Source organism: Prionailurus viverrinus, chromosome B1 (assembly GCF_022837055.1).
Source record: "Prionailurus viverrinus isolate Anna chromosome B1, UM_Priviv_1.0, whole genome shotgun sequence".
Taxonomy (NCBI): domain Eukaryota; kingdom Metazoa; phylum Chordata; class Mammalia; order Carnivora; family Felidae; genus Prionailurus; species Prionailurus viverrinus.
Genome location: NC_062564.1, coordinates 65,566,532 through 65,638,620, shown reverse-complemented (window position 1 = coordinate 65,638,620; position 72,089 = coordinate 65,566,532). Strand labels below are relative to the sequence as shown.

Genomic DNA, 72,089 nt, shown 5'->3' with positions numbered 1-72,089 from the left:
TTAAGTTTGGTTTTCCTACAAACCATGCTTATTCATAAAATAAAATCTGGATAAATTTTCAGCATAAAGTTGATGATTTCTTCTACCTTTTGGGCTACACATAGTACTAGAAAGTATTTGCAAACCAGCATAAAAAATTCTCCTTTTTCCCTGATCAGAAAACTACAGGAATTTTAGTTATCTTGATAATCTGGTATCAGAATTATGGCTTGGCAAATTAACAATACTTAAGACTGCCCGAGGGACATAGACTTTCTAACTTGTACTTTCAAGTGAGATCAGACTCAGCTCACCCACCATGGGTTGTTGGGGACTTGGAACTGATTTGGGGAGTGGGCTAGGCTCCTGATTTTGCTCTCAAATTCCTCTAAAGAGGATGCATGAACATTCTAATCACTGACTACCTATTCTGTGGTCTCTCCAAAGGAGGATGAGTACCCCAGGTCCTTGCTGAGAATTAATCACTGTTAACATACTTGCAGATAATCAAGATTTATTAATTTAGATTTAATTATGATTTTGTAAAATGTGACCCAACAATGTTCTCCCAGACATTTACAAATTACCTTATTTATTGGGTCAGCTGCCTTTCCTGTGAGATAGTATAAAACAGTTAAATTAGAAGAAAATTATATCTAGAAAGAATTATCACTTTCAAGTATCATTTTAACCAAGTCAGAAAAGCTAAGGCCAAAAGAGTCTGCTCTGTTAAAGAAACAAAGACCTTTAAGAAACACAAGAAATCTTAATAACAAGAATAAGAAACTCTTTAAAAGTCCACATAATTAGTTGAATAAGCTAATATCAAGGAGGATGCTAGTTGACACATGTAGCTATTTATAGTGATAGTTAATATAATTCTACAAAGATGATAATAACCAACTTAAAATTATGTAGCCACAAAGAAGTAGATAAAGGACCTTCCTCCCAAACTTCAAAAACTAAATTTCTAAGAAGTGGGGCAAATATTTCTACCAGCAGTGGTGGAGACGGAAAACAATAGGATAAGTCAGTTGTAATTTTGAAAATCTGTTTAAAGACGTTTATGTAGAAGTAGGGCTATATGTCAAATTAATTTAAGTCACTTACATTTAGAAATGCAATTTCAATGTACTATTTTCATTCTCCATAAGAATTTTGCAATTTATCTTCTCACCAGAATTAAGGCCCATTATCAAAATACTAGATATAAAAAATTAAAATGTTGGTGGATTTCTGTGACTGGACTTGTGATTTCAAATATGCATATTTGGGGTGCCTGGGTGGCGCAGTCGGTTAAGCGTCCGACTTCAGCCAGGTCACGATCTCGTGGTCCGTGAGTTCGAGCCCCGCGTCAGGCTCTGGACTGATGGCTCAGGGCCTGGAGCCTGTTTCCAATTCTGTGTCTCCCTCTCTCTCTGCCCCTCCCCCGTTCATGCTCTGTCTCTCTCTGTCCCAAAAATAAATAAACGTTGAAAAAAAAATTTAAAAACAAATATGCATATTTGTAAGAAAAATTCATAACACCCAAAAAAAGGGTGGCAAAAAATGTAATTTGGTTTTAAGTACATTCCAATTTATAAACTTAAGAGTTGAGTTTTAGACTTCTATAGAAAGCAAACTTTTAAGAAACATGTTAGAGAGGTGCCCAGGTGGCTCAGTCAGCTAAGTTTCTGACTTCAACTCACTTGATCTCACGGTTTGTGGGTTTAAGCCCCGATGGGGTTCTGTGCTAACAGCTCAGAGCCTGGAGCCTGCTTTGGATTCTGTGTCTCCCTCTCTCTGCCCCTCCACTGCTCACTCTCTCTCTCACTCACTCTCTCTCTCTCTCTCTCTCAAAAATAAACATAAATAAATAAATAATAAACAAAATAAAAAACATGTTAGAGATAACAATACTTTTTTCTGTATCATGAGATCACAAACATTTCCATATCAAATATCTCATTGAAATTTAAAAGAGCAGTGGAGCCTTTTTTTGCAGATAAAATGAATATAGGGGCATCTGGGTGGCTCAGTCAGTTAGGCATCTGACTCTTAATTTCAGCTCAGGTCATCCTCTCACAGTTCATGGGATCAAGTCCCACCTTAGGCTCTACATGACCCTGTGGAGCCTTCTTGGGATTCTCTCTTTCTCCCTCTCTTTCTGCTTCCCCCCTCCCCCACTCATGCACGTGCACGTCTGCTCTCTCTCTCTCTCTCTCAAAATAAATAAACTTTCTTTAAAAATGCTTTCTTCATTTCTGTTTCAATATGTTATCAAAAACATTGTTTTTCAATATCATATATCATTTGATACAGCATTTCTTTTCGACTCAGAATTTCTATCTCTCTGCTACAGTACCCGTCTGTTTTTTTTTTTCTTATCTAAGTCCTCCATTGGAGTCCTTAACATATGAATCATAGCTATTTTAAATTATCCATCTATTCATTCTAATATCTGTTTCATATTTGCGTCTGGCTCTGATGCTTGCTTTGGGTCTTAACAATGTAGTATTATATTTTATGCTTCGGACAATCATTGCAAATTTTTATTGAAAGCTGGCCATGCATCACAATCCCAGACTTTAGCCTCTACTACAAAGCTGTAATCATCAAGACAGCATGGTATTGGCACAAAAACAGACACATAGACCAATGGAATAGAATAGAAACCCCAGAACTAGACTCACAAACGTATGGCCAACTAATCTTTGACAAAGCAGGAAAGAACATCCAATGGAAAAAAGACAGTCTCTTTAACAAATGGTGCTGGGAGAACTGGACAGCAACATGCAGAAGGTTGAAACTAGACTACTTTCTCACACCATTCACAAAAATAAACTCAAAATGGATAAAGGACCTGAATGTGAGACAGGAAACCATCAAAACCCTAGAGGAGAAAGCAGGAAAAGACCTCTCTGACCTCAGCCGTAGCAATCTCTTACTCGACACATCCCCAAAGGCAAGGGAATTAAAAGCAAAAATGAATTACTGGGACTTTATAAAGATAAAAAGCTTCTGCACAGCAAAGGAAACAACCAACAAAACTAAAAGGCAACCAACGGAATGGGAAAAGATATTTGCAAATGACATATCGGACAAAGGGCTTGTATCCAAAATCTATAAAGAGCTCACCAAATTCCACACCCGAAAAACAAATAACCCAGTGAAGAAATGGGCAGAAAACATGAATAGACACTTCTCTAAAGAACACATCCGGATGGCCAACAGGCACATGAAAAGATGCTCAACGTCTCTCCTCATCAGGGAAATACAAATCAAAACCACACTCAGGTATCACCTCACGCCAGTCAGAGTGGCCAAAATGAACAAATCAGGAGACTATAGATGCTGGAGAGGATGTGGAGAAACGGGAACCCTCTTGCACTGTTGGTGGGAATGCAAATTGATGCAGCCACTCTGGAAAGCAGTGTGGAGGTTCCTCAGAAAATTAAAAATAGACCTACCCTATGACCCAGCAATAGCACTGCTAGGAATTTATCCAAGGGATACAGGAGTACTGATGCATAGGGGCACTTGTACCCTAATGTTGATAGCAGCACTCTCAACAATAGCCAAATTATGGAAAGAGCCTAAATGTCCATCAACTGATGAATGGATAAAGAAATTGTGGTTTATATACACAATGGAGTACTACATGGCAATGAGAAAGAACAAAATATGGCCCTTTGTAGCAATGTGGATGGAACTGGAGAGTGTGATGCTAAGTGAAATAAGCCATACAGAGAAAGACAGATACCATATGGTTTCACTTTTATGTGGATCCTGAGAAACTTAACAGAAACCCATGGGGGAGGGGAAGGAAAAAAAAAAAAAGAGGTTAGAGTGGGAGAGAGCCAAAGCATAAGAGACTGTTAAAAACTGAGAACAAACTGAGGGTTGATGGGGGGTGGGAGGGAGGGGAGGGTGGGTGATGGGTATTGAGGAGGGCACCTTTTGGGATGAGCACTGGGTGTTGTATGGAAACAAATTTGACAATAAATTTCATATATTGAAAAAAAAAAGCTGGCCATGTATCAGATAACAGAAAACTGAGGTTAAAAGGTCACTAGTGTGAGGATTTTATTAGTCAGCCTAGGAGTTTCTCTTTGTTTAATGTTTGCCGTAGTTACAGGTACAGGGATTTCATATTTCTCTGATGTCTTTGGTTTATTCTCTGTTGATTTTGGCTTCCCTGAGTACTCCTAGTCAGAGACAGTATATGTCTTGCAGCTTTTCATCCATGGCCCACTATTATTATACTGGAATCCTGTTGGTATGATAGTAGGATGTGATGATTAGAAATATTACATTTCTATTAAAACAGTCTTTTGGTGGGGTGCCTGGTGGCTCAATTAAGCATCTGACTCTCGGTTTCAGTTCAGGTCATGATCTCATAGTTTCATGAGGTCAAGTCCCACACAGGGCTCTGTACTAACAACACAGAGACTGCTTCAATTCCCTCTCTCCCTCTCTTTCCACCTTTCCCCTGCTCATGCTGTCCCTGTCTCTCTCAAAATAAATAAATAAACTTTAAAAAAAACTTAAGAAAAAATAAACAGCCTTTTGGTGGCCTTATGTCTCTGGTCTATGAAGTGCTCACTCGCTTTAGGTAAGATAAGAAGGACAGAGGGCCTGCAAAGAGAAGAATGTCCTTTACCCAAGGCTCTGTACCCACACACTGATAAAGTTTTCCTCTTGGACTGTAGGCCTTTATTGCATAAAGCCCCCAGACTTCTTTCAGAATTACCTTGTCAGGATAGGATGGGTGTGACAACTTCCAAGCTTTTTAAAAGTCAGAGCCAAAACTGAAAGTCTAATCCTCTACTTTTAACTTGACTTTTGAAGCCACAATGCTTGGATTCAAGTCCTGACTCCTATGTCAGAATTATAATTTCCTTTCTTATCATCAGTCTTGTTTGTGAAGTTATTCAATCTTTTCTTTCTTCTAATCAGATTGCTTAATGATTTATCTTTTCACAGAATCTAAAATATCTACCAAACATTCTAAGTAGGTAATTTGATTTTCCCAGCTGATCACTGTAATATCAGATGACAAAACTTCTAGAATGCTGGAATATTCATAAATAGACATCTTTTCAGCTATACATTTATCCAAAGATCAATGATCTAATAACCTATGTATGAGAAGTAAGTTTCATATAGAATACCTTGGGATTAACAGTGACTGTGAATAAATAATAATTTTAAAAGGTGTATTTATATTAGTTGGGTTCTCTGGAAAATCAGAACCAAAAGGAGTATGTGTGTGTGTGTGTGTGTGTGTGTGTGTGTGTGTGTGTGTGTGTGAATGAATTGGGCTCACATGATTTTAGAGGTTTACAAGTCCAGAATCTGGTCAGGCAGGCTGAAAACCCAGGAAAGCCAATGTTCCAGTTTGAGTATAAAAGCTGTCTCCTGTAGGACTAGGAAGAGTCAATGTTGAAAATGAAGTCTGAAGGCAGTCTGCTGGAGAATCCTCTCTTGCTTGGGAGAAGCCAGTCTTTTTGTTCTATTCAGGCCCTGAACTGATTAGATGAGGCTCACACCCATTGAGAAAGGCAGTTTGCTTTACTCAAAACTCAGAAATTTCACTGTCAATCTCATCCAAAACACCTTCACAAAAACATTCAGAATAATTTTTACCCAAATATCTGGATACCTTATGGCCCAGCGAAGTTGACATTGAAATTAATCATCATTGGGGCACTTTGGTGGCTTAGTTGGTTGAGTGTCTGACTCTTGATTTCAGCTCAGGTTATGATCCCAGGGTTGTGGGATTGAGCCCCATGTCAGGCTCAGTGCTGAGTGTGGAGCCTGCTTAAGATTCTCTCGCTCTCCCTCTGCCCCTCTCCCCTGCTGGCTTTCTCTTTTTCTCTCTCTGTCTCTCTTTCAAAAAAATTTAAAATTTAAAAAGAATAAGCAAGAGCTTTTAAAAAATTAATCATCACAGCATTTAAATAGGTACCTTGACATGGATGTACTATATTTTCTAGAGCAATATTTATAAATGGATATTAGTATTATTTATTTTATAAACGAGTAAACTAATAGTTATATAGAATAAGTGATAATTTCATGACCACAAAGTATATATTAGAATAAGAATTCAAATTCAGGTCTGACTTCAAAGTCCATGCATATTCTTTTTGTATCCTATAATTAACTAAATTTCATCTGGCTCTTACTTTGATTTTTTTATACTGTGTTTAATGCTGATTCTATTATCCATAGCCATACCAGCTTGCAACTAAGTGCTAGTATTATACAATAAACAATGTGTCTAGTCTTTGTCTCAGGTTCCTTGGACAGAGCTTCTAAACCACTGGAATTTTCTCAGTAATAAGAGTACATTTGTTATTTATTTTAAAAGGGGGTAGGCCCCTTTTTAGTGTAAGCTAATGATATGACTCATGTTAGGTCCTTACATAGTGTCAGGATGGGTGCTGGCCATGCCAGAAAGACCAATCATGAGATTAGAATGTTGAGGTGACATCAGCTTGACTTCCAGGGAGGAAAGGGAAGGCTGAAGATTGAACTCGATGACACAGCTAATGATTCAATCAATTATGACTATGTAATAAAATTTCAAAAACGTTCTAGGTATTGAGGCTCAGGTGATCTTCCTAGTTGAACACATCAATGTGCCGGGAGGCAACTATCTCCTGATTCCACAGAGAGAGAACACAGAAGCTCTATAATCAGGATCCTCCCTGACTTTGTCCAGTGAGTCCTTTCTTTTGGCTGGTCTTCACTTGAATCTTTTGTAATAAAAGTATAATCATAAGTAGAGTGCTTCCTTGAGTTCTATGAGTAATTCTAGTGAATTATCAAATCTGAGAAGGTAGTAGGAATACCTAATTTGGAGCCAGTTGGTTAAAACTGTGGATGGCCTGGGAACCCTGTAACCTATAGCTGGTGTCTAAGGTGAAAATAGTCCATGCAAGTGCAAAGTCTACAGTAAGGTAGACAGTAATGTCCACTTAGTGTCACAACTGCATCACAGTATTACGGATAGTCTACATGAATAAACTTGGTGCATCTAGAAGTCATACTACCCTAGAGAAGGGATAGGAAATATGGAGTAATTCTTCCTTTTTCGTCCATGATGGTCATTGTTTCACATGGATGAAATCACACTTACTGAGCCTAGATAAGTTCTCAAAGCCTTAGAGTGCTCCTCCTCCAAGTATAAGTGACATCACCACTTGATTCAAATTAAAAATTGTTCATACAAATTAATTTGACTAGCTCTTCCATACAAACCAGGCAACACAAGTCACCCTAAGAATGGGACACACTAGTAGGTTATGTGTTCAACCTTATTTCAAGTAAGCACAATTAAACCTATGCTTCTCAACATATTGCAAATCATTGGTCAAAAATACTGTTTCTCAAACTAATTTCCCAATGCTAGAATTAGGGTCTAAAGACCTATGAGTAGGGAGGATAAAGAAGGCCAGATTAGGGTCTAAATCTTATTTTGTATTGTAACATCAATAATGCAAATAATATTTTGTCAGTTACAAAATATGGGTTTCTGTAAAGTTAAGCACCACCTAATTAATAAGGTACACAGAGGTACAGCTTAAATAAAAGTAGTTTTCTAAGTCCTAATAATCAACAGCTAAATCAAAAGGATATGAAGAGAGGGGTACCCGGGTGGCCCAGTCAATTAAGTATCCAACCCTTGATTTCAGCTCAGGTCATTATCTCACTGTGGTGAGATTGAGCCCCATGTCAGGCATGAAGTCTGCTTGAGATTCTTTCCCTCTCCCTCTGCCCCTTCTCCATGCTCCCCCATGCTCATGCTATCTCTCTCTCTCTCTCTCTCTCAAAAAAAAAAAAAAAAGGATATGAAGAGGATATCTGTCAGGCAGAGGGACTATAAATCTATAGAATGGTATTAAGGAAGGAGACACAAGCAGTCCTCCTCATATTACAAAATGCATTATAGTCCTGGATGCTCATATATAAAATGCTCATAATTCTTGAAGTGGGGGTTACAACAGCAATTGAGATAACAAAACATGTATATATAATCAGCTCATTTACAGCTATGAATGATAGCAGACATCTCCAGATGAAGGTTTACTATTGCTGTCAATAATATAGATGAATGTTTCTTTTGCAGTAATAATTCACAATTACAGGGCATTTTTCATTAAATAAAACTACTTAGTAAGTCTGTGCCTATCAAACTCCTTCCATTTCTTAAAAAGGGATCATTACTCAACTCTGAAATATTTATCTATGGTATTAAGTGAAATGAAAAATCAAGAGCCACACAAATGAAGTGAAAGAGGAAACTATCTTCTTTATGAACATATTGTACTTCATTTGTTTTTGTAGACACTCTCCTCCATGCTATCACCTTTAGCCATCAAAACAACCTTAAAATATAGACATCATGATCCTTGTTTAAACTGAACAATCACAGTCTCAATGATATTGGCAATTTGACAAATATCACACAGCCAGTAAGAAATAAAGCAGGGTTTTAACCTGACATTTTATCTCTATTCAAATCTTGGCTTCCCCCAAAATGTGTTTAGATAGAATAAATCATTGTTCCAAGCAACCTAAAACAGTATAAATTGTTTCTTTCTTTGATTGGGACTACTGATTTATAAAGAAAAAGTCAAAGGAAAATAGAATATCCTCATGCAATTTTGAGCACCTCAAGGAAAATATACCCCTAAGTAAACCTAACCAAGGGACGTTATTGTGAAATGTCACAGCACCAAAAGAAAGACTAACATGGGATACCACAAGGGCTATCCTGAAAAAAAAAAAGAAAAAGAAAAAGAAAAGAAAATGAAATACCCAATTCCATCTTTTAAGAACATCTTTAAAATAAGTCTTTTCTCCCCTTCATTCTTTTCATTATCATCAGGTACTTTTATTGCCTTATTTTCTCATTCTGGCCTAGAACACAAACCTGAGGATATTATTCTTATTATAATTTAAGCTTGTAACTAAAGAATATTCACTTCAAATACCAGTATTTCCCCCCACACATACACACTTTCTGTACGAGTAAGACTGTCAGTGTCTAGAAGATGACACTTAGATACATCAGTATTCTGATACAATCCAATTGGGACTTATTTTAACCAATACTCCATTCAAAACAGTATAGTTGGGAGAATAAATAAGGTACTTATACTTCTTTCAGTCTTTTACATTTTCCCAAAGACGTTCTCTTCGTGGAGACAGATTTTTTCAACTTATTATATTCATTCTACTAATTATATGAAAGCTTTTGTCACTAATGAGCTATGCTTTTTGCATTTTTAAATACTTAATAACACTTGATGAATGTCTAACAGATAATGAGTAATTCTCCAGGGAGCAATATATTATTTCATGTCATTGTTCAGTCTTTTGTGTCAGTGAACAAAAAGTAGTAAAAGAATTTGAAAGGAAAATAAATTCACAAAATAAAGGATTTTTTAGAGCTACTTTATGTTTGCCAAGTGACATGTCTCTAAGACATTTGCCAGAGAAGACAGTGCCTTTAGGACAAAGGGTAAAAAATATGTTTTAAATTAAAATGAATAATGAATTCCAGGCAGTCTCTCTTTTAAATACTTGTTAAAGTATTAAAGTGTGTAATTAGTCTTCATTTCATGAAGTTTAATTTTTTAAAGTGTTCTAGAAGCTAACATATGCTTGACATATGTTTGAATGGTCAGAATAAGCCACACTGACTTAGTATTAGAGAGCATGTACTAAAGATTATAATGATTTCCTTAGTTGAAGAGCCTCAGCTCTTCGATGATTTTCTCAGGTATGTTTCATAAAATTAAAAACAAAATTGTTTGGGATGCCTGAGTGGCTCAACCACGAAGTTAAGCGTCCAACTTCGATTCAGGTCATCATCTCACTGCTAGTGAGTTCAAGCCCCACATCGCACTCTGTGCTGACAGCTCAGAGCCTGGAGTCTGCTTCAGATTCTGCATCTCCCTCTTTCTCTGCCCCTTCCCTTCTCTCTCTCTCTCTCTCTCTCTCTCTAAAATAAACATTAAATTTTTTTTAAAAGTTGTGTCAACTTAAAAAAATTTTCCCTTTTCTAATTTTTAGAATTTAACATAAAGAACAATAAAAGGAAATAAAGAAAGGAAGAGGATGGATGTCATAAATTTTCAAGATAAGAGCCTGCCCATAAGCCAGTATTATATGAGGTGCCAGCGGGTAACTATTATCTAAGGGAGTCATAAACAGTTTAGTGTAATGTAAAACATCAAAAACAAGCAGATTAACAGTTATTAGACTTAATCCCACCATTGATTTAGTATTACTCAGTAACTATCTAAAAATGATTTATCTTGTTTTTCATATGATTTTTAAATGAATCAATTTGAAACTTTATCACAGAACTCTACATTGAGAGGATCATATGGTTCTTATCCTTTCTTTTATTAATGTGCTGTATCACTTTGATTGATTTGTGAATATTGAACCAGCCCAGCAGCCCAGGAATAAATCCCACTTGCTCATGTTGAATAATTCTTTTAATGTACTGTTGAATTTGAATTACTGGTATCTTGGAATACAGCAATACTACAGGGATATTAGCCTGTAGTTCTCATTTTTAGTGGGGTCTCTGTCTGGTTTTGGAATCAAGGTAATACTGGCTTCATAGAATGAGTTTAGAAGCTTTCCTTCCATTTTTATTTTTTGGAACAGTTGGAAAAGAATAGGTATTAACTCTTCTTTAAATATCTCACAGAATTCCATAAAAGTTCTGTGATATGGAACATAGAATAACATGTATTGTTATTAATAACATAAATAAGATGCATTGTTATTAGAAGAAAGATAACCTAAAAGAATAAAGATAGGGGAATAAAAATTTAAAAAAAGAGAGAGAGAAAGGGAGAGAAAAAGAAAGAGAAGAATGGGGAGAGAAAGAACAAATGAAAGCAAATTACTTTTTTTGCAGTGGGTAATTTGATCTACTTAATTAGTATAACTCCCCACTCTCTCTTCTAATTCTTTTTTTTTTAGTGTTTATTTTTGAGAGATAGAGACAGACAGTGCATGAGGGTGGGAGGGGCAGAGAGAGAGGGAGACACAGAATCCAAAGCAGGCTCTTGGCTCTGAGCTGTCAGCATAGAGCCCAGCGCGGGGATCGAACTCACAGACCACAAAATCATGGCCTGAGCCAAAGTCAGATGCTTAATTGACCCACCCAGGTGCCCCTTCTATTTCAAAGCAAGATACTCTTGTCATTTTCTATTTTCTGTCTTCCTCTGTCCCACAACATACACTATGGCTGTAGCTGTCAACAGACACAGTATTAATATATTTTGTGCCATGACTTCGCTGCCTTGGATTTGGGGCAGATATTAAAAATCAAGTCACTCAAGGGGGAGGAGCCAAGATGGTGGAACAGCATGGAAGCTTTTTGTGTCTTGCGTCCATGAAATAGAGCCAGACCAACACTAAACCATCCTGCACACCTAGAAAACTGATCTGAGGATTCACACAACAATCTGCACAACCTGAACCACAGAATTCAGCAGCTTTGTGACACGAAGAGCTGATCTTGGGGAGCAAGAAGCCCCGAAAGGTAGGAAACCCCTTTTGTGGGCAGAGAGAAGGCAGAGACTGGGGAGGGGGGAGCATACGGGAAAAGCACCACTCCCAAAAAGCAGCTGGAGAGAGGGTAGAAAATTTGAAACAGCCGCAGGGACTAAACTAAAAAGGGAGAAAGGAGAAAGGAGAGGGTTTAAATTCCATTAAGACTGTAAACAAGGGGAGTGCAAAGGCTGCAACTCAGCAGCTCTATACCTGGCGGTGCTCTGGTGGGAAGGGTGAATCCCCAGGAAAAGAGTGGGGTCCAGGAGGTTCTCGGGCCACACGGGGAAAAGCGGTTCCACTGCTGGAAGGACACTTGGTAGAGACTGTTGAAGCCACCTGGTCCCAGCAGACCCCGGAAGGCAGACACATTCGCTGGTGCTGGGGCAAGGCCGTTAAGGGTGAAGCCTGGTGCCAGATGTGTGTTGCAATTTTCCAAGGTCCTGAAACGCTGAGGCTACACTGTCTCATGATTGTTTGGGGGGGCGGGCTGTCACTTGGCCGCAGTCTCGGGGCACCGGCAACAGCAGGATCCAGCAGGCATTCCTGGGTGCAGCCAACATTCGGCCATTGCTCAGTGAGACCCTCCCACAGAGGGGCGGAGCGGGTCAAAGCCACAGTCCTTCGGAAGTAAAGGGCTGGGGAAAACAGCCCCATCTGAGACAAAACTTGGGAGAGAAGTACTACCTGGGGCCTGGTCATGGAGAATGGAAAAGCGGGGAGTGGATGACAGCTGAAGATGGAGGACCGGTGTGTGACTGCTATCAGGGAGAACAGACTGGGTGGCTCCAATTTTCACTGCTCCCGCTCATGCGCATGCGCACTGATGAGCACCGCAACAATTCACCCCAGTAGGCTAGCAGTGCCATCTAGGGGAGGGCGGAGCTGTTACACGGAGCTCTGCACAACTGGGCCAACTTCGCTCTTCAAGAACACAAATGTTGGGGCACCTGGGTGGGTTGGTCAATTAAGCATCGGACTTCAGCTCAGGTCATGATCTCATGGTCCATGACTTCGAGTCCCGTGCCAGGCTCTGTGCTGATTAACTCAGAGCCTGGAACCTGTTTCAGATTCTGTGTCTCCCTCTCTCTCTGACCCTTCCCTGTTCATGCTCTGTATAAAAACGTTAAAAAAAAAAAAAAGAAAACAAACCTCACTGCCGACTTAATTTACGAACTATAAAGAGCTACATGGACTGACCTCTAGTGGAAACGAAGCAATTTCAGTCCTACTTCAATCTGTGAAGAGGTTCACCTATTCAATTGGTTTTTCTTTCTCTCTTTTTCCTTTTTCTCTTCTACAATTCTTTTCTTTTTCTTGAATGCAGAAAGAGAAAAAACTCATTTTTATTTTCAATTTTTATTAAAAATGTCTTTAATTTTAATTACTATATTTTTTACTTTTGTGTAAATATTTTCAAATTCTACTTTACTTCCATCATTATATTGTAGTCTACTTCAGTGCACTCACCTTTTCAAATTTTCAAACAATTTCCTTTTTTTCTTTCTTTTTCTTTTTTTCATTTCTTTTCTTTTTCTTGAATACAGAAAGAAAAAAACTTCATTTTTACTTTCAATTTCTTTTAAAAATATTTTCATTTAATTTTTATTACTATGTTTTTTGCTTTTATATAATTTTCTTCAATTTTTTATTTTTTTATTCTTTTTTCTCCTTTTAGTTTCCTTTCTTAAATACAGATGAAAAATTCATATTTCTTTTTAATTTTTATTAAAAATATTTTTCTACAATTTTTTCTAGTATATTCTCTACTTTTTTGTATTTTAGTCTACTTTAGTGTATTCATTTTTTCAAATTCTCAAATGATTTGCTTTTTTTTCTCTCCCCCCCCCCTTTTTTTTTGTTTCTCTAATCTGTCAAACCACTTTCTACACCCAGACCAAAACACACCTAGGATCTTGCATCATTTATTCAATTTTGTGTGTGTGTGTGGTTTTAATTTTTAATTTTAATATTTTTTTTAATTTTAATTTTTTTAATTTCAATTTTTCTACCTCATTAATTCCTTTTATCCCTTCAAAATGATAAAATGAAGGAAAGAAAGACCACGAAGAAATGACAGCCAGGGATTTATCCAACATGGACACAAGCAAGATGTCTGAACCAGAATTTAGAATCACGATAATAAGAATACTAGCTGGAGTCGAAAATAGGTTAGAATCCCTTTGTGCAGAGATAAAAGAAGTAAAAAATAGCCAGAATGAAATTAAAAATGGTATAACTGAGCTGCAATCACAGATGGATGCAGCAGCGGCAAGGATGGACGAGGCAGAACAGAGAATCACAATATAGAGGACAAACTTATAGAGAATAATGAAGCAGAAAAAAAGAGAGAGATTGAGGCAAAAGAGCATGATTTAAGATTTAGAGAAATCAGTGACTCATTAAAAAGGAAAAACATCAAAATCATAGGGGTCCCAGAAGAGGAAGAGAAAGAAATAGTGGTAGAAGGGTTATGTGAGCAAATCATAGCAGAAAATGTTCACAACATGGGGAAAGACACACACATCAAAATCCAGGAAGCAGAGAGGCCTTACATTAGATTACACAAAAACTGACCGTGAATAAGGCATATCATATTCAAATTCACAAAATACTCAGATAAGGAGAGAATCATGAAAGCAGCAAGGGGAAAAAAGTTCCTAACCTCCAAGGGAAGACAGATCAGGTATGCAGCACACCTATCCACAGAAACATGGCAGGCCAGAAAAGGAGTGGCAGGATATATTCAGTGTGCTGAATCATAAAAATATGCAGCCAAGAATTCATTATCCAGCAAGGCTGTCATTCAAAATAGAAGGAGAGATCAAAGTTTCCCAGACAAACAAAAATTAAAGGAGTTTGTGACCACTACACAAGCCCTGCAAGAAATTTTAAGGGGGACTCTCTGAGGGGAGAAAACATGAATGTGTGTGTGTGTGTGTGTGTGTGTGTGTGTGTGTGTGTATATATATATATATATATATATACATCAAAAGCAACAAAAGATCAGAAAGGACCAGAGAACACCACCAGAAACTCCAACTCTACAAGCATCATAATGGTAATAAATTCATATCTTTCAGTACTCATTCTAAACGTCAATGGATTCAGTGCTCCAATCAAAAGACACAGGGTAACAGAACGGATAAGAAAACAAGACCCATCTATATGCTGTTACATGAGACCCACTTTAGACCTAAAGATACCTACAGATTGAAAATAAGGGGATGGAAAACCATCTATCAGACTAATGGTCAACAAAAGAAAGCCAGAGTAGCCATACTTATAACCCACAATCTAGACTTTAAAATAAAGACTGTATCAAGAGATGCAGAAGGGCATTATACCATAATCAACAGGTCTATAGACCAAGAAGACCTAACAATTATAAACATTTATGCACCAAATGTGAGAGCACACAAATATATAAATCAGTTAATCACAAACATAAAGAAACTCATCGATAGTAATACCATAATAGTAGGAGACTTCAACACCCCACTCACAGCAATGGACAGATCCTCTAATCACAAAATCAACAAGGAAACAATGGCTTTGAATGACACACTGGACCAGATGGACTTCACAGATATATTCAGAACATTTCATTCTAAAGCAGCAGAATATACATTCTTCTCCAGTGCACATGGAACATTCTCCAGAATAGACCATATACTGGGACACAAATCAGCCCTAAGTAAGTACAAACAGATCGAGATCATACCGTGCATAATTTCAGACCACAATGCTATGAAACTCGAAATCAACCACAAAAAAATTTGGAAAGGTAACAAATACTCAGAGACTGAAGAACATCCTACTGAAGAGTGAATGGGCTAACCAAGCAGTTAAAGAGGAAATGAAAAAGTATATGGGAGTCAATGAAAATGATAACACCACAATCCAAAACCTCTGGGACAGCAAAGGCGGTCATCAGAGGAAAGTATATAGCAATCCAGGCCTTCCTAAAGAAGGAAGAAAGATCTCAAATACACAACCTAACCTTATGCCTTAAGGAGCTGGAAAAACAACAGCAAATAAAACCCAACACCAGAAGAAAACAGGAAATAATAAAGATTAGAGCAGAAATTCATGCTATCAAAACCAAAAAAAAAAACAAAAACAAAAAACCAGTAGAACAGATCAATGAAACCAGAAGCTGGGTCTTTGAAACAATTAACAAAATTGATAAACCACTAGCCAGTTTGATCAAAAAGAAAAAGGAAAGGACCCAAATAAATAAAACCAAGAATGAAAGAGGAGGAATCACAACCAACACAGCAGAAATAAAAACAGTAATAAGAGAATAGTATGATCAATTATATGCCACTAAAATGGGCAATCTGGAAGAAATGGACAAATCCCTAGAAACATATACAATACCAAAACTGAAACAGGAAGAAATAGAAAATTTGAACAGACCCATAACCAGTTAGGAAATTGAATTAGTAATCAAAAACCTGCCAAAAAACAAGAGTTCAGGGCCAGGTGGCTTTCCAGGGGAATTCTACCAATCATTTAAGGAAGAGTGAACACCTACCCTCTTGAAGCTGTTCCAAAAAATAGAAATGGAAGGAAAACTTCCAAAATCTTTCTATGAAGCCAGCATTACCTTGATTCCAAAACCAGACAGAGATCCCACTAAAAAGGAGAACTATAGACCAATTTCCCTGATGAACATGGATGCAAAAATCCTCAACAAGATATTAGCCAACCAGATCCAACAATACATGAAAAAAATTATTCACCACGACCAAGTGGGATTTATACCTGGGATGCAGGGCTGGTTCAATATCCACAAAACAATTAACGTGATTCATCACATCAATAAAATAAAGGACAAGAACCATATGATCCTCTCAATAGATGCAGAGAAAGCTTGGACGAAATACAGCATCCTTTCTTGATAAAAACCCTCAAGAAAGTAGGGATAGAAGGAGCATACCTCGAGATGATAAAAGCCATATACTAGCAACCCAACACTAATATCATCCTCGATGGGAGAAACTGAGAGCTTTCCCCCTAAGGTCAGGAACAAGACAGGGATGTCCATTCTCCCCACTGTTATTCAACATAGTATTGGAAGTCTTAGCATCTGGAATCAGACAACACAAAGAAATAAAAAGGTATCCAAATCGGCCAGGAGGAGGTCAAACTTTCACTCTTTGCAGATGACATGATAATCTATATGGAAAACCCAAAAGATTCGATCAAAAAACTGCTACAGGAGGGAAGATGGCAGCATAGGAGGACGCTGGGCTCACCGCGCATTCTGCTGATCACTTAGATTCCACCTACACCTGCCTAAATAACCCAGAAAACAGCCAGAGGATTAGCAGAACGGAGTCGCCGGAGCCAAACGCAGACAAGACGCCCACGGAAGAGGATAGGAAGGGCAGCGAGGCGGTGCGCGCTCCACAGACTGGCGGGAGGGAGCCGGGGCACAGGGGCAGCTCGCGGCCAAGCAGAGCCCTCGAGTCTGGCTTGCAAAAGCGGAGGGGCCTGATGGACTGTGTTCTGACAGCAAGCGCGACTTAGCATCTGGGAAGTCATAAGTTAACCGCTCTGCTCGGAAAGCGGGAAGGCTGGAGGACAAAGGGAGGGAGACTGCTGAGCCCCTGGACGACAAAGCTCAGTTTGGTGGAGAACAAAGGCGCTCACCAGCGCCATCTCCCCCGCCCATCCCCCAGCCAAAATCCCAAAGGGAACCAGTTCCTGCCAGGGAACTTGCTCGCTCCGCGAAAACACCCAGCTCTGTGCTTCTGCGGAGCCAAACCTCCGGCAGCGAATCTGACTCCCTCCCGCTGTCATGGGGCCCCTCCTTAAGTGGATCACCTAAGGAGAAGTGAGCTAAGCCTGCCCCTCCTGCCCCTGTGCACCTTGCCTACCCACCCCAGCTAATACGCCAGATCTCCAGCATCACAAGCCTGGCAGGGTGCAAGTAGCCCACACAGGCCACGCCACCCCACAGTGAATCCCGCCCCTAGGAGAGGGGAAGAGAAGGCACACACCAGTCTGACTATGGCCCCAGCGGTGGGCTGGGGGCAGCCATCAGGTCTGACTGCGTCCCCGCCCACCAGCTCCAATTATACACCACAGCACAGGGGAAGTGCCCTGCAGGTCCTCGCCACGCCAGGGACTATCCAAAATGACCAAGCGGAAGAATTCCCGTCAGAAGAATCTCCAGGAAATAACAACAGCTAATGAGCTGATCAAAAAGGATTTAAATAATATAACAGAAAGTGAATTTAGAATAATAGTCATAAAATTAATCGCTGGGCTTGAAAACAGTATACAGGACAGCAGAGAATCTCTTGCTACAGAGATCAAGGGACTAAGGAACAGTCATGAGGAGCTGAAAAACGCTTTAAACGAAATGCATAACAAAATGGAAACCACCACAGCTCGGCTTGAAGAGGCAGAGGAGAGAATAGGTGCACTAGAAGATAAAGTTATGGAAAAAGAGGAAGCTGAGAAAAAGAGAGATAAAAAAAAATCCAGGAGTATGAGGGGAAAATTAGAGAACTAAGTGATACACTAAAAAGAAATAATATACGCATAATTGGTATCCCAGAGGAGGAAGAGAGAGGGAAAGGTGCTGAAGGGGTACTTGAAGAAATAATAGCTGAGAACTTCCCTGAACTGGGGAAGGAAAAAGGCATTGAAATCCAAGAGGCACAGAGAACTCCCTTCAGACGTAACTTGAATCGATCTTCTGCACGACATATCATAGTGAAACTGGCAAAATACAAGGATAAAGAGAAAATTCTGAAAGCAGCAAGGGATAAACGTGCCCTCACATATAAAGGGAGACCTATAAGACTTGTGACTGATCTCTCTTTTGAAACTTGGCAGGCCAGAAAGAATTGGCACGAGATTTTCAGGGTGCTAGACAGAAAAAATATGCAGCCGAGAATCCTTTATCCAGCAAATCTGTCATTTAGAATAGAAGGAAAGATAAAGGTCTTCCCAAACAAAAAAAAAACTGAAGGAATTTGTCACCACTAAACCAGCCCTACAAGAGATCCTAAGGGGGACCCTGTGAGACAAAGTACCAGAGACATCACTACAAGCATAAAACATACAGACATCACAATGACTCTAAACCCATATCTTTCTATAAAAACACTGAATGTAAATGGATTAAATGCGCCAACCAAAAGACATAGGGTATCAGAATGGATAAAAAAACAAGACCCACTATTTGCTGTCTACAAGAGACTCATTTTAGACCTGAGGACACCTTTAGATTGAGAGTGAGGGGATGGAGAACTATCTATCATGCTACTGGAAGCCAAAAGAAAGCTGGAGTAGCCATACTTATATCAGACAAACTAGACTTTAAATTAAAGGGTGTAACAAGAGATGAAGAAGGACATTATATAATAGTTACAGGGTCTATCCATCAGGAAGAGCTAACAATTATAAATGTCTATGCGCTGAATACCGGAGCCCCCAAATATATAAAACAATTACTCATAAACATAAGCAACCTTATTGATAAGAATGTGGTAATTGCAGGGGACTTTAACACCCCACTTACAGAAATGAATAGATCATCTAGACACACGGTCAATAAAGAAACAAGGGGCCTGAATGAGACATTGGATCAGACAGACTTGACAGATATATTTAGAACTCTGCATCCCAAAGCAGCAGAATATACTTTCTTCTCAAGTGCACATGGAACATTCTCCAAGATAGATCATATACTGGGTCACAACACAGCCCTTCATAAGTTTACAAGAATTGAAATTATACCATGCTTACTTTCAGACCACAATGCTATGAAGCTTGAAATCAACCACAGAAAAAAGTCTGGAAAACCTCCAAAAGCATGGAGGTTAAAGAACACCCTACTAACGAATGAGTGGGTCAACCAGACAATTAGAGAAGAAATTAAAAAATATATGGAAACAAACAAAAATGAAAATACAACAATCCAAATGCTTTGGGAAGCAGCGAAGGCAGTCCTGAGAGGAAAATACATTGCAATCCAGGCCTATCTCAAGAAACAAGAAAAATCCCAAATACAAAATCTAACAGCACACCTAAAGGAACTAGAAGCAGAACAGGAAAGGCAGCCTAAACCCAGCAGAAGAAGAGACATAATAAAGATCAGAGCAGAGATAAACAATATAGAATCTTTTTTTTTTATTTTTTTTAATTTTTTTTTTTCAACGTTTATTTATTTTTGGGACAGAGAGAGACAGAGCATGAACGGGGGAGGGGCAGAGAGAGAGGGAGACACAGAATCGGAAACAGGCTCCAGGCTCTGAGCCATCACCCCGAGCCTGATGCGGGGCTCGAACTCACGGACCGCGAGATCGTGACCTGGCTGAAGTCGGACGCTTAACCGACTGCGCCACCCAGGCGCCCCTAGAATCTTAAAAAACTGTAGAGCAGATCAACGAAACCAAGAGTTGGTTTTTTGAAAAAATAAACAAAATTGACAAACCTCTAGCCAGGCTTCTCAAAAAGAAAAGGGAGATGACCCAAATAGATAAAATCATGAATGAAAATGGAATTATTACAACCAATCCCTCAGAGATACAAACAATTATCAGGGAATACTATGAAAAATTATATGCCAACAAATTGGACAACCTGGAAGAAATGGACAAATTCATGAACATCCACACTCTTCCAAAACTCAATCAGGAGGAAATAGAAAGCTTGAACAGACCCATAACCAGCGAAGAAATTGAATCGGTTATCAAAAATCTCCCAACAAATAAGAGTCCAGGACCAGATGGCTTCCCAGGGGAGTTCTACCAGACGTTTAAAGCAGAGATAATACCTATCCTTCTCAAGCTATTCCAGGAAATAGAAAGGGAAGGAAAACTTCCAGACTCATTCTATGAAGCCAGTATTACTTTGATTCCTAAACCAGACAGAGACCCAGTCAAAAAAGAGAACTACAGGCCAATATCCCTGATGAATATGGATGCAAAAATTCTCAATAAGATACTAGCAAATCAAATTCAACGGCATATAAAAAGAATTATTCACCATGATCAAGTGGGATTCATTCCTGGGATGCAGGGCTGGTTCAACATTCGCGAATCAATCAACGTGATACATCACATTAACAGAAAAAAAGAGAGAAGAACCATATGATCCTGTCAATCGATGCAGAAAAGGCCTTTGACAAAATCCAACACCCTTTCTTAATAAAAACCCTTGAGAAAGTCGGGATAGAAGGAACATACTTAAAGATCATAATAGCCATTTATGAAAAGCCCACAGCTAACATCATCCTCAACAGGGAAAAACTGAGAGCTTTTTCCCTGAGATCAGGAACACGACAGGGATGCCCACTCTCACCGCTGTTGTTTAACATAGTTCTGGAAGTTCTAGCATCAGCAATCAGACAAAAAAAGGAAATCAAAGGCATCAAAATTGGCAAAGATGAAGTCAAGCTTTCTCTTTTTGCAGATGACATGATATTATATATGGAAAATCCGATAGACTCCACCAAAAGTCTGCTAGAAATGATACATGAATTCAGCAAAGTTGCAGGATACAAAATCAATGTACAGAAATCAGTTGCATTCTTATACACTAACCATGAAGCAACAGAAAGACAAATAAAGAAACTGATCCCATTCACAATTGCACCAAGAAGCATAAAATACCTAGGAATAAATCTAACCAAAGATGTAAAGGATCTGTATGCTGAAAACTATAGAAAGCTTATGAAGGTAATTGAAGAAGATTTAAAGAAATGGAAAGACATTCCCTGCTCATGGATTGGAAAAAGAAATATTGTCAATGTCAATACTACCCAAAGCTATCTACACATTCAATGCAATCCCAATCAAAATTGCACCAGCATTCTTCTCGAAACTAGAACAAGCAATCCTAAAATTCATATGGAACCACAAAAGGCCCCGAATAGCCAAAGGAATTTTGAAAAAGAAGACCAAAGCAGGAGGCATCACAATCCCAGACTTTAGCCTCTACTACAAAGCTGTAATCTTCAAGACAGCATGGTATTGGCACAAAAACAGACACATAGACCAATGGAATAGAATAGAAACACCAGAACTATACCCACAAACATATGGCCAACTCATCTTTGACAAAGCAGGAAAGAACATTCAATGGAAAAAAGACAGCCTCTTTAACAAATGGTGCTGGGAGAACTGGACAGCAACATGCAGAAGGTTGAAACTAGACCACTTTGTCACATCTTTCACAAAAATAAACTCAAAATGGATAAAGGACCTGAATGTGAGACAGGAAACCATCAAAACCTTAGAGGAGAAAGCAGGAAAAGACCTCTCTGACCTCAGCCGTAGCAATCTCTTACTCGACACATCCCCAAAGGCAAGGGAATTAAAAGAAAAAGTGAATTACTGGGACCTTATGAAGATAAAAAGCTACTGCACAGCAAAGGAAACAACCAACAAAACTAAAAGGCAACCAACGGAATGGGAAAAGATATTTGCAAATGACATATCGGACAAAGGGCTAGTATCCAAAATCTATAAAGAGCTCACCAAACTCCACACCCGAAAAACAAATAACCCAGTGAAGAAATGGGCAGAAAACATGAATAGACACTTCTCTAAAGAAGACATCCGGATGGCCAACAGGCACATGAAAAGATGTTCAGCGTTGCTCCTTATCAGGGAAATACAAATCAAAACCACACTCAGGTATCACCTCACGCCAGTCAGAGTGGCCAAAATGAACAAATCAAGAGGCTATAGATGCTGGAGAGGATGTGGAGAAATGGGAACCCTCTTGCACTGTTGGTGGGAATGCAAATTGGTGCAGCCACTCTGGAAAGCAGTGTGGAGGTTCCACAGAAAATTAAAAATAGACCTACCCTATGACCCAGCAATAGCACTGCTAGGAATTTATCCAAGGGATACAGGAGTACTGATGCATAGGGGCACTTGTACCCCAATGTTCATAGCAGCACTCTCAACAATAGCCAAATTATGGAAAGAGTCTAAATGTCCATCAACTGATGAATGGATAAAGAAATTGTGGTTTATATACACAATGGAATACTACGTGGCAATGAGAAAAAATGAAATATGGCCTTTTGTAGCAACGTGGATGGAACTGGAGAGTGTGATGCTAAGTGAAATAAGCCATACAGAGAAGACAGATACCATATGGTTTCACTCTTATGTGGATCCTGAGAAACTTAACAGGAACCCATGGGGGAGGGGAAGGAAAGACAAAAAAAAAAAAAATAGAGTGGGAGAGAGCCAAACACAAGAGACTGTTAAAAACTGAGAACAAACTGAGGGTTGATGGGGGGTGGGAGGGAGGAGAGGGTGGGTGATGGGTATTGAGGAGGGCACCTTTTGGGATGAGCACTGGGTGTTGTATGGAAACCAATTTGACAATAAATTTCATATATTAAATAAATAAATAAATAAATAAATAAATAAATAAATAAACTGTGAAAGACACTAAAGGACCAATAATCAGTTTCTGCAACAGTGAGTGAAGACAAAGAAAGTCAAGAGAATGAGGGAGGACAAGAGCAAGAAAGAGAGAAAAATAAATTCATAGATATTTATAAGACATGCCAATCGATTGTGATGTGTGAAACTCACTGTAATCCCAGTTCAAAAGAATTATTAAAAATAATATATTTTAAAAAAACTGCTACAACCAATTCATGAATTCAGCAAAGTTGCAGTATATAAAATCAATGCACAGAAATCCGTTGCATTCCTATACACCAACAATGAAGCGACAGAAAGAGAAATCAAGGAATCGATCCCATTTACAGTTGCACCAAAAGCCATACAAACCTAGGAATAAATCTAACCAAAGAGGTGAAAAATCTATACACTAAGTACTATAGAAATCTTAGGAAAGAAATTGAAGAAGACACAAAAGAATGGAAAAAGATTCCATGCTCCTGGATAGGAAGAATATTGTTAAAATGTTGATACTACCTCAAGCAATCTACATATTCAATGCATCCCTATCAAAGTAACACCAGCACTCTTCACAGAGCTATAACAAATAATCCTAAAGCTTGTATGGAACCAGAAGAGACTCCAAATAGCCAAAGCAATCTTTAAAAAGAAAACGAAAGCAGGAGGTATCACAATCCCAGACTTCAAGTTATACTACAAAGCTGAAATCATCAAGACAGTATGGTACTGGCACAAAAACAGACACTCAGATCAATGGAATAGAATAAAGAACTCAGAAATGGACCCACAGACGTGTGGGCAACTAATCTTTGACAAAGCAGGAAAGAATATCCAATGGAATAAAGACAGTCTCTTCAGCAAGTGGTGCTAGAAAAACTGGACAGCGAGTTAGTGGAAAAACTGGACACCAAGAATGAACCTGGACCACTTTCTTACACCAGACACAAAAATAAACTAAAAATGGATGAAAGACCTCAATGTAAGATGGAAAGCCATCAAAATCCTTGAGGAGAAAGCAAGCAAAAACCTCTTTGTTCTTGGCCACAGCAACTTCTTACTCAACACGTCTCTGGAGGCAAGGGAAACAAAAGCAAAAATGAACTACTGGGACCTCATCAAAATAAAAAGCTTCTGCACAGCAAAGGAAACAATCAACAAAACTAAAAAGCAACTGATGGAATGGGAGAAGGTATTTGCAAATGACATATCATATAAAGGGTTAGTATCCAAAATCTATAAAGAACTGATCAAACTCAACACCCAAAAAACAAATAATCCAGTGAAGAAATGGGAAAAAGACATGCATAGACACTTCTCCAAAGAAGACTTCCAGATGGCCAACCGACACATGAAAAAAGCCTCCACATCACTCATCATCAGGGAAATACAAATCAAAACCATAATGAGATACCACCTTATACCTGTCAGAATGGCTAACATTAACAACTCAGGCAAAAACAGATGTTGGTGAGGGGGCAGAGAAGAGGGTCTCTTTTGCATTGTTGGTGGGAATGCAAGCTGGTGCAGCCACTCTGGAATACAGTATGGAGGTTCCTCACAAAACTAAAAATAGAACTACCCTATGACCCAGCAATTGCACTAGTAGGCATTTATCCAAGGGATACAGGTGTGCTGTTTCAAAGGGACACATGCACCACCATGTTTATAGCAGCACTATCAACAATAGCCAAAGTATGGAAAGAGCCCAAATGTCCATCGATGGATGAATGAATAAAGAAAAGGTGGTATACATATACAATGGAGTATTACTTGGCAATCAAAAAGAATGAAATCTTGCCATTTGCAACTACGTGGATGGAACTGGAGGGTACTATGCTAAGTGAAATTAGTCAGAGAAAAAAAAAAATCATATGACTTCACTCATATGAGGACTTTAAGAGACAAAACAAATGAACATAAGGGAAGGGAAACAAAAATAATGTAAAAACAGGGAGGGGGACAAAACAAAAGAGACTCATAAATATGGGGAACAAACTGAGGGTTGCTGGAGGGGTTGTGGGATGGAGGATGGGCTAAATGGATAAGGGGCATTAAGGAATCTACTGAAATCATTGCTTCACTATATACTAATTTGGATGTAAATTTTAAAAAATAAAAAATAAAGTTAAATTTAAAAAAAAAGTCCCTCAATATCATTTTAACCTCCAATAACAAACTTTACTGCATGATAAAGTCTGGAGAAGCAATTACTACATTATCCAAACAGCCTAACACATATGGTTTGATACACTGACAAAAGTTTCAGCCAACAGACACACCCACTAGAGATTTTGGAAGGCAACAATAAAGCCCTTGAAGTAGAGACTCTCATTTCAGGTGACAAGTATAGAAATGAACATCTTTTACCCCAGGGCAGCTGAAGCAGGAAGCCCAGTGTCTCATAATTAGTGTTGTTTATGTCAAGAGGAAAATTAGTCCATAAATCATGCTGGTGCAGGTGGGAAAGAACAATTCTGTTTTGGAGCCACAAGTTGTCTATGGATTCCTCACATCCAGATCACAGTGGAGATAGAGTTCAAGAACTCAGGTATTAAAGGATAAAACCCTGGTGCCCTGTTTTGCAGAGGTAAAAATATTAATCCAGATATCACTTGGTGGGAGAACAACATGATAATCAGCTGTGTAGTGACAGGGAAGATGGTCAGGAAAAAAAAACTTTATTATTGGTGTTTTCTGATCATTTGATGTTTCTGCCTCCATTTTACTGTTTTTGGCAAAATTCTATGAGAGAAAATACAGAGGCAATCCCAGTGTCTTTTAGCTAGTCTAAACAAACAACTTACTCCCATGAGAAGTCAGATAATCTGTGCAATTCTTGCCAAGCAGTGTTTGATTATAGCTACAAGTAAAACATTGATGAATTTCTTTTTATCTTCATTTTTCAATTTATTTATTTTTTTGTTTACATTTGTATGCTATAAGAAGCCATATCTGAGCCAGATGGACAGGACAGGACAGTTTACCACACAGAAATCTTCAACATTGGGCTGGATAAAAGGGATACATTAACAGAACAGAATGATGAGGTCGGATGACACCATAGGTCATTCCTGACTCTGAGTCCCCTCACAGGAAAAAAAAAAAAAAAGGATATGAGGATGATATGAGAATAGAATTAGGAGCTTCACTTGGGCAATAGGAAATGTGTTGTGTGTAAGAAAATACCGTAGCTGGGGGCACCTGGGTGGCTCAGTCGGTTAAGCGGCCGACTTCGGCTCAGGTCATGACCTTGTGGTCCATGAGTTCGAGCCCCGCGTCGGGCTCTGTGCTGACAGCTCAGAGCCTGGAGCCTGTTTCGGATTCTGTGTCTCCCTCTCTCTGACCCTCCCCCATTCATGCTCTGTCTCTCTCTGTCTCAAAAATAAATAAACGTTAAAAAAAAAGAAAATACTGTAGCTGCAGTTTTGTTTTGTTTTGTTTTGTTTTGTTTTGTTTTGTTTTGTTTTACATAATAACCATTCTCTTCTGGTTGCTCAACAATGGGCCCTGATTTTTAGCAGGGTATATGGCCACTATGAATAAATGTTTCCTGGACTGCCTTATAGCTACTTTGACCAATGATATAGAAGGAAAAGCATTGTATCCAACATGCCGGAAATACCCTTGGAGTTATCCACTCCCCTTCTTTGCCCCTTCCCTCTTCATGATGGCTGCACTAAGATGTCATGACTGGGTGACATCAGCAAAAATAATGTAGTAAGAATCTCTGAAAATTTGCCTCTCAGAACATCAGTGGGAAAAAAAACCACAAAAATTGTCAGAACAGATTTTTTTCAGAAGTTAGGAAACGAATCAAAAGTTCACAGCAACCTGGAAAACATTTATGCAAAAACGATGGCAGAATATTGGTAAGAATGTGACCTTATGGCATTTTAATTTACTATAGATGCATCCTTGCTTCCTATCTCAATGGTAGTATTGACAATAACATCACAGATTCCCAAAAAATGAAGAGAAAATGAACCTAACTCACAAAGACATTTTACATGTCTCATGGTTTGTTGGCAGAGGTACTCAATAGGCTTGTTTTTATGAGATCTGATCAGAGCTTGCCTGGTGCTAAAAGCTGCTCCTAAATTGGCATTTGATGAAAATATTTACTGGCAACTGTTTTAATGTCATGACTGATTGAGGCAATGCGTAGTAGTTAGGAGAAACAGTCTAAGCCAAAAGGTGAGGAATAAGATGTTCACAAGAACTTTGAAATGTTCAACATATTCCTGGCAATCTACAAAGTCACACAAATGCAGAGATGTACACATGTACAGGAAAGATTTGGGAAGGCCCTAAGATCTCACTTCTATTTGATCTTGAGGCTCTGTGTAAGCAGAAAATGAAGTTTAAGCAAAGTTTTAAACTACCTAGATAAACATTAAAGACATGCTCCAATATATACAGAGTCCCTTGGAAAATATTGGGAGATTTATTGATCCCAGGCATTTAAGGAAATCTCTATTCTATCATTTGCTGACTACTTGGCTAACTGAGGATTCAGTGGCCAAGCATGACAAAGAATAGGGACCATACAGAATTCATTCAGAAAAGTCATAAACAAACTACAACAACTATACTAAGCAACAGTAACAACAGACCCTGGGAGACAGTAGAATCTGATTTCCAGAGTTACTTCATTCTATTATTTAAAGTGTATGGTTTTCAACAATGACAACAATCATGAGGCATCCAAAGAAACAAGAAAGGATGGCCCATACATAGGTTAAAAAGATATCAGTAGAAACTTATCCTGAGAAAACACAGACACTAGACTTACTAGACAAATACTGTAAGCCAACTATTATTTAAAATATGTTCTAAAGCCTAAAATAAAATATGTTTTAAAAAGTAAAGTATGAGAACACTGGTTTTTTGCATCATCAAGATAGTTAACTTGATCGATGGTATTATCTTTGTCAGGATCACTATGAAAAAAAAGGCACTTAGGTTGGAAGTAGAAAGCAATGTGCTGATGCCACAAAATGCATTTCTTTTCCCAAGAAGAACAGTTTGTAGGACACCTCAGTTCATTTGTTAAATAACCCTTCAACATTTCCAGCTTATTTGTTAATTTCACAGAATAGGTGGGCATTTACAATTCTTTAAGTCAGGCTTTATTTATATTAAGTATTTTAGGATGCTGACAAGAAGAAGTATGATCTTAACTCTTTTTTTTTTCAACGTTTATTTATTTTTGGGACAGAGAGAGACAGAGCATGAATGGGGGAGGGGCAGAGAGAGAAGGAGACACAGAGTCGGAAACAGGCTCCAGGCTCTGAGCCATCAGCCCAGAGCCCGACGCGGGGCTCGAACTCACGGACCGCGAGATCATGACCTGGCTGAAGTCGGACGCTCAACCGACTGCGCCACCCAGGCGCCCCTAGAAGAAGTATGATCTTATGATAAATTGATAGTTTCTCTTCTCAAGAGATACTACCTAGGATAAATATACTTCAACTTTGGGTTCTTAGAAATTTATGAGGCACCTGGTGGCTCAGTCAGTTAAGTGTCCAAATCTTGATTTGAGTTCAGGTCATTATCTGATGGCTTGTGGGACCAAGCTCCACATTGGGCTCTGCACTGACAGCCTAGAGCTTACTTAGGATTCTCTTTCTCCCTCTCTCTCTGCCCTTCCCTCTCTCTCATGTGCATGCATTCTCTCTCTATCTCTCTCTCTCTCAAAATCAAAATCAGTAAACTTTTAAAATAAATAAATAAAATAAATTTATGATTCTTGAGTTTATGCTTCTTTTCAGGCTTAATTCAAGAGCAGTTAAGGATACTTTACCTAATTTAAAAGAATTGAAATTCATATTACAAAGTAATACATAATTTAGCAGGCAAAGATAAATCAAACTTTTTAAAATCCGTGAAGAAGCTTGAAATTGTATCCAATCTTAATACACCCACATGGTGATATCTGAAAACTCCTACACTTCATAAACCTTGCCAATTACTCAAGAAGAAAATACTGAAACAATTTACTTATTAGAATAACTTGGGATGGAAAAGAAACCTGTGATTTCCACCTGCAAAACAGCAAATAACCTAAATATAATAATTGGCAGGGACACCTGAGTGGCTCAGTCAGTTGGGCATCCAACTTCACCTCAGGTCATGTTCTCATGGTTTGTGGGTTCAAGCCCCTGTGTCAGGCTCTATGCTGATAGCTCAGAACCTGGAGCCTGTTTCAGATTCTGTGTCTCACTCTCTCTCTGTCCCTCCTCTGCTCACACTCTGTTTACCTCTCTCAAAAATAAATAAACATAAAAAAAATAATTGGCAGATGATTTATTTAAAACAATCAATTTGGACAATTGTTCTGCTTTCTCAATGTATTTATTTTTTAAATGACAATTAAGACTTTATGCCATTTCCAGTACTTCTTAAAAACGAATTTATGTCTATAAATTTCATTTCATTAAAAATCCATAACAAATAGATTGGAAAAGTATATATATTTTCAAAAGGAAATTTAAAGTCTCTTATTAAACCTGACACATCATTTAGTATGTCCTTTCAAGATGAAAGATGAAAAAACTAAAAACATATTATTTAAAACTAGCTTTAAAAAAATGACTTTGCCTCTTGAGTATAACATAAATTGCATATAGTTTGCTCCTTTGCTACTTAATATAAAAATCATCAGGAACGTTATGTGTTATATATGTAAAACCAATCACAGTAAGGTGGATTATTCAGGAGAATAAAGATTATTTACTTTGTTTCCAAAATTTTCATTCCCCAGAACAAACTTAGATCATATCATTAATTTTATACACATACACACACACACACACACACACACACACACACACACACACACACATTGAATTCTCCTACATAACTTTAAAATGACACTAGTAAGGGAGGCAGCCAAGATGGATGAACAGCATGGAAGTTTTTCTGTGTCTCACGTCCATGAAATACAGCCAGACCAACACTAAACCATCCTGCACACCTAGAAAACTGATTTGAGGATTTACACAACAATCTGCATAACCTCAACCACAGAATTCAGCAGGTACACGGTGTGGAGAGGTGGACATGGGGAGAGAGAAGCCCCGGCAGGCAGGGACCTGCTTTTGCGGGCAGAAAGAGGAGGGAGATGGTGGGGAGAACATGGGAAAAGCACCCCTCCCCAAAAGCAGCTGGAAAGAAACTGGAAAATTGGAAACAGCCACAGGGACTAAACTAAAAAGGGACAAAGGAGAGAGAAGATGGTTTAAATTCCATTAAGACTGTAAACAAGGGAAGCGCAAAGGTTGCAACTCCACTGTTCAACACCTGGCGGTGCTCTGGTGGGAAGGGCAAATCCACAGGAACAGAGTGGGGTCCGGGAGGTTCTCAGGCCACACGGGGAAAAGTGGTTCCACTGCTGGAAGGGCATTTGGTAGAGACTGTTGAAGCCACTGGGTCTCAGCAGACCCCAGAAAATGTCCACATTCATTGGTGGTGGAACAAGGTCGTTAAGGGTGAAGCTTGGTGCCAGATGTGTATTGTGATTTTCCCTAATCCCTGAAAAGCTGCTCCTACACTATCTTGTGAACTTTTTCTGGGGTGGGCTGGCACCTGGCCGCAGTCTCAGGGCACTGGCAGCAGCATGGTCCAGGAAGGGTTCCTGGGTGCAGCCGACATTCAGCCATTGCTTGATGAGACCCTCCCACAGAGGGGCAGAACGGGTCAAAGCCACAGTCCTTCAGAAGTAAGGGGCCGGGGAAAACAGTTGCATCTGAGACAAAACTGAGGAGAGAGGTTCTGTCTGGGGCTTGGACACGGACAGTGAACGGTAGTGGACGAAAACTGAAGACAGAGGACAGATGCGCAATTGATGATCGTGGAGAATAGAGTTCCGATACTAGAGGCTGGGTAGCTGGGTGACGCCATTTTACCACTCCTGCGCATGTGCATACATGCCTATGAGCATCACAACAATCTGCCCAAGTAGGCTAGTAGCGCCACCAGGTGGAAAACGGAGCCGATTCACTGAGCCCCGCCCAACTGGGCCAACCTGGCTCTTCAAGAACACAAATCCACCACCTGCTAGTTTATGACTATAAAGCACTTCATAGTCTGACTTCTAAGGGAAAACGAAGTAATTTCAGTCCTATTTCAATCTGTTAGTAGGTCCATCTATTCAATTTTCCTTCCTTTTTTTCTCTCTTTTTACTTCTTTTCTTTTTCTTGAATACAGAGAGAGAAAAAATTCATTTTTATTTCCAAATCGTATTAAAAGTATTTTTATTTAATTGTTTTTACTGTATTCTTTACATTTGTGTAATTTTTTTCAAATTCTGGGGCACCTGGGTGGCTCAGTCGTTTAAGCGTCTAGCTTTAGCTGAGGTCATAGTCTCGTGGTTCATGAGTTTGAGCCCCGCATTGGGTTCTGTGCTGAGAGCTCAGAGCCTAGAGCCTGCTTCAGATTCTGTGTCTCCTCATCTCTCTCTTCCCCTCCCCTGCTCATGCTCTGTGTCTCTCTATAGCTCAAGAATAATAAACTTAAAAAAATTTTTTTTAATTTTTTTTCAAGTTCTATTTTACTTCCATCATTTAATTTTAGTATACTTCAGTGTATTCATTTTTTTTTAATTCTCAAACGATTTCCTTTTTGCTTCTCCCCTCTTTTTTCACTTCAAACCACTTGCAACACCCAGACCAAAACACTCCTAGGATCTAGCATCATTTGTTCAATTTTGTGTGTGTGTGTGTTTTTAATTTTTTAATTTTAATATTTTAAGTTTAATCTTTTTCAGTTTAAATTTCCTACCTCATTGAGTCTTTTTCTCCCTTCAAAATGATGAAATGAAGGAAATCACCCTAAAAGAAAGAGCATGAAGAAACAAAAGCCAGGAATTTAACCAATACAGATTCAAGCAAGATGACTGAACAAGAATTTAGAATCATGATAGGAATACTAGCTGCATTCAAAAATAGACTAGAAGCCCTTTCTGCTGAGATAAAAGAAGCAAAAACTAGGCAGGATGAAATAAAAAATGCTATAACTGAGCTGCAATCACAAATGGACGCCACGGTGGCAATGATGAATGAGGCAGAACAGAGAATCAGCGATATAGAGGACAAACTTATAGAGAATAATAAAGCAGAAAAAAGTGGGAGATGAAGGCAAAAGAGCATGATTTAAGAATTAGAAAAATCAGTAACTCATTTAAAGGGGACAACATCAGAATCATAGGGTCTCAGAAGAGGAAGAGAGAGAAATAGGGGTACAAGGGTTCTGTGAGCAAATCATAGCATAAAACATTCCTAACCTGGGGAAGGACACAGACATCAAAATCCAGGAAGCACAGAGGACTCCCATTAGATTCAACAAAAACTGACCATCAACAAGGCATATCATAGTCAAATTCACAAAATACTCTGGCAAGGAGAGAATCATGAAAGCAGCAAGGGGAAAAAAGTCCCTAACCTACAAAAGACAGATCAGGTTTGCAGCACACCTATCCACGGAAACTTGGCAGGCCAGAAAGGAGTGGCAGGATATATTCAGTGTGCTGAATCATAAAAATATGCAGCCAAGAATTCTTTATCCAGCACGATTGTCATTCAAAATAGAAGATGAGATCAAAGTTTCCCAGACAAGCAAAAATTAAAGGAGTTTGTGACCACTAAACCAGTCCTGCAAGAAATTTTCAGGAGGACTCTCAGAGGGGAGAAAAGATGAAAAGAAAACACATACAGACATACATACATACATACATACATACATACATACATAAACACCAAAAGCAACAAAGATTAGAAGAGACCAAAGGCTGACTCTCTGAAGGGAGAAAGGATGAAAATATAAATAAATAAATAAATAAATAAATAAATAAATAAATAAACAAACAAACAAACAAATACCAAAAGCAACAAAGATTAGAAAGGACCAGAGAACACCACCAGAAACTCCAACACTACAAGCAACATAATGGAAATAAATTCATATATTTCAGGACTCAATTTAAATGTCAATGGACTTATTGCTCCAATCAAAAGACACAGGGTAACAGAATGGATAAGAAAACAAGAGCCATTGATACGCTGTTTACAAGAGACCCACTTTAGACCTAAAGATACCTACAGATTGAAAATAAGGGGATGGAAAACCATCTATCAGACTAATGGTCAACAAAAGAAAGCCAGAGTACCATACTTATAACCCACAATCTAAACTTTAAAATAAAGACTGTATCAAGAGATGCAGAAGGGCATTATACCATAATCAACAGGTCTATAGACCAAGAAGACCTAACAATTATAAACATTTATGCACCAAATGTGAGAGCACACAAATATATAAATCAGTTAATCACAAACATAAAGAAACTCATCGATAGTAATACCATAATAGTAGGAGACTTCAACACCCCACTCACAGCAATGGACAGATCCTCTAATCACAAAATCAACAAGGAAACAATGGCTTTGAATGACACACTGGACCAGATGGACTTCACAGATATATTCAGAACATTTCATTCTAAAGCAGCAGAATATACATTCTTCTCCAGTGCACATGGAACATTCTCCAGAATAGACCATATACTGGGACACAAATCAGCCCTAAGTAAGTACAAACAGATCGAGATCATACCGTGCATAATTTCAGACCACAATGCTATGAAACTCGAAATCAACCACAAAAAAATTTGGAAAGGTAACAAATACTCAGAGACTGAAGAACATCCTACTGAAGAGTGAATGGGCTAACCAAGCAGTTAAAGAGGAAATGAAAAAGTATATGGGAGTCAATGAAAATGATAACACCACAATCCCAAACCTCTGGGACAGCAAAGGCGGTCATCAGAGGAAAGTATATAGCAATCCAGGCCTTCCTAAAGAAGGAAGAAAGATCTCAAATACACAACCTAACCTTATGCCTTAAGGAGCTGGAAAAACAACAGCAAATAAAACCCAACACCAGAAGAAAACAGGAAATAATAAAGATTAGAGCAGAAATTCATGCTATCAAAACCAAAAAAAAAGAAAACCAGTAGAACAGATCGATGAAACCAGAAGCTGGGTCTTTGAAAGAATTAACAAAATTGATAAACCACTAGCCAGTTTGATCAAAAAGAAAAAGGAAAGGACCCAAATAAATAAAACCAAGAATGAAAGAGGAGGAATCACAACCAACACAGCAGAAATAAAAACAGTAATAAGAGAATAGTATGATCAATTATATGCCACTAAAATGGGCAATCTGGAAGAAATGGACAAATCCCTAGAAACATATACAATACCAAAACTGAAACAGGAAGAAATAGAAAATTTGAACAGACCCATAACCAGTTAGGAAATTGAATTAGTAATCAAAAACCTGCCAAAAAACAAGAGTTCAGGGCCAGGTGGCTTTCCAGGGGAATTCTACCAATCATTTAAGGAAGAGTGAACACCTACTCTCTTGAAGCTGTTCCAAAAAATAGAAATGGAAGGAAAACTTCCAAAATCTTTCTATGAAGCCAGCATTACCTTGATTCCAAAAACCAGACAGAGATCCCACTAAAAAGGAGAACTATAGACCAACTTCCCTGATGAACATGGATGCAAAAATCCTCAACAAGATATTAGCCAACCAGATCCAACAATACATGAAAAAAATTATTCACCACAACCAAGTAGGATTTGTACCTGGGATGCAGGGCTGGTTCAATATCCACAAAACAATTAACGTGGTTCATCACATCAATAAAAGAAAGGACAAGAACCATATGATCCTATCAGTAGATGCAGAGAAAGCTTAGACAAAATACAGCATCCTTTCTTGATAAAATCCCTCAAGAAAGTAGGGATAGAAGGAGCATACCTCCAGATGATAAAAGCCATATACTAGCGACCCAACACTAATATCATCCTCGATGGGGAAAACTGAGAGCTTTCCCCCTAAGGTCAGAAACAAGACAGGGATGTCCACTCTCACCACTGTTATTCAACATAGTATTGGAAGTCTTAGCCTCTGTAATCAGACAACACAAAGAAATAAAAGGCATCCAAATCAGCCAGGAGGAGGTCAAATGTCACTCTTCGCAGATAACATGATACTCTATATGGAAAACCCAAAAGATTCGATCAAAAAACTGGTAGAACTGATTCATGAATTCAGCAAAGTTGCAGGATATAAAATCAACGCACAGAAATCAGTTGAATTCCTATACACCAACAATGAAGCAACAGAAAGAGAAATCAAGGAATCTATCCCATTTACAACTGCACCAAACCCATAAAATACCTAGAAATAAATCCAACCAGAGAGGTGAAAAATCTGTACACTGAAAACTACAGAAAGCTTATGAAAGAAATTGAAGAAGACACAAAAGAATGGAAAAAGATTCCATGTGATAGGAAGAACAAATATTGTTAAAATGTCAATACTACCTGAAGCAATCTACATACTCAATGCAATATCTATCAAAATAACACCTGTACTCTTCACAGAGCTACAACAAACAATACCACAATTTGTATGGAACTAGACAAGACCCCAAATAGCCAAAGAAATCTTGAAAAAAATAACCAAAGCGGGAGGCATCACAATCCCAGACTTCAAGTTATACTACAAAGCTATAATCATCAAGACAGTATGGTACTGGCACAAGAACAGACACTCAGATCAATGGAACCTAATAGAGAACCCAGAAATGGACCCACAAACATATGTCCAACTAATCTTTGACAAAGCAGGAAAGAATATCCAGTGGAATAAAGACAGTCTCTTCAGCAAGTGGTGCTGGGAAAACTGGCCAGTGACATGCAGAAGAATGAACCTGGACCACTTTCATACACCAGACGACCACTTTCATACACCAGACACAAAAATACACTCAAAGTGGATGAAAGACTTAAATTTTAAGACAGGAAGCCATCAAAATGCTCGAGGAGAAAGCAGGCAAAAACCTCTTTGATCTTGGCCGCAGCAACTTCTTACTCAACACGTCTCTGGAGGCAAGGGAAACAAAAGCAAAAATGAACTACTGGGACCTCATCAAAATAAAAAGCTTCTGCACAGCAAAGGAAACAATCAACAAAACTAAAAAGCAACCGACAGAATGGCAGAAGATATTTTTAAACGACCTATCAGATAAAGCGTTAGTATCCAAAATCTATAAAGAACTGATCAAACTCAACACCCAAAAAACAAATAATCCAGTGAAGAAATGGGCAAAAGACATGAATAGACACTTCTCCAAAGAAGACATCCAGATGGCCAACCGACACATGAAAAAATGCTCAACATCACTCATCATCAGGGAAATACAAATCAAAACCACCATGAGATACCACCTTACACCTGTCAGAATGGCTCACATTAACAACTCAGGCAACAGCAGATGTTGGTGAGGATGCGGAGAAAGAGGATCTCTATTGCATTGCTGGTGGGAATGCAAGCTGGTGCAGCCACTCTGGAAAACAGTATGGAGGTTCCTCAAAAAACTAAAAATAGAACTACCCTATGACCCAGCAATTGCACTACTCCAAGGGATACAGGTGTCTGTTTCAAATGGACACATTCACCCCAATGTTTATAGCAACACTATCAACAATAGTCAAAGTATGGAAAGAGCCCAAATGTCCATCGATGGATGAATGGATAAAGAACAGGTGGTATATATATACAATGGAGTATTATACGACAATCAAAATGCATGAAATCTTGCCATTTGCAACTACATGGATGGAACTGGAGGGTATTATGCTAAGTGAAATTAGTCAGTCAAAGACAAAAATCGTATGACTTCACTCATATGAGAACTTTAAGAGACAAAACAGATGAACATAAGGGAAGGGAAACAAAAATAAGAATAAAACAGTGAGGGGCACAAAACAGAAGAGACTCATAAATACGGAAAACAAACTGAGGGTTACTGGAGGGGTTGTGGGAGGGGGGATGGGCTAAATGGATAAGGGACACTAAGGAATCCACTCCTGAAATCATTGTTGCACTATATGCTAACCAATTTGTATGTAAATTATTAAAAATTTTAAAATAAAATAAAAAAAATTAAAAAATTAAAATGACACTAGTAACTATTTTTGATCATAAGTATTACTACATATTTACAAACATTATTTAATATTCTTAAAATAAATTTGCAAATGAGTTATTACTGCCTCCTTTTTATAGATCAGGACATTAACACTCAAAACAGAGTATGCTAGTTCCACCATTCAGCTTTTAATTAACAGATTCCAGTTTCAAAGTTAGGTCTGTCTGACTCTAAAGTCTGTATAATAGACACATCATAATGTAACCACGGATTACATATGATACAAATTATTGGATACTGACAAATATGTATGTGTATATAAACATATGTATATACGTATAAACATATGTATATATGTATATATGTGCTCCTAAAGTGTTATATCATATACATATGATACAACTCATTTGATACTGACAAATATGTACATATATACACACATATAAAGTATATATGTATATACAAGCATATATATATAAATATGTGTATTTATATGTGTGTGTATGTATATATATATATATATATATATATATGCAAGTTTTATCTTTATGTGATCTTTATATACAATCAATAACACACACCAGCTGCGTACAAATATTTCTAAGTGACCATGACATTCTTTTCTGGAAATCCTTGAATCAGCTTCAAAATTCTCAACACAGTTCTTTAAGAGCTATTATCAGTCAGAGATTTCTTCCAGTGTTTACTGTCAAGTCATTCACGATTTGTTTATATTACTTGCACACACCTACCTTTTCTGCCTATCCCTTTATTCTCTTCTCTAATCACTTTCTCCTCCAGCACTATACACCAGCTAGAAGAGCCTTATTTCTAGCCTCTGAACTCAGAAATACATCTACTTGGTTCCATCCCTGGACTTTTACAGTTGTTCCTCTCTTTACTTGGATATTCTTTCCTCAGATCTTGGCTATTTCCTTTAGCTACAGTTCAAATATCAAATCCTCACAGAAGTCTTCTCTAACAAAATTGGCTATAGGAGCTGTTCCCTATATCTCAGTAATGTTCTATCACATTACCCTGTTTGTTTTATAGGTCTTATTGCAACCTGAAATAATTTATTAATTTTTAAAATTTTCTATTATATCTGCCACTAGAACGTAAGCTTACTGAAGATAAATCTTTGATTTTCCTTATTCATTTCCATATTCTGAATATCTGGAATACTTCTTAGAACATTTAAAAAAATAAACATTTGATGGGGCGCCTGGGTGGCACAGTCGGTTAAGCGTCCGACTTCAGCCAGGTCACGATCTCGCGGTCCGGGAGTTCGAGCCCCGCGTCGGGCTCTGGGCTGATGGCTCAGAGCCTGGAGCCTGTTTCCGATTCTGTGTCTCCCTCTCTCTCTGCCCCTCGCCCGTTCATGCTCTGTCTCTCTCTGTCCCAAAAATAAAATAAAAACGTTGAAAAAAAAATTAAAAAAAAAAAAAATAAAATAAACATTTGATAAATTAGCAATTGAATAGAAAATATGTATTTATTATATAGGTTGAAAAATATATTCTTGGCATTTTTAGGTAGTATATATGTTAACTTTGCTCTTATTATTTAACTTAATTAGCTAGTAAATAGGTGACAATAAGCATAAGTCTTTAAGTTGCTTTCAGTTTGGTATCTTGGAAAATGCAAAAAGTATGTTTTAATTTTTTGAAATTCCTTGAGATAAGAAACTTATGAAACTAGTACAGTTTTCTTCACTACAGTTCATTAAACAGTTTGAGCAGTTTCTAGGACTTCAAGTGGATCACCCCTATCTTCACTGTCATGGAATTGTAAAATTAATTGGATAAAAATCCTTTATCCTCCGAAAGCCATATAACCCTCACAAAACACTTTTTGAACCTAAGCATAGATGCATACCTCAAATCCCCTCAAGTTTCAGGACAGTTCATTTCTATATTTCCCATCACAGTGTGATGTCCTTAATTCCTTATACATACCTCAAGTCTAAAATCCTTCTTCTTTGTGTTTAAAAGTAACCCACTGATATAAACCCTATTTTCCAAAGATTTTCTTATATAAACTTGGATTTAGTCTACTTCTCTCGTTTGCCCTCTATATTCATACTGATTCATCCCTCATTCTCAATCTAAACTCACATTTCTTCAAAACAATAATTTTTTAATATCCTTGTTATTCATTTCTCTTTGTATATGATAATGAATCATTTATTTACTCCTAGAAGAAAAGTGTATTTGATAAAACATTGGTTTCTGGTCATGAAGAATCAACTGTAACCAGACTTACTCTCCTGCCATAAAAAAATTGGAAATAGGACACAATATGTGAAACTGTTTTTGGACACTGGACAACAGGTAGAGTGATACTGAGATCCTTCAAAGAAAATAAACAAATAAGATAAACATTATAGTTACTTTGGTCTTCTGCCCAGTGGCAGTATGCGCTATGAAGTACACATGGGATTCCAAGCACAACATGGGGGTTCACACTGATTTGAGGAGACAGGTTAGAGTTTAGGAATATTCAGGAGGGTGAAATTTTCATGGTAGAAATCTGAAGAGAAAGGAACCTAAGAGAAATCTGAAGAGAAGGCGCATGAGTATTTTGCTGAATGTTTATATTATGTACACAATGAAAATCCATGAGACTGAAAAAGACTATACGGGAAGCTGTAAAATGAATAATTCTTGGAACCCAAACAGGTTTGGATCCTTCAAATTCTACAGAGCTGGATGAAGAGTCTTCACTAAACACCTGCAGCATACAGTATAAATCATAAAAAGGTCGTCATCCCGTATTAGTAGGACTAAATTTTATTTAGAATAAATATTAATCTAAACCAAACCTAAAGTGTTCCTTTTAAAAGGCTTTAAAAATTATATTGATTACAAGAAATAATGTAATTGCCTTCCAAAACAACATCCAACATTATTTAAAGGAACACAGCAAAACCCAATCCTCAGTATCATGAGAATTACAATATCAACATCTAAACAGGATGGCTATAAAGATGGTGACATGGGAGGCTCCTAAACTCCTCCTACATTTGCATTAAATGTACAGTTACATAAGGAGCAATTCCCTTGAAGGAAATCACGCATATTCTGGATTATCCTCTGGGAGATCCCAAACACAGTCACAAATAAGAGAATTAACACCAATTATTCTCAATCACTCCCAGGACTGGAAGTGGAGAAGAAATACTTCCTAACTTATTCTATGATAAGGTTACATGATCCTGGTGCCAAAGCTAGACAGAGAGCTACACACACACACACACACACACACACACACACACACACAGACCAATATCTCTTATAAATATAGATGCACAAATCCTGAAAATTACTAGCAAATTGAACCCAGCAGCATATAAGGATTATATACCATTACCAAGTCAGATTTATCCCAGGAATGCAACAGTACTTCAACATACAGTAATCAATTAATGTAACATACTATTATTAACTATTATACTAAAAGAAAAAATACATATGATGATCTCAATAGATGGTGGAAAACAGCATTTGACAAAATCCTACAACGTTTCATGATAAAAATGCATAACAAACTACAAAGAGAAGAAAACTTCCTCAACCTGATAAAGGGCATGTATAGAAAACCCACAGCAGATGGGGCGCCTGGGTGGTGCAGTCGGTTAAGCGACCGACTGCAGCCAGGTCACGATCTCACGGTCTGTGAGTTCGAGCCCCGCGTCAGGCTCTGGGCTGATGGCTCGGAGCCTGTTTCCGATTCTGTGTCTCCCTCTCTCTCTGCCCCTCCCCCGTTCATGCTCTGTCTCTCTGTCCCAGAAATAAAAACGTTGAAAAAAAAATTTTTAAATAAAAAAAAAAGAAAACCCACAGCTAACATCTTACTTAATGGTGAACAAATGATTATCCCCTAACAACAGGAACAGAACAAGAATGTCTATTTTTCCCTTCCAAGAAAAATTTTATGGAGGTTCTAGTCAGGACAATTAGACAAAATAAATGAAAAGGATGTATATGCAGGGGCCAAGGGCTGGCTGCCCCAAAATGTGCTACTTTGGAATAGTGATCAGTTTAAATAGAGGTTAGTTAAGAGACAGCCTGTACAAGAAGTAACTCAAACTCTCCTCTGCCCCTCTGAAAGCAGGAAATAAATTCTCTCCTGTGAAAGGTACTCCCCCTGTACCAGAGGGTAAAGAGATACCCTTATCACCACAGATGGGAAGTTTAGAGCCAGGAAGGCTGTATGAACAATCCATGTTACTTTTTACTAATTTATTACCACAGCCCGAATTCTATTTAGAATTCCGTACTAATTGAAGCTCCCAAAATTAAGCTTTCCTTGTCCTGTCAATTCCTCACAGATTTATTATCTCTACCTAAAAAGTATAAACCTGCCTGCCTTGGTCATTTCTTGAGGTCTCAATTTCATAATTGGGCCTCCATGCTCACATGATGAAACTTTGGATCTTTTCTCCTGCTAATGTCTCATGTATATTTAATTCTTAATCCAGCTGGAAGACCTTGAGGACAGAGAAGAATTTTTCCTTTGCTTCATGTGTTTGTAAGGAAGAAGTAAACCTATCTTTATTTGCAGAAGACATAACATTATACATAGAAAATTACATTCACAAAAAATTATTAGGGCTAATAAATGAGTTCAGCAAAGTTACAGGATGCAAGATCAAATACACAAATATCAATTATAATCTTATGCATTAGCAAGGAACAATCTGAAAATGAAATTAATAAAGTTCCATTTACAACAACACCAAAACAAATAAAGGAATGTCAAAAATACATAATGAGAGCCATTTTTCTTTTTAGTTTATTTATTTATTTTGAGAGAAAGAGAGCTCAAGTAGGGGAGGGGCAGACAGGGAGACAGAATACCAAGTAGGCTCTGTGCTCTCAGCGCTCCCAGTGCATAGCCCTACATGGGCCTGGAACTCAAGAACCATGAGATTATAACCTGAGCTGAAATCAAGCGTTGGACACTAAACCAACAACCACTCAGGCACCCAAGGAGAGCCATTTTAAAAACAGAGCTGGGGCAGCCATTTTAAAGGAACTGCCTTGCATGTCCAGTTTTCTAAATTTTGAACTGAGCCAAACCACAAATATTTCAAGATGTCAGCAAGAATGAGAAAAATACTATATGAAAATATTGATATCAGTAAAACTTTTTGTCTAATGATTGCTTAACCTGACCAATTAATGAAGTCACCCCCAATGAACTCTTCTTAAAAATTTTACCTAATCTTTTCTTTTCCATAAAAAACCATCTATCTCCTGTAGTTGGGACACTATTAGGTTTCTACCTAAACCTGTGTTTGCAAGTTATTTATGCCAAATAAATGTTTTGCTTTTTGAACTAGTTTTTTTGTATTTAGGCTGACAGAAATTAGGTATAAATTTGAGCAAAGAAATGAAAGTACAAGTGGAACATTCTTTAGCAGAGACAATATGGCAGGAGTAGATCTTCACATACTAAGGTTAGGCAAAGCCTTCCTAGATATGACACAAAACCCACAAGAAACCAAAGGAAAAAGAAACAAATTGGGTTTTACCAAATTAAAAATTTTGTATGTCAAAGGATACCCTAAGGAAACTGAAAATATAGTCCATAGAATGGCAGAAAATACTTCCAAGTCACATATATTATAAAGGATTATATCCAGAGTAAACAAAGAACCCTATTAACAACAACAAAAAAGATAAAACCCAATTTAAAAACTGGATAAATTATCCAATTGATATTTATCCAAAGATGGTATAAAAATCACAATAAGCACATGAAAAGAAGCCAAGCATCATTAATCAGGAGGAAAATACAAATCAAAACCATAGTGAGATGCCACTTCTATCTACCAGAATACCTACTAGGATGACTATAACAAAAATGACAGATAATATCAAGCTCTGGCAAGGATGTGGAGACTCCATAACCCTTATCCATTCATTGGAGGAATTTAACATGATGCAGTCACCCTGGAGAACAGTTTGGCAATTCCCAAAATGTTAAACGTACAGTTACCATAAGACCAACCAATTCCTAGATATATACCCAAAAGGAATGAAAATACACTTTCACACAAAGACTTGTACACAAGTATTCCTAACACCATTTCGTAATATTCAAAAAGTGGAAAAAAGCCAAATGTCCATCAGCTCATGGATAAACAAAGTGATATATCCATGAAGTTGGGGTATTATTGGCATTAAAAATGAAGTACTTGGGGCATCTGGGTGGTTCGGTGAGTTAAGCATCTGACTCTTGGTATCAGCTCAGGTCATGATCTCGTGGTTCATTGGATAGAGCCCTGCATCCAGCTCCTTGCTGACAATGTGGAGCCTGCTTGAGATTCTCTCTCTCTCCTTCCTTCTCTCTCTGCCCTTCCCCTGCCTGTGCTCTCTAAATAAACAAACTTTTTTTAAATGTTTATTTATTTTTGAGAGAGACAGAGACAGAGACAGAGTGTGAGCGGGGGAGGCACAGAGAGAGAGAGGGAGACACTGAATCTGAAGCAGACCCCAGGCTCTGAGCTGCCAGCACAGAGCCACATGCAGGGCTCAAACTCACAGACCACGAGATCATGACCTAAGCTGAAGTCGCAAGCTCAACCGACTGAGCCACCCAGGAACCCCAACAAATAAACTTTTTTTAAAATTAAGTATTGGGGCGCCTGGGTAGCTCAGTTGGTTAAGCGTCCAAATCTTGGTTTGGGCTCAGGTCATGATCACAGTTTCATTGGTTTGAGCCCCACATCTGGCTGTATGTTGATGGTGCAGAGCCTGCTTGGGACTCTGTCTCTCTCTCTCCCCCTCCCCTACTCATGCTGTCTCTGTCTCTCTCAAAACAAATAAACCAAAAGAAGAAGAAGAAGAAGAACTGATACATGCTACAACATGGATCAGCCTTAAAACCATTTAGCTAAAGGAAAAAATCTAGTCACAAACAACACATATTCTATGATCCTATTTATATGAAAGGCCAAAAATAGGCAAATCTGTAGAGACAGAAATTATTGTAATGGTGGCGTAGGCCTAGGGCATGCAGGGTTGTGTGGGGAAGGAAAATGGGGAATGACTGCTAATGCATACAGGGTTTCTTTATGGGGTGATGGAAATGTAAATTTGTGGTAATAATTGAACTACTCTGTAAGTATACTGAAGACCAATTAACTGCTTTTGTGTATGAAATAAATTTCAGTAAACCTGTTAAGTCAATCTAATTTAGCACATTAACAAAAAAAAAAAAAAAGGAAATGCTCACATCTAGGTATTCAGAAAAGATTAGATAAAATTCAATTTGCATTCATTAAAAAAATTCTTAGCAAACTAAAAACGGAAACGACTACAAAAAGCCTACAGTAAACATCATCCCTAATTTTGAAATATAAAAATTTCCCCTTGATTTGAGAACAAGTTAAGGATACTATCTTAATCAGCTAGCTATAATATTGTACTGGAATTTTTAATACATTTAAGGAGGTAAAAAATGGAAATAGCATAAGATAGGTAAAGAAGTAACAAAACTGTCATTGTCTGCATGTGATTTTGTATCCTTTAAAAATCCAAAGAAATTTGTGGGAAAACTATTAGAACACTAAATGAAATTAAGCAAAATCTCGGGATACAAGGTTAGCATACAAGGTAAATATGTAGAAAGAATTCCTATGTTTCAGTAACAAATACAACATGATATTCATAAAACTACCATTTCAATAGCATCAAAAACATCAAATGCACAGGTATTAAACTAATGAAAATATCCAAGACTTCTACAGTGGAAACTGCAAAGCACTGTTGAGAAAATTTAAATAATCTAAACACATAGAGGGATTATATAATGTTCATAAATTAAAAGATTCAATATTATAGATAACTTGTCCTAAATTTTTCTATGGTTTCAATACAAAATATATAAAGAACTTATATGAATCAATAGAAAAAAGGAGAAAATCCAGTAGAGATAGGACAATAGATCCTTATAATAATATATATCCAAATGGACAATAAACAATGAAAAGTTGTTCACTTTCATTAGACTTCAGAGAAATAAAAAACAAAAACACAGTGAAATGCCACTACATACGACCATCCTTCAAAAAAATGTCTAATATATATATATATATATATATATAATTTTACATAACAAAGTGCTATAAAGGATTAGAGCTATTTAAACTCTCATATACCACTAGTGAGAGTACAACTACTTTGCAGTTTGTTTGGCAATATCTAATAAAGTGTAACACATATACTTTATTACCCAGTAATTCCATTTCTAGGTGTATAGCCACCTGAAATGCATATAACACATTCAGCAGATACATAGTGGTAGATTAGAATTTTTATAGCAGAACTACACATAATAGTGCCAAAATGTAAGCTTCCCAAATGTCCAACAACTGAGAATGGATATATAAATGGTGATATATTCACATATTAGAATGTGATACAGCAAGAAAAAATTTTAAACTACAAATATCTATATCAATATCTACACAAATATGGAGGCACCTCATAACTGAAATGTTGAAATAATAAATGCTAGGCACAAAAAAGACAATACTGCATATATACGAAGTTCAAAAATACCTGAAACTACTCTTTGATTTTAGAAGTTTCTGGGGCACCTGGGTGGCTCAGTCAGTTAAGCGTCTGACTTCAGCTCAGGTCATGATCTCACGGTTCGTGGGTTGGAGCCCCGCATTGGGCTCTGTGCTGACAGCTCAGAGACTGGAGCCTGTTTCAGATTCTGTGTCTCCCTCTCTCTCTGCCCCTCCCCTGCTCACGCTCTGTCTCCCTCTGTCTCAAAAATAAATAAATATTTTTAAAAATTTTAAAAATAAAAGAAGTTGCCATAATGGTGACTCTTAGGGGAGAAAAGAAACTGAAAAGAGGTGGTCTGACAGAGATGATAATTGTGTTTATTATTCTAGTTGTGCTTACCATGACGAAGCAGAATTTTTTAAATTTATCATTATACAATTTATTTATATATATTTTTTTCTGTGCAAGTTATACCTTAATAAGTACCTTACAGAATAAGCATGACAAAATTTTATTGAAATAAAAATATTGTGGTGTGCCTGGAATACAGGAAAAATATTCTGAAGAGAATGCATAAACAGAACACACTGCATAATCCAAACTAGAAGAATTTTTATAATAAAAAAAGGGAAATTTTTATAACAAGTTCACTTGTCTGTCACTTTAGAAAATACAATTCATAATGTTATTTAAAAATTAAGATAATGGATGGGGTGCCTGGGTGGCTCAGTCAGTTAAGCATCCGACTTTGGCTCAGGTCATGATCTCACAGTTTGAGGGTTTGAGCCCCTCTTCGGGGTCTGTGCTGACAGCTCAGAGCCTGGAGCCTGCTTCAGATTCTCTCTCTCTCTCTCTCTCTCTCTCTCTCTCTCTCTCTCTCTCTTTTCCTCCCCCACTCACTCTCTGTCTCTCTCTCTCTCAAAAATAAATAAACATTTTTTAAAAAGATTAAAAAATTAAGATAATGGAATCCTCTATATTTGAGAACGTGTTTTCCTTTTCATGATTTCTCAGGGATGCTTAAGAGTTACTGAGCAGTATGTGTAAATTATTCCAGTACTGTGTAATATAAATTGAACAAGCCTCAAAGGAAAATTAATTTTTAAAAGCAACTCTGCTCTTTCTTAATGGCTCTTCACCTTTCAGAAAGCAGTCTGCTCTTTGCATTCTTTGTAATATTTTTCCAAGTTTGAAGATAAATTCTCTTGTAATTGAAAGAAAAACAAAATAGAAGTGGACCTTTTTTATCGCCAGCCTTATTTCAAACCAGTGGACCAACATGTTTCCGGTTGTCCATTTTAACATTAAATATAACATTGAATACTTTTTTAAATTGAGGAAAGTATTTTTCCCTTCAGTGTTAGTTCATTTTTTTCATGTAAGGATGTTACTGTGACAGGATCCTTAGATTTGTACTGCTCTTGCATTCTCAGTTATTTACTGTTCTTTTCATTGCTTTAATTATAGCATCATAGCTTCTTGAATGCAAAATTCTAAAAGAACAATATCAGTTAATATTTTTAGTATAATGGTTAGAATATATTTTTTTAAAAAAGTTTCTGGGGTACCTGGGTGGCTCAATTAAACATCCGATTCTTGATTTTAGCTCAGGTCATGATCTCAAGGTTCATGGGATCAAGCCCCACGTCAGGCTCTGGGCTGACAGCGTGAAGCCTACTTGGGATTATCTCTCACCCTCTCTCTCTGCTCCTCCCCTACTTGCTCTCTCTCTCTCTCTCTCTTTCAATAAAAAACTAAAAAAGTTTCTGAAATTTAGGAATAACAGTGATTGCAAAAAAGCACATCCATGAATGCGTCTGATAGAAGAAACAGTATGTGCTGGGTATAAAGGCAAAACAATACAATTTGGTAATTGAAATCAATAAAAAGATCCTATGCACTAGTTCAGGGCACCCATGAAGATTTATTTTGTTGGATTTATACAAAGAAAATATTGCCTTTAAATTCCTATATTTAAGACTATCCCTGATATAAAGATTACAGAAGCAAATGCTCTGATGTTCACTGGTTATCCTGTAATATCAACATACTCAGATCCTACCCTTCTTGTGCCAAGTACTTCAAGCTATTCTGTTATCTTGGCCCCTTCTTGTGCTTTAGAAGGATTAATAATCTTTGACCACTACATCAATAGCACAATAACTAATAAACACATGTATTCTCAAATGCAATACTTGTCATCCAAGTAAACTCATCAGCCCATGGTGTCAAAATCATTTTAGTAATTCATAATGATCTCACTAAAATGATATATATATCCAAAGAACTTCATAGTCTGAATTTGTTCCTTTAAAGTCAGAATAAGTATTTATTCCTTGAAATGCATACATTGTTGATTTTACTTTATCTTCTTTTAATAAACGAGTACATCTTGTCTTAACCACTCTCTGTTTTGCATCTGTTATCATGTCAAATATACCATCATTGCTTCTCTCTCTCTCTCTCTCTCTTTTTTTTTTGTTTTTGCATTTCTCCCTCACATTTTTTTCTGCATTGTAACACAGTCCCCATCTGTTTACTCTGACACAGATTTCTGGCCTTTACGTAATAGTATTCCTTATATCTGGCAATTTTCCTATCAATTAATTTCTTCTTTCCAGGAACAAATGCCATTCTTAATCCATAAATGGTAACCCAGCTACCAGTAGAAGGGTGTATTTATTTTTCTTCCTTTTTTCCTGTTTACTTGGAGCAAGAGGTTTGAATGGATCTAGCTACGGAGTTCCACAGGGTTCTTCTTTCAACAAACATACACAGGATTTGGAAATAAGAAGTTAGCTAAGTCTGGGATTTCGAATTAGACCAGTGCAACTAGCCTTTATTTGACTGTCTACTTTGTATTTTGCCCACATTTCTAGCTCATTCTCATGATAAACAACCAGTAACTATTACATGAAGTGTAATACTTTGCAGTCATTCTTTGCTCCTCCATTCTTATTCCACAAATTAACATTATCTATGTATTTAAAATTGTAGGGTAAGATACAAACTGAAGTCAGTAGCACATTACATCTCCTGTGATACAATAAATTGTCTCCTCCTATTCTAAAATGTAAATGCATCTTTCAAATCACCTAATTTAAAGATACCTTTGATAATAAAAGCATCTTTGAAACTTACTTGATTTTTCTAATTGTACTGCCATATTTCTTTCCTAAAACCAGTAGTGACACATGTGCATTCCAATAAATATGTGTGTGTAGATATATAGAGATTTATTTTAATTAGTACAGCAAGTTCATAATGTGAATGGATGGAATACTCTACACAAAGTAAATCAATATAAATTTAGGGGTAAATAGTCATTGAGAAGTTTCTTGTTTTTGATTTTTCTAAATATATATTTTGTAAACTTGAGCTTCAGCCTTCTAAATACATACATGTCCACATATATTATACATAGTCCTATGTATACACAAACATTTATGCATATATACACACTAAAATTATGAATTTTATAGGAAAGATAATTGCAGAAATATCCCAACTTATCAAGACAAATATTTACATTTCATTTTACCTTGAAAAATCAGTAAGTTGAGGGGCACTTGGGTGGCTCAGTCGGTTAAGCGTTTGACTTCGGCTCAGGTCAGGATCTCGTAGTTTGTGAGTTCAAGCCCCGCATCAGGCTCTGTGCTGACAGCTCAGAGCCTGGAGCCTGCTTTGCATTCTGTCTCCTTCTCTCTCTGCCCCTCCCCACTTGTGCTCTATCTCTCCAAAATAAATAAATGTAAAAAAAAAATTTTTTTTTAAATCAGTAAGTCGATTATACTAATAAAAACTCTAAAAGCATTGCCATCAAAGATAAAAATCAATACAGTTCTCTATCTCTCTTGGCTTCATATTTTTTGTTTGTTTCAGTGCACCAACTTCTTTTCCAATATTAAAAAAACTCCTATTTAAAAGGTTGGAAAAAATATGTCTTTGGCTCTGATCAATTTATAGCCATTTATTTGAAGGAGACAGTTTTATTAACAGAGCTATGCTGTTACAGAAAATACTCGGTGCCCAGGAAGGGACAAGCAGCACGCACACGAGGAATCAGAAAAGATGGTTTATTTTGCACTGATGCCAGGCTGGTGGAGTCACCTCCAAAGGCTGAGCATCTAGCTCAGGTTTTACTGGTCTTTTATACATATGTGCTTCCAGATTAGGCAGGACTAGTATAATCAAGCTTCTGGTTCCTGGCTGCTGACTGATGCAAGAAGCAAGCAAGATGCCCAAAAGCATGCAAGGGGAGTATCTGGCCTTGGACAGCTGGCTGGCCCTTTTTATCTGCTTTTCACCAGCTTTCCTTCTCAATGCAAACGTTTCCATATCTTTACAATATATTTTACTTAGAAGAAAAAAATAAGTCTTTCCACCTAAATTCCCTCCTGCCCAATGCATTTAATTCCTAAGGTCATTAAGAGTTTAATGCATGAAAGAATTAGACTTATTTTAGATTGTACCCTAAAGAACCATTTTATCAGAATGAATGGTTCTCACATTACCTAATAAAGAAATATTTAGCTCTGTAAAAGCAATGTTAATCTTGAACATTTTGGGTGATATTTTTACCCTATTCAAAGCATCTTTTTTATGATATATATATATATATGTATATATATATATATATATATATATATATATGACTTATTTCAAAGGCCAGAAATATTGTACTATTCAAGACCTATGTATACCCATACTACTATAATTTCTTATAGCCAAAACTTATTACATTTTTTAGTTCAAGTACATCTGGTGCTATAAAAATTGTTGTTAGGTGTTTTCACACAATATGAGATTTACATGTTAGCTAAAACATTCATGTAGACATTTCTCTAGCATATAAGGTATTACAAAATCCAATTAGAGTGAAGCATTCTCATTCAAACCCAACGCTCTGAAATATGTGCTTACATATAGTTGCATATATATTGGTGAACTTCACAATATTACCGTAATAACTCCCTATCAACTGTGCAGATTGAAAACAGTTTAATGCAATTGAAATCTCCATCAGGAGTCACAATGATCACTTGCTCTAACAGCAATTAGCTGTTGTTGTTGTTGTTGTTGTTGTTGTTTTTCTTCTGTAGTTAAAACCAGCTAACTTCAGAATTTCTTAAAATAAAAGGTTTAAAGTAGGTCACCATTGTCTGATATTTCCTATCGCTAAGGTTATAATTCATATTGGAATATTGTTTATAGAAGAAGCCATTTAAATAAACTATTTCCTGGGCATTTTGCTTGAACATAGTAATCTTTACAAAACTTTTGATTTAAAGCCATTGTTTATCCAAAGCCTGATGGTGATGTCATGTCTTTCTTTGGCCTCGAGAAGCAAAATCTGCAACGAGCTCAAGACTGTCCTCTCTTTGGAGTATGTCACCAGGATAAGGAACCTCTATGTCCTTATGTGCCTTTTGAAGTAAATAAAGGTAAGTATGTTTTCTAATAGAAAACAAAGCTTTTCTTATCAGTAAAATAGAGAAATAAGATGATAAAGTATAACTAAAATTTAACAGTGTTAATGGCTTCATTTATGCAGCATTTTTCTTTAACTTACTTGATTATAAGAATAATTTGGGGCTCTCATTCAAAATGCATCTCCCCAAACCCCTCCATCCTTCAGATTCTGGAAATCGGCCTAGAAATATGTATTTTTAGTAAATAACCCTAATCATGGGGGATTTGGGGAAAATGCTTCACTAAGGAACAAATAAGCTTGAAAACTTAGTTCAAATATGCACCAAACTAAGCTGAAGTCCTGTACCACTCAGGTAATGGAGACACTGCACATGAATACAATATGAACGTGGGCATTACAAGTCAAGAATCTTAGGCAGAAGTCTAGGGTTAGAGGAGAGGTACTGAAATTGTTTACTTTCCCACTTTTTTTTTTTTTTTTTTTGATGTTTATTTTTGAGAGAGAGACAGAGACAGAGACAGAGTGTGAGCAGAGGAGGGGCAGAAAGAGAGGGAGACACAGAATCCGAAGCAGGCTCCAGACTCTGTAGCTGTCAGCACGGAGACCAACGTGGGGCTCAAACTCACGGACCAGGGGCGCCTGGGTGGCGTAGTCGGTTAAGCGTCCGACTTCAGCCAGGTCACGATCTCGCGGTCCGGGAGTTCGAGCCCCGCATCAGGCTCTGGGCTGATGGCTCAGAGCCTGGAGCCTGTTTCCGATTCTGTGTCTCCCTCTCTCTGCCCCTCCCCCGTTCATGCTCTCTCTCTGTCCCAAAAATAAAATAAAACATTGAAAAAAAATAAAAAAAAAAAAAAAAAAAAAAAAAAACTCACGGACCATAAGATCATGACCTGAGACGAAGTTGGAGGCTTAACCGACTGAGCCATCCAGGCGCCCCTACTTTCCCACTTCTTAAAGCAGATCTCAATTTAACTGCGTGATAGAATCAATTGAGAGTAACACAGACCAATTAAATCAGAATTTTGGGAGGTGAAACCTAGGCATCAGAAGTCTTGAGAGCTCCCCATACGATTCTAACAGGCAATGTTGACACCTTCTGTCTTAAAGATTAAGATGTTACGAGCTGCGCAACATCAGTGAAGTTCAGCTTCAATGTCTGACCTCATACAGATTGAGGAAAGCTAGGAAACTTCACTTCGATTTTTGGGTCACTACACAAACCTGTCAACCCCACGGTTAGAAGCAAATGAATTTCAGTCAGCACATTTCTTCCATATTGATTTTTTATCTAGAAGTCTTTCTAAAATCTATTATTAATTCACGTATTTTTTTATCTGTATAATTTTGGGTTTTCTTTGTAACTAAGTATATTATCTGCAAATAATGAGAGTATAGTCACTTCCTTTCAAATATTTATTCTTTTGCTTTTCTTGATTACTGACATAGCTATGACCTTCCAGATCAATACTGTCTGGAAACAGTGATATTAAGTATGCTCACTTAGTTCCTGATTTTAAAGGGATCACTTATGATGTTTTCATATTAAGATTAATGCTAGCTGTAGGTTTTTGGTAGAATCACTTTAGCAAATTAAAGAAATGCCCTTTAATCTAATTTGCCAAGAAACTGTAATTATCTACTGAGAGCTTATATTTACATACTCTTTATATCCATTGCATCATTGTTTTCCATTTCTTTAGTTTTTTGCATTTCCTCTCATTTTCCACATCATTTGAGTTTGTTCTTTTCTTATTTTTTCCTAACTAATTCAATTGGAATTTTAGTTCATTAAATTTTGGTCTTTCTATTTATTTATTGTAAACATACATGGCTACCACATTTCCTTAATAAAATAAAATCTCACATGTTTTTATATTAATATTTTCCTTTTCACTTAGTTAAAATTATCCAACCCATTAATTATTTGAAAGTGGGCCTAAAAAAGTCAAAGATATTTTTAGTTTTTCTTTCTTTTTTTGAGTTTTAATTTTCATTAAGAAAAATTTAAAACATATAATAAGGAAAGAAATAGTGAACCCCTATGTATCCATTACTGAACTTAAATAACAAATAATTTATGGTCCATTAAAATTTAATCTACATATACCCAACCACTTTCTCCCCATCTAAAGATTATTTTAAAGGAAACATATCTATTAATCTGTATCTATTAATCTGTAAATGCTTCAGTACATGTCTCTAAAAGGTAAAAATATATATTTTCTTTAAATATAAACATAACGCACTATCACAACTAAAGTAAAATTTAGCAATAATCACCTAACATTATCAAATATTTGATCACTATTCACATTTCCCTGATTTTATATTTTTACACTTGATTTGTTCAATTCGTAATCAAAACAAGACCCATATTTTGCATGTGAATAACATGCTAATTAAGTCTGTTTTAATCTGAAGGTTCTACTTCTCTTAAAAAAAAAGAAAAACTTTTATTTTGTAGAATTTCCCATATTTTAGATTTTGAGAATTGCAAAAAAAAAAAAAATGCTAAGGTACCTGTTTTCTATGTTCCACATTTTCTGTACACTTTTAGATAGAAAAAATTCAAGTTCAATTCTTGGAAAAAATTCAAATGTTGTCAGCCTCTTTCTTCCAATATACATTTTTCTGGCAGTCTTCAACATAAAGGTATTGAAGATTATTGCCTAGGTTTACTATTTTGTATTTACAAACTGCTGACATTCTAATTCTATTAGTATTTCTGCATTTATTTTCTAAGCAGCTAAAAAATAAGATTTTATTATTAAGAAATAAGGAATACATGAATATTGGAGTAGTCACCTAGCACCCTGCAGAAAATACCATGTTATGCACCTGTAAACCTAACACAAATATAACTTTATTTCATTTTAATTTTTATAAAATCCTTCAAGTAATTGTTACTTAATTCTTCTAATAACCTTCTGGAGCAGAAAGACAAACAAACTTCTTCCTCTACTTTTTTGTTTGACATACACATTACAAACCTCAGGCTAAGAAATTCTATGAGATGCCTAAGATAATACTATTTTTAAAAGCAGAATTACATAACCTTTCTCTAGGGATAGATGTAAAGAACACTCAATTAGTTTTCATAAAAGGTGAGATTTTTCTGATTTCTCCCTGTAATAATTTTATGACCTTAAGCTTCTCTGAGCCTCAATACTTGCAGCTAAAAATAAGCACTATAATTCTGAAGTTATGAACTGCAAATGAGAAAAATGCAAGAAAAATGCTATGATAACTCAGGAATAGCGAAACACAACATGCAGTAGAATGGTAGGATACATCCATCTGTTGTACATTATTGAAATAATCAATATATGTGAAATATTGCACACATATTTCCTAGAGTGTTGTTGGCAATTAATAAATATTTATCTAAAAACTGAAAATGTGAATATTTGTGATGGGTATGGTATTTTCTTTTTATTACTTCATTTTTCTTTCTGCATTTTGTTTTTTTAATGTTTATTTATTTATTTTGAAAGAGATAGAGAGTGCATGAGTGCATATGTGCACACACAGGGGAGGGGCAGAGAAAAAGAATCTCAAGCAGGTTCCGTACTATGAGCACAGACCCCCGATACAGGGATGGATCCCAGGAACCATGAGATCATGACCTGAGCCAAAATCAAGGGTAGGATGTTTAACCAACTGAGCCACCCAGGCGCCCCTTCTTTCTGCATTTTCATGTACAAGAACTGGTTGGCCTCAGGTTTCCAATTGCCCCTGGGCTGTGGGTAGGTGCTGTTAAAGTAATTAAAAAAGGAGGCCGTTAGATTGAGGTGGCTCTAATACCCTGGCAGCCTGGGTAAGGAAACCAAAACTTAAGCAGGGTCAATTCTGGTAAATGCCTCAAGGTTAAGAAATCAACACTTAAGAACAAGCAATCACAAACAGCCAACAAGTCTTTCCCAAATAGGGCAATCACTTAAGCTATAGCCAATCAAATAATCCCCTTGCTTTGCTTCAATGTCTGCTCTACAAAAACCTCTCCTTTAGGGGTACCTGGGTGGCTCATTTGGTTGAGTGGCCAAATTCAGCTCAGGACCTGATCTTATACTGTGTGGGTTCGAGCCCCACATGGGGTTCTTTGCTGTCAGGGTGGAGCTTGCTTCAGATCCTCTGCATTTCCCCTGCTCATGCTCATGCGTTCTCTCTCTCTCTCTCTCTCTCTCTCTCTCTCTCTCTCTCTCTCAAAAATAAATAAACATTTTAAAAAAGGCATATCCTTTATATCCTGCTGGCAGACAGCTCCTAACCATTTTCAAGTTGGCATCACCAGATTCAAATCAATGTTTTCAAATAAACTCTTCAAAATTTTAATGTACTTCAGTTTATCTTTGAACAGTGTAGAAATTCAGTTGGTTAAGATAACTAGAAAGCAAAGAAAAAAACACTTACAATTCAGCTTCTAAACTAAAAATAGTAATAAATTGAGAAGTGCCAGGATTTCTCTAGAAGAATTCTGTAAATTTATTTAGCTCCCATTTTTACATATCAGCAGCCAGTCCAGGCCACTAGTCCATAGAGTTTCTCCCCTAGAATAGTTAGCATATCACTCCCTCTGACAACTGTTAGCCAATGAAGTTTATTATGCTAAGATGAAAAGGATCTTATGCAGAAAAGGTAGAAAACTTAAAATGCTCACCTTCTCTTTTAGAGAGGGTATGGGGAAATGTGTCCAGATGTATGTCCAGATCTTTTCAGATCAACATCCAAGGTGACAAACTATACTAGCTAAGTCTAAAACAATGGTTTTCAAAGCATGGTCCCTGCACTGACAGCATTTTAGTATTCACAATTTATAAGAATAAAGAAAAGAATATCCTGCATTTCTAATGAAGAGGGACATGAATATCAGCTGAAATCTATTTGAGGAGTATGTCAAAGTGGTTACTTTCACAGGAAAAAGTGGCCTGAGGCTGAGGGCTACAAGGTGAGTTGCCTATGCCAGGTCTGAGAACTAAAATCAGATTTCAGGGATTAAATAGAGCTTGCAAGAATCACACTAAGGTCTTGTAGTGGGCTGGATAGTGTCCTCCAAACATGTATCCACTCTGAACTTTAGAATGTGATCTTATTTGGAAATTGGATGTTTGCACATGTAATTAGTTAAGATTAAGATAGTTAAGATTAGATAATAGATTAAGGTGTGTCTAAATCCAATGACTGGGTCTCTATAAGAAGGTCACGTGAAGAGACAAAAAGACATATAGAGGAGAGACCCATGTGAAGACAGGAGCATACTACAGTGATGCATCTACAAAACCAAGAAATGCCAAGGATTACTGGCCACCACCAGAAGCTAGGAAAGAGAGGCATGGGACAGTTTCTGCCTCAGAGCCTCTAAAAAACTTACCTGCCAGCACCTTGAGTTCTAACTTTCCAGCCTCCTGATCTATAAGAGAACAAATTCTTGTTTTAAGCTATCAGGCTTGTGGCAATTTGTTTTGGCTGCCCTAGGAAATCAATAACATACCTAGTCAAAGGAAGATGGAAAGATGACCAAATAGGAGAAAAAAACACAATTTACCCCAGGCATACATTTCAGCAAGCAGGACATTCAGGAGAGACAAATTTTATATCAGAGTCAGCAATTCAAGGAGCTGCCCAGATTAGCTTTTCCTACACAAAAATGGGATACCACAGTCATATAATCCTGCCTATCCCCTACCACCTTGAGACCTCATAAGCTACCCCCCTCCTTCTTAAATCCATGCTCCATCTTGGACTGAAGAAGGGAGAAGAGACAAATCTGAAAGACCAGCCATTAACTAAGGAATATTAAGCGTTAAAAGACGCTCAAATAAAAACCTGCATCCATCTCAGATTACAGACTTTCTGAAAATATTGTGATCAAAACAATCACCGCTTTCTGTTACACCTCCATCTGCCTCCTCTCTCCCTCATCCTTGGAACAGAGGCCATCTAAAAGACCTATTGATCCTCTGTGGTTGAGAAAGAATCTGATTCTCTTGGAATTATCTCAGCTGTTTGGCAATGCTGAGGTAGCACCATTTGTCCAGGAAAGAGTGAAGAGTAGGGTCAGGTTTTAGTTAGGGTCATGGGGATGATTAGTAAAACATCATAAAAATGGCCCTGAGAACTGGATATTTTACTGGGGCTTCATATTCATAATTCCAATCCTTTTTTTTTTTTTTTTGAGAGAGAGAGAGAGAGAGAGAAAGAGAGGGCACAAGTGAGAGAGGGGCAGAGAAAGAGAGAGAGAAGTGGGGCTTACCCAAAGCAGGGCTCATGCTTACCAGAGGTGGGGCTCATGCCCCTGAAGCAGGGGCTCGAGCTCATGAACCATGAGATCATGACCTCAGCCAAAGTCAGATGCTTAACAACTGAGCCACCCAGGCACCCCATAATTTCTATTTTTAATTTATATATCAATTTATTATTTCTTTCCTTCAAATACTTAATTGAGCACTAAGTACCAGCTATTTTGTTCAGTGCTATAGTAAAGTAAAAACAAACAAAAAAGATAAGGTTTTTCCAGTATTTAATTGTGAAAATTTTCAAACAGGAAAAACTTAAAGAATTTTTCAGTGAGCATCAATATACTATCATCTAGTTTCTGTATGTAAGCATTTTACTATGTTTGCTTTATAGCATATTGATCCATCCCTCCTTTCATCCATCCATCAATATTATTTTTTTGGTATGTTCAAAGTAAATTTCAGGCAACAGGAGACTTTTCCTAAATACCTCATCTTACATATCATTTACTAGAATTTCGCATTTGTTTGCAAATTTTCTTTATGGCTTAAACTTCTATATAATGAACTGCAGAAGCTTTGGGCGAACATTCACTGAGTTTTGACAAGTGCACAGATATGTAACCTGCCAAAACTCTCAAGATATAAACCCCCAGCGTCTAGACCCCAAACTTCCTTCACTTTTCCATCCATTCTGTATCCACAGACCCCAGAGACAAGCACTGTTTTTTTCTCACCTTAGAAAAATGTTGCCAATTCTAGGACCTCATGTAAATAGAATCATATATAAGGTATGTTTGTGTGTGAAAGATGTTTTCACTCTTTGTGTATTGAATCATGTTTTTATCTATAATTTGTTCCTTTTTATTGCTGAGTAGTATTCCAATATAAAAGTTCTTCCCAATTTGTTTATTTATTCTCTTATTAAGTAAGGGACACCTATTAAAGGGCACTAATTCAAACTGTTTTCAGTTTGAAGCTAATATAAATAAAGCTGCTATGGGGTGCCTGGGTGGCTCAGTTGGCTAAGAGTCCAACTCTTGATTTGGGCTCAGGTAATGATCTCACAGTTAGTGAGATCAAGCCCCAGGTGGGATTCTCTCTCCCTTCTCCTGCTCATGCCTGTGCACTCTCCCTCTCTCTCTGTCTCTCAAATAAATAAGTGAACTTTAAATAAAGCTGCTATATATATTCTGTAAAAATCTTTTGGAGTATGCAGGTATATGTGCATGCACACACACACATGCACACACTAACTAGACCATCATGACATTTGATCATATTTTTATGTGTGCATTTTTAGTTTTCAAAAATAAAATAATTAAAAGAGAGATAAGCCATGATGATGGCTGTTTCTTTCTGTCACAAATATAAGGATGTGCTCATTCTAAAAAAAAATGTTTTCAGCTTTGTGAGTTTGCTGGAATTCTTCTGGAAACTTTCTGTATAGCTATAATTAACAATCTTATTCAGTTATTTACAGGTGAAAGTTCTTCAAAAGACTCTGATAAGTCTGTATTTTCAAGGTAGATAAAAATGAATACCGCAACATTTCTTTTTAGTGTTTTTAAAATTTATATACTTATTTTGAGAGAGAGAGAAAGAGAGAGAGAACACATATAAGTGGGGGAAAGGTAGAGAGAAGGAGAGACAGAATCCCAAGCAGGCTCTGTGCCATCAGCGCAGAGCCTGATGAGGGCCTCAAACTCAAAAACTGTGAGATTATGACCTGAACCAAGATCAAGAGTCAGACACTTAATGGATTGCACCACCCAGGCACCCCTACCCCAACATTTCTCTCAGAAGCAGTCATGTCCAAAAAAAGTAAATACCAAATATCATGTATAAACCATGTGATCATACAACAGAAGCACTGAATGACCAGAGAAAGTAAGAAAAATTAATACTCTTCCTAATTTGGAGGTTATAAAACCTTTCTGCCATTCCTAGTACAAAGCAATATCCATTATCTTTAAAGTATTATGCACATTATGTCTGAATAACATTTGCTCTTTCTTTTAATGTTTATTTATTTTTGAGACCGAGAGAGAGACAGAGCATGAGCAGGGGAGGGGCAGAGAGAGAGGGAGACACAGAATCTGAAGCAGGCTCCAGGCTCTGAGCTGTCAGCACAGAGCCCAGCATGGGGCTCGAACCCACCAGCCATGAAATCATGACCTGAGCCGAAGTCGGACGCTTAACAGACTGAGCCACTCAGGCGCCCCTGGATAACATTTGCTTTTACCTTGAGGTTCTGTACTCTTCCAGTGGCTTCCCTTTATAAAGACCAGTATGTTAAATATAAATTGTGAAACTTGAAACATATGGACTTATACCATATGGACAATGTATTTATTGCCTTCTTCATACCTTACGTGAATGTTTTATTCTAGAAAACATTTTATTGCTTGTACTTTCAGAACTTGTGCAGGGAGGTTTAATGCCTATTTACACCCAATTTTGCATACCATAGCCATTAAGAACCTGAGTAAACAAATCTGTCAAACCAAAACTAAACACACACCCACAGAACAGACACTGAATTATTGAGGCTGACATCAAATCGACAATAGGAAGGGAAAACATAGTAGTTCCATCATGGAAAAAAATTAATTTTTATTTCCAAACAGAATTATCCTCAGATATGTTCATTGAGCAAGAGTCAATACAACAATTAAGAATTCGTATAACAAAACACTGATATTTTAGAAACTTTCCCAAAGATAATGTGTCTTATGTTTTCTATCAAAGTAAATGCTGCCTTGGTATTCCTGGCATTCGTTTCTGATTAAATCCCATAAGTTGCAGAGGTACCACATCTTCCCTGCCTATTCTAATTTTTAGCTGCTGTTATGTTTTCAGCTCCACAAAGACCCTTCACTAACTCTACGGAGACCTGTGAGAGAGGCCTCTGAATTTTTTTTTCTCCATCATTCTGGAGTAAGGCCACTTTGGGGTAGACTTTTGCAAATGTAAGTAAGAATTTTACATAATATCTTTAAAATCAATCACTTGCCAGTGAGTGAAATATGTGTGGTACCACCTGTACAACTCCACCCTGACAGAGGTTAATGTTACTAAATACAGTGGTTTCCTGAGAGGGAAAGTGATGTATGTATGTATATATTTATCATAAATAAAACATGATGCAAGGCTGGCTGTATTAAAATTTGAATTGTGTTTTCCCAAGATGACTTAAGACTGTGTGCATTTTATCATCTTTCCAGTTTTATATCACTTTCAGGTGGCTAATATAGACTACTAGTTGCTGAGTTTCATGACCTCAATGTAAGCCACTGTTTTTTTTTTTTTTTTTTCATTTAAATCTTTATTTACTTTTAAGAGAGAGAGAGAGAAAGAAAGAGAGATTCGGGGGGGCGGGGCATGAGCGGGGAGGGGCAGAGAAAGAGAGGGAGACAGAGAATCCCAAGCAGACTCCTCACTGCCAGCCCAACTTGGGGCTGGAATTCACGAACCGGTGAGATCATAACCTGAGCCACCCAGGCACCCTTCAACATAAGATACTGTAATGAAAAAAACAACCATAAAAATAATAAAAATAATCACTTTAAAAGACCATTTTACTCTTACCAGTTTTGATCACATTTTATAATATTTCATTCTCTTGGCTCCAAAAGCTCTCAAAGAAGCTTATTTTTTCAGAAGGAAATTTGTTTTTCCATCTAAAGAATATTTTTTATGAAAAGAACAGAAGGAGTATCTCAAACCCAGAAAAAAAGAAAACTATCTTAAAAAACTAAAGGGCAATGCCAATCTGAAAATTTTGCCCAGGTTCCACATAACCTACTTGGAATTCTGTTCATACAAACAAACAAATAAACATGTCCAGACTAATTCCAAGAAACAAGATACTTGGCACATAAGCTAATTCCCTAAAAATACACTCTAATAGAGGTGGTTTTGGAGAAACTTCAAGGCCCTCTAACTTTCTCTTCCTTATTCTATCCAAAACTATGTGATTATACCATATCTCCATCAAAAGTGAAAGATGTAAGGGGCGCCTGGGTGGCTCAGTTGGTTGGGCCTCCGACTTCGGCTCAGGTCATGATCTCGCGGTCTCTGAGTTCGCTGACAGCTCAGAGCCTGGAGCCTGCTTCCGATTCTGTGTCTTCCTCTCTCTCTCTACCCCTCCCCCACTCATGCTCTGTCTCTCTCTCTGTGTCAAAAATAAATAAACATTAAAAAAAATTTTAAGTTAAAGATCTAAAAGCTGTGTTAGGTTATGATAAAAAAAACAGTATTAGCAAGAAGAAGAAGGAGGAGGGGGAGGAGGAAGAGGAGGAAGAAGAAGAAGAAGGAGAAGAGGAGGAGGAGGAATAGTTTTAGCTAAAATATTACGCAGGACTTAGAAGCCAAGACAGTGGCCAGGAAATATTTCATCTGTCTAAGCAGGGGCCCAGAGAGCATAAAAGATAATAGAGAATATCCCAAAAATTATTGATAAGAGTGACACTTCTACCTAAGGGGATAACTCGACAACTGAAATTAATGAATGAGGTGACTATTTATCAGATCGTAACATAAGGCCTATTCCAATTTGACAAAAATACCTTGAGGAATCCAAAACAAAAGAAAATAGCTTCACACCCAACTTCTACCTGGAATCCCACAGGGGGAACCTTCTTCTGACCAACTGCTCAAGAGAGGTCTACTCTCAGTGGTCCCCTTATCGAGAGCAAAGGGCCAAAAACCTAAATAAAGATAACATTCTCCCCTCTTCGCCCTGTATCCATTTTATTTTACAACGGTAGCACAGAGGTACGGTACCTATGGTAGGGAGGAAAGGTAGTTTAAACATTCCTTCAAGCACACTGCCTCTTTCTATTCTCTTAGTTCCTATGTAATCTTTGAGATAAAACCATTTGCCACACAGGAAATTGCTAAGAACATTAACTGGGGTAGTTGAAATGGAAGCCAAGCACAGGAATCACAAATAAAATGGAAACTATTCTGTTTTCACACTCAGGCTCGCAGAGAACATGTTCTACTTCATAGAGCATACTTATTCAGTAATTTCCTTAAAGAGCACTAGCATTCTTTGCATTTCTAAAGCCCAACTTCCTGGGCTATTTCCTTCCACAGCACACGAAGTGTTGAATTAATCACCACAGACTTTTTTAAAGAAACATCAAGGCAGCCAACAGCTAGCTTTCCAAAGCCATATCCTCCACTCCAATTAAACAGGAAAGTCTTACGTTCGTGATGAAAGTTTATGCCAGCCTACGTCAAAAGAACAAACAAGAGAAAGAAAAGAAAACGTTCCACTCACTTTGGTCAGTAGATGTAGGTGAAAGTACTCAAAGCAGCTGGGAACTTGATGATAGAGACCAAATGAAAAGACCCTCCATCTCTTAACTTTCCTCAGAGAAAGAACTAATACGGCCAAGGCCGTAAGCGGACAGATTTCCGTAAAGACTGAAGAGAGGGCCTCAAGCAGCTGTCCTTCACCTTGTCTTTGAAATTGGAACTTGATTGAGTAATCAAAGCAAAACGCCTCAAGGTTAGGGAACTGACGCCTAGTAACAACCAATCACAACCGAGTAGGCTTTAAGTTGTAGCCAATCAGTAATTTCCTTCCTTGGCTTCAACCTTTCGCTATAAAAGCCTCTGAGACGATCCCTTCAAACCACTTACTATTTGGCTCTGCCTAATTGGAATCCTTTTTTGTTCAAATAAGCAGTTAAATATTTAATATGCTCCAGTTTATCTTTTAATAGAAGTAAACAGAGTTTTAAAGAAAAAATAAATATTTATGTTTTTGGTAAACGAAACTGACTTTTAAAGTGTTTTTGTGTTAAGAGTTTTAGCGTGAATATCAGTTATTGCATTGAATGTATCAATGCTTCCATGGAAAACTTGCTTGTTCTGGCACTCGCGTAATTCATATAGCTTACCGCCTGGTGGGACTTCTGTCTCCAGATGCAGTGGTCTCTCCAGAATGTATCTTGTGATGTTCTAGTTAATACTTCTGCTCTTGTCTTGTAGCTGGGTGCCTGATGACCAAATATCTTAGCTCCAGATAGGTTAGTTTCTATTGCTTTCCAAACTACCATTCTAATATGCATCTTTATTTTTTATGTTTATTTATTTTGGAGCGAGAGAGAGACAGACAGAGTGTGAGGCAGAGAGAGAGGGAGACACAGAATCCAAAGCAGGTTCCAGGCGCTGAGCTATTAGCACAGAACCCATCACGGGCTCCAACCCACAAACCGCAAGATCATAACCGTAGCCGAAGTCCGAGGCTCAACCGACTTGAGCCACCCAGGCGCCCCTAATAGGCATCTTAAGTTTGTAAAATCACTGCCCAAATTTCTGATTGTAACCTGAGGAAGCATGTAAAACCAATGAAAACAGAAACTGTTGTGAAATGGTAATTATGAAGAATAAATCCTTCTGCCTTTTGTGATGTATTCGGTGATAAAGAATTTCTTCCTCTCCTAAATTCCTGTTATAATTTTTTGAGTACTTTTCCATGTCTACTTTGTATTATGTGTATTTCCATGCATGTCTTAGCTTCCACACTAAATTTTAGTCTTTTTAAGACCAGAAACAAATAATGATTTTCTTCTTTTCTTATCAGTTCTAATATAGTACTTTAAATGACTGTCTGAGAAGTATAAAATACACATGCTTTGAGACAGGATTATGTGACTTTACAATATGAATTTTGGCAAAGTAATAACTGAACATGTTGAAAAAAAAGAATGTAAAATAAACCCCAATATACCAGTAAAAAAAAAAATAGCACACTATTAAACACTAAACCTAGTACCTATAAATCTATGAAATAGGACTTATAAAGAATACAAAAGAAAAGGAAAGAAAAGAAAAGAAAAGAAAAGAAAAGAAAAGAGAAGAAAAAAGAAAACCAATAGACCCCTGTCCAATGTTTCCCCAAACCTAGACTTCCTCCCCAGAGTCAGTGATGTTTCCCGAATTTAACTAAATACACTTTTAATTCTTTTGGTTTATTTAAAATCAAGAAGTAATTTGCTTATAATGCTACATCTTGACATTTCAATTTTACACGTATAAAATCAATTTATTCAAAATTGACTTATCAATATTGACTTGGCATAATAACATATGTTGACTTATAACCATTCTCTCATTCCCTTTTATCTCAATGTAATTAAATAAGTATTTTAATTGTCTGTCAACTTTTAATTTAAATAATATACTTTAAATCAATTGGATACCAGTTTTATTTATTATTATTATTTTTTAATTTAAATCCAATTTAGTTAGCATATAGTGTAATAATGATATCAGGAATACAATATAGTGATTCATCACTTACATATAACACTCAGTGTTCATCCCAACAAGTGGGATGGGATCCCTCCTTAATGCTTTTCGCTCATTTAGCCCAACTCCCCACCCAACCCCCTGCCAGCAACCCTCAGTTTCTCTCTAAGAGTTGCTTATGGTTTGCCTCACTCTCAGTTTTTATCTTATTTTTCCTTCCTTTCCCCTATGTTCATCTGTTTTGTTTCTTAAATTCCACATGAGTGAAATCATATGATACTTGTCTTTCTCTGAATGACTTATTTTGCTTAGCATAATACACTCTAGTTCCATCCACATTGTTGCAAATGGCAAGATTTCATTCTTTTTCATGACTGATGAAATATATGTATCCATTCATCAGTCAATGGGCATTTGGGCTCTTTCCATACTTTGGCTATTGTCAATAGTGCTGCTATAAACATTAGGGTGCATGTGCCCCTTCAAAACAGCACTCCTATATGGATAAATAGGATAAATTCTTGGTAGTGCAATCGCTGAGTGTAGGGTAGTTCTATTTTTAACATTTTGAGGAACTTCCATACTGTTTTCCAGAGTGGCTGCACCAGTGTGCATTCCCACCAGCAGTGTAAAAGAGATCCTTTTTCTCCACATTTTCACCAACATCTGTTGTTGCCTGAGTTGTTAATTTTAGCCATTCTGACAGGTGTGAGGTGCTATCTCATTGTAGTTTTGATATGTATTTCCCTGATGATGAGTGATGTTGAGCATGTTTTCATCTTTTCATGTTGAGCATCATGTATCTATTAGCAATCTAGATACCTTCTTTGGAAAAGCGTCTATTCATGTCTTCTGCCCATTTATTCACTGGATTATTTGTTTTTTGGATGTTGAGTTTTATAAGTTCTTTATAGATTTTAGATACTATCCTCTATTTGATATGTCATTTATGAATATCTTCTCCCATTCTGTCAGTTGCCTGTTAGTTTTGCTAATTGTTTCCTTCGCTGTGCAGAAGTTTTTATCTTGATGAGTTCCAAATAGTTCATTTTTACTCTTGTTTCCCTTGCCTCTGGAGACACATCAAGTAAGAAGTTGTTGTGGCTGAGGTCAAAGAGGTTTTTGCCTGCTTTCTCCTCGAGGATTTTGATGGCTTCCTCTCTTACATTTCGATCTTTCATCCATTTTGAGTTTATGTTTGTGTATCGTGTAAGAAAGTAATACCACTGTTTTAAAAGTGAAGCACTATAGCAAAACTTTGTTGATGGTGCTAGTTGCACAAAGATCATCCCTACTCCCTTATACACAACTCCTCTATTAGGGTCATTAATGATCCTAGATAAAAACTACATTTCTTAGCATGCCTTATAAGAAAGGTGACTGATATAATAAGAACAGAAATAGTTTGGTGAGCTTTCCAGAAAACTTCTTTAAGGGAACTAACTCAGCTGGCTTTCTTTTCCTCCTTCTGACCTTGAACATGATGATAAGAGCTTGTGTCATGGGGGTGCCTGGGTGGTTCAAACCCTTGGTTGAGAGAATGACTCTCTATTTCAGCTCAGATCATGGTCCCAGGGTTGTGGGATCAAGCCCTGCATCAAACTCCATGCTGAGCAAGGATCTTGCTTAAGATTCTTTCTCTCTCCCTCTGCCCCTCTCTCCCCCTCACTCTCTCTAAAAATAAAAAAAAATTAAAATAAATTAAAAATTTTGAAAAATAAATTAAAATATATAGAATAAAAAATAAAATAAAATAAAATAAAATAGAGCTTGTGTGATGGCCTGCACTAATGAGCCTATGTTGGGTATAGAGAAAAACATTCTAAGCAGGGATGGTACAACTGAAAGAGAAAGAGCATAGGATCTTGGTGGCCTATGGAACTGCCATACTCTCCCTTGGCTACCTGTTTCTGGATCTCTCTTATAAAAGTTAAACATAAATCTTTTTTTCTAAATTTTTTTTTAATGTTTATTCATTTTTGAGACAGAGAGAGACAGAGCATGAACAGGGGAGGGGCAGAGAGAGAGGGAGACACAGAATCTGAAACAGGCTCCAGGCTCTGAGCTGTCAGCACAGAGCCCGACGCGGGGCTCGAACTCACGGACCATGAGATCATGACCTGAGCTGAAGTCAGACGCCCAACCGACTAAGCCACCCAGGCGCCCCAAAAATAAATCTTTATGTTATTTAAAACAATGTCATTCAACTTTTCAGTCATGAAAACCATCCTATATTTGACTTATATGTTGTCGAAATATTATATTAAAAAATGTCGACATAGGGAGAGGAGTGGAGGGCACGCTGGACAAAGAAATTTTGAACGAGAACCTATCTAAAAGTACTAAACTGTTCCCTCTGATTTGATAACTCCTTGTTTGTAGCAGCATGTTCTAATTTTTTATACGAAATTCCTGTAGCAATAGTATTAAGTGAGAAAAATGTAGACACAGAAGCAGTAGGATGCACGGAGCACTCGATGGCAGTGCACAGAGATATGGCAAGCAGGGTTGGCTATCAGACTTTGGGCACGAAACCCCTTGCCTCTGGCTATTGCACTTTCAAAGTGCACAACTAAGGAAACACCACCTCTTTTCCTGGTGAAATTGAGCACAGGGCACAAAAAAATATGACATGGGAAAAGGGTCTCATTTAGCCCTGGTGCACCATCTCAGGTTTCATGTTTGGTGCGAAGAACAGCCTCGCCATCAGGCCTATCAGGAGCCACTGTCTGAGGTTTCCAGTTGCCGCTTGGTGGCAGGGTGAGGCAGAGCGAACATTTTCCAATTTGTGCTTACGTTTGGGGAGGCGCGAGACTCCATTCAAGTAGCATAGATGTTGCATCCAAACATTACTATTGACTAGAACTGATATTCTAAAACTGATTTTCTGGGCTGTGGCTAGTTTCTATGGAGTTTTTCAGAAAGTTAAATCTTTCATGGGAGGCCAGTCAAAATGGAATCCAAGTGAAACAAGTTAAATTTTCTCTCTCACTACTCAATCTTAGAGGAAGCTCCTGCTGCGTCTTTCATCTCATCCCACCCTCCATTCACAGTGCTCTTTCAAAGGTAATAGTGTCACCTCCAGATTGTCAAACACATGGTCATCTTTAATCCCTGAGCATTTTAAAAATCAACATACACAAAAATGCTGATTCGAAGGGGCACATGCACCCCAATGTTTACAGCAGCACTATCATCAATATAAATTATAGAAAGAGCCCAAATGCCCATCAACTGATGAATAGATTAAGAAGATGTGATACGCATACACACACACACACACACACACACACACACACACGTAATGGAAAACTACTCGGTGATGAAAAGAATGAAATGTTGGGATTTGCAACTATGTGGATGGACTTGAAGAGGGATGGGGGTTGGGGGGGGGGGGTCTTTTAAATGGGTGATGAGCATTAAGGAGGGCACATTTCAGGATGAGCACTGGATATCATATGTAAGAGATGAATAATTGGGTTCTACTCCTGAAGCCAAGACTACACTGTATGCTAAGTAACTTGAGAATATACATACATACATACATATATACATACATAAAATAAACTTTTAAAAAAGAATTCCGAATAACAGTGCGTGCCTCTTGTATTTTATTTCTTCCCTCAAATAGAGATATTGAGGCTTATATTAATATTCTTCAAAAAATCAGATCCTAAATTAAAAAAATGAAGTTCTCTATCAGTTTTTAAAATCATTTTGTATTTATTTATATTCATGTTCTCCTAATTATTTAATTTTGCCCCCAAAGTTTTAACTTATGCATTGATTTTTCATTCTTATTTTAAATAAAAAAGCATTATTTTTATAGTTGAATAAAGATCAATATATTTTATAACTTATCTGACCCTGTTTACAACTCCTATATCATACTACTTTTAGGCTACAGTTTGTCTTTCAAACAATTACTATCAGTGGCATATTCTATTAGTCCTTTAATGTCTGAAATGACTTGATTTCATCAATCCTGATAACTTTTGTTTTATTCTGGGAAGAGAGTACTAGACTGACAGTAATGGGACCTTCAAAGGCAGAAAATATTACTCAATGGCCTTCTGGCATTTATTGCTACTTATGAAAATTTTTCTGTCAGTATTATTGCTTTTCCTCTTTAGAAAATCTTTTCTCTTTGTAAGATTTTAATTTTTCACTTTCTCATTCATGCTACAAATTCACCATAGTCTATTTAGGTGTGTGTTTATTGTATTTATCCTGCTCTACATGTAATTTAACAATTGTACTCAATTCTAAAACAAATTCAGTCATTTGTTTTTTGAATATTTTTATACCAGTCCTTCTGAATTTTAAGCCGGTTTTTTTTTTTTTGAGAAGGATAGCGAGAAAGAGTGGGGGAGGGGCAGAGAGAGAGGAAGAGAGAGAATCTTGCGCTAAAACATGGAGCCCAATCCATGTCACCAACCTGATGTTATGACCTGAGTAGGAATCAAGAGTCGGACACAACCGACTGAGCCACCCAGGCGCCCCTTAATTTTAGATACATAGGTCAATAGACAGATACATGCATATGTAATATATGCATATGCATTATATACGTATTTTTGCCTTATAGATCTAGATCAGTCTCTATCATTTCTCTATCTATCATCTATTTATATCTATAATAAGCAGAAATCTCCATTCAATTTGTTGAGTTTTCTTCTTCCAGGAAATCTCTTCATTAGATCTGTCGCCTGTCCTCCATAGCTGTCAGTGTCTCCCCAGTTTCTTCCTTGTCTCTTTTTCCCTCTTCTCTGAAATTAAAGTTTATTTTTGGACTTAGACTATGCAACCCTCATTTTTTTTCCCCACAGAGGTGATATTACTTTTACTGTAAATTCTACAGTTGGGTGTTCTGGTTTTTTCTTGTTTTTTTTTCTGTGACCACTCCTCAGCTGACTTATGTTTTTGTTATTGTTTTGTATTGTTTTTGTTATTGCTGCTATTCTACTGTGTGCATATATATATGGAAGTATTTTCTTAAGAATGCAAAGTAATTGTTTACTATTTTCACTTATTCCATTGGGAAGTTGCTTCTTAAAATATACTCATTTTAAATTATTTTTACATGCTATATTTGCATGCTTCTATTATTGCAAAACGTTTCATAAGCAATTTTTTTCCTGTTGGGTAATTAATTATAAATCAAGATAACTATAACCTGGTCTTCAATTTTTGCCAAAGTAATGTGAGGGAAGTTTAGATGGGTCTTCTCCATGTTTATCTGGACAACATTTTGCTTAAGAACTTATAATATAACTATGACATCACAAAATGTAATTTTATACTTAGTCACAGTTGCCTGATGGAGGCAGTAAAAGCTAGAACTGTGTGCATTTCTGTTGTGAGTCTCTGCACAATATTCTGACACCACAGTACTGCCATGTATAGTATACCACTTCAGTAAGTTTTGAAAGGATCCTTTCTCTTCACATTAGGGTTCAATTCTGATTTCCAAATGACTCCTCTGATTGAGAAATAGCTGGCTACATTAGCGGAAAGGTATATAAGCTAAAGGCTTTGTTTTGTTTTTAATTTAGCAAGTCTGCATGTATTTTTTTCCTGTAAAACCAGTATGGAAGTGTCTCTAGGAATATTGATCTCCACCATTTCTATGGCCACATCTCTTGACAGACTTCTGAATGGCAATACCACCCATGTCTGATGATACTAGAATTTTCCTACATCTTTGTAATTCTGGCTACAGATTATTATCAGTTGTGGTGCACAAGGGGGCTTCCAACATCCAACTGGATATTGGATCCAACATCATTTAAGTTCTACCCACTATTCCAGCATATATTCCTTACAGTTAGGTGAGCTATGTATGATTTGCCAGATTTCTTCTTAATTCTCAAAATTCTCTACCATTCTCTGGAAGACAGCTGTGTTTTGAATCCTGATGCCCTATTTCAATTTGCTCAGAATTTTACATATACTGCAGAAATTACTTGCAATTTCTACTAAATGATTGGTATTACACTTTAGTATTAAAACTGTTTTTTTTTTCCTCAAGGTAAGTAGCACTTCAAGACTTCCTCATTTTGTGATGATGAATGAATTGAAGTTGCATTAAAATCCAGAATTACCTCTATTATTTTACTAAAATAGATGACTTTATGTTCCAAGGTTTTTCTTCCCACATTATGTTGAGGTTTCTTAAGGAAGTGCACAAGTGTTTATTGTTATAAACTTTTTTTAAATTGTTATAACTTTATCCTAACTCAGTACCTCTCTGCCTGAGGACTTAAACTCACGTTCTGTCATATAGTCTATATTACTCTTCACCTTAAATTGCTGAAAGTTTTCATTTTCACTCAAACTTTATTCAAACAATAAATTATTTGGCAACAGGTTAATTACTAACCAAAACATTCATTGCTCAGTGATGCTATGTATTCACTTGCTCTTTCTCAAATATAAAAGTATATTTGCATTTTGTAACTACACAGATTTTATTTATTGTTTTCATTTAATCTTTAGAAAGCATAATTCCTACGCTCTTGTTTTTATACATGCTGAGCTCTTTAATCCAAGCTCCATAATTAATGGATTGGCCCCTGTTAATATCTCTCTCTCCCTCTTCCTCTTCTCTCTCTCTTTCTCTCTCCCCCCACACACTCACATACACACCCATACACATTCATGACACATATTGTTAACCTAAGTTGCCTTAATCACTAAGCTGCCAAGAAACACTCTAGAGACCTGCTGTCAACGTAACTTTTACTGTCACCACATCCAGCATTCTAGATCGAGAAACCTTTCTCTGTAGTGGGTTTTTTGCTAAATATAAGTGTACTCAGTTCGACCTCATGGTGAAGATCTGTTGAGTCTATGATGCAAAGATGTTTCCATGAGGTGAGTTTCCTTTTTCTTTTTTATGTGTAACCATGTGTGTCCCATAATGGGCAAAACTGCCTGGCCCCAAGTGTTGCAGCTTTCTGGTGGTATCAACCCACACACGGTCTGTCGTTTTTACTCCAAATCCCTTCCATAGCGTTGGGTTGGTGGGTTGGGATGAGTTCTGAGGTCAGCACTTCCTTCCAGTCCTGGTGAAAGGAAACTATGCTGGATCAGATTCATTTCATTTTAATGATAAGTTCCTTCTCAGATATATCTTTATTCCTATTTTAAAACAAGAAAGCTTATTAAAGCTGTCTTGTGAAGGTAAGGGGAAAAAAAGCTTATTAAAGCTGTCTTGTGAAGCTAAGGACTGTATCAATTTTATAAGCTCAAGAAATTAACATGTCCCAGAAGTGCTATTAATCTGTTTATGTATTTGCTTTCTCAACCTTCCTCTTCAATACCTTAACAGCAGGGATAATGTCTTTCACACTAAGCACTACACTCCCTGCTCTCAGTATAGTGTCTTGAACATAGGAAGTACTCAAACAGTGCAGTCTGAATAAATATTTGTCTAATTTATGGATGCATAGTGAGGCTTCAAACTGTCAGCCCACCTCCCTCCACTCCATTACAAATGCAAACAGATGTAAGGGAAACAAACCAAAGAATGAGGAGACACAAATATACCTTTAAATAGTCTCAAAGCTAGGCCTCAGATGCAGTAAAATATTATATAACTTGTTCCTTTTGGTCATTTCAGCCAGTTTCAGAAAGACAGCAAGGAAAAATCTAGTGGA

General features: G+C 37.2%; 1 long non-coding RNA gene across 1 annotated transcript; it reads left to right on the top strand.

Annotated features, from left to right (window-relative positions):
- Nucleotides 1–16,878: 16,878 nt before the first annotated feature.
- Nucleotides 16,879–43,211, top strand: LOC125164270 (uncharacterized). The gene is made up of 3 exons (XR_007151704.1): nt 16,879–17,061; nt 37,638–37,646; nt 43,201–43,211. It is a non-coding gene; the product is annotated as an uncharacterized LOC125164270 (long non-coding RNA).
- The last annotated feature ends 28,878 nt before the right edge of the window (nt 43,212–72,089 follow it).